This window comes from Rhinopithecus roxellana, chromosome 20 (assembly GCF_007565055.1).
Source record: "Rhinopithecus roxellana isolate Shanxi Qingling chromosome 20, ASM756505v1, whole genome shotgun sequence".
Lineage (NCBI taxonomy): Eukaryota > Metazoa > Chordata > Mammalia > Primates > Cercopithecidae > Rhinopithecus > Rhinopithecus roxellana.
This window is the reverse complement of record NC_044568.1, coordinates 40,095,795-40,167,883: the sequence shown is the minus strand read 5'-3', so window position 1 is coordinate 40,167,883 and position 72,089 is coordinate 40,095,795.

The following is a 72,089-nucleotide window of genomic DNA, read 5'->3' as shown; positions in this document are numbered from 1 at the left end:
AATGCTGCAAGGTCCCAAGCTCTCTAGCCTACACAGTGTCTTACATGTCAAGAAATTGGCAGTGCAGTGCAATAGGGAGGTGACCCCTGGGACAAAAGGAGCCAAAGTCTGTGCTCCCCAGAGCCTGAGAGCTGTCTGCCCAGGCCACTGCCACTGACAGCATTCCTGCTCTTCCAGTAGCAGAGCCAGAGTCTACTTGCGGATACCCTGAGGACAGTCTCTCTTTTCCCACTGCCAGTGCTGCTGGGCACCAAAGCATACTCTCCCAGGGCCTGAGAGCCATCTGCCAGGGGACACTACTGCTGATTGCAAACGCGTCCTCCTCCTGCAGGCAGCAGGGCCACAACACACTTACGCCCTAAAGAAAGGCTCTCCCCATGTGCTATTATTGCTGGGGGCTGAAGTGAGTGCTCCCAGAGCCTGAAAGCCATCTGCCAGGGGCCAGCCATTGTTGCTGACAGCAAACCTGCCCCTCTCCTGCAGCAGCAAGGACATAGCACACTTACATATGTCCTAAGGAAAGGCTCTCTCCATGTGCTGCCACTGCTGAGGGCCAAAGTGTGTGTTCCCCAGAACCTGAGAGCCACTTGTCAGGGGCTTCTGCTGTAGACAGCAACCCTGCTGCTGCCTCCAGCAGCAGGGCCACCATACACCACAAGTACATGGAGGACAGGTTCTTCCTATCCACTTCCACTACTTCACTGCCACCCAAGTACAAGGCCCAGGAGCCTGGGGATGACTCCAGTGGCCCATGTGCCTATGCACAGCACCAGAGAGTCTGAGGAAAGCATTGCTTAGCCTGGCACTGCCCCTTCTGTGCTCAAGCATCTGCCCAGAGGCCTGGGGGATAACCTTGGCCTGCCCATCACTGCTGTCATCTGTGCACTTCCCCTGGAGGTCTGAGGACACACCCACTCAGCTTTCTGCCATGACTGCATTCAGCACCCAACTGCATACACACCCTGAAAGCCTAGGGATTGGTCTACTCAGCCTGTCACAGCCATTGCTAATAACAGCATGTTCCATATGGGATCTAAAATATTTTCCCACCCGACTATACTATTGCCCATGTAACACATGCTGCCCAGGGGCCTGGGACCTGGCCACTAACTCAACCTATTGCTGCCAGTACTGGTACCTAAGAAAGTCACCTAGCTGGGTGCAGTGGCGCATGCCTGTAATGCCAGCACTTTGGGAGGCCAAGGCAGGTGGATCACCTGAGGTCGGGAGTTCAAGATCAGTCTGACCAACATGGAGAAACCCCGTCTCTACTAAAAATACAAAAAATTAGCCAGGCGTAGTGGTGCATGCCTGTAATCCCAGCTGCTTAAGAGGCTGAGGCAGGAGAATCTCTTGAACCTGGGAGGCGGAGGTTGCGGTGAGCCAAGATCGTGCCATTGCACTCCAGCCTGGGCAACAAGAGCAAAATTCTGTCTCAAAACAAAACAAAACAAAACAACACACACACACACAAAGGAAAGCCACCCAGAGGCCAAGAATCAGCCCACCCAGATCTGATAACACTGGTGACTATGTATGCTGCACAGAGTTCCAAGAACAAGCCCTGTTGGCCCACTGCTGCCACCACTGGGACCTGAATATTGGCACATTTTGTGTCCCCATCTCCAGCGAAGCCTCACCACATCCTGAACTAACAACTATAATAAACCACTGGAGAAATTATAAACACTACTGATGCTGTTTATAGCCAAAGAAATGTTTAGAGCACACACCCAGAATCAAAGCTAAATTACCCTGTCCAACCAATGCCATAGATATAGCTTCAAGAAAATGTCCTCCCCTACAAAAACCAATCCAAAAAAAAGTTGGAAGAAGAGCCTCTTACTCTAGATGCACATATATCAATGTAAGAACACAGGAAACATGAGCAGGGAAGTATGACATTTCTCAAAGAACATAATGATTCTCCAGCAACAGATTCCAATCAAAAAGAAATTTATAAAATCCTAGAAGAAGAATTCAAAATAATGATGTTAAAGAAGTTCACTAAGATACAAGACAACACACATAAATGATATAAATAAATCAGAGAAATAATTTAGGATATGAATGAGACATTCGTCAAAGAGAGATAAAAAAACAAACAGAAGTCCTGAAAGTAAAGGAATTAATGAATGAAATAAAAAACACATTTGAGAGCTTCGACAGTGGACTAGATCAAATAGAAGAAAGCATTTTAGAACTTGGTAACAGGTCTTTTGAAATAACACAGTCAGACACAAAAAGAAAAAGAAAAAAAGAATTTTAAAATGAACAAAGCCTATATGACACGTGGGACACCATAAAGTGACCAAATATCCAAACTTTGAGTGTGGATATTTGAAGAGACAGAAAGTGAAGAGAAGGCCAAAGTCACAGAAAGACAAACAGAAAGTGAAGAGAAGGCCAAAGTCACAGAAAACCTATTCAACAAAATAATAGCTGAAAACTCCCCAAGTCTAGGAAGATTTAGACATCCAGACATAGGAAGCTCAGATATCCCCAAATAGATACAACCCAAAAAACTATTCTCTATGGTACATTATTATCAAACTGTCAAAAGTCAAAGAAAAAGAGAGAATTCTAAAAACAGCAAGAGAAAAGCATCTAGTCACACATAAGAGAACCCCCATCTAACTAATAGCTGACTTCTCTTCAGAAACCCAAAGTGCTGAAAGAAAAAACTGTCAGCCAATATTATGCTCAGCAGTTATCCTTTATAAATAGAGGAGAAATAAAGTCTTTCCTAGAAAAGGAATTCATCACCACTCTACTGGCCCCACAAGAAATGCTTAAGGGAGAGCCTCACCCAGAAGTGAAAGCACAATGTCAACATTATAAAAGCACATGAAAGTATAAAATTAACTGGTAGAGCAAACACACAAATGAGGAAGAGAAGGAAGTCAATTGTTACCATTACAAAAAACCACTAAACTGCGATAATAAACAATAAGAGAGAAAGGAACAAAAAGTAGACAAAACAACTAGAAACCAGTTAGCAAAATGACACGGGTAAGTCTTCACATATAAATAATAACTTTGAATGTAAACAGATTACATTTTCCACTTAAAAATACAGACTGGCAGAATGGATCTAAAAAGTGACCCAACTATATGCTGCTCACAAGAAACTCACTTCACCTGTAAAGACACTAATAGATCAAAAGTAAAGCAATGAAAAAAGATATTGCTTGTAAACAGAAACCAAAAGTGAGCAGGAGTAGACATACTTATACTAGTTAACACAGACTTTAATCAAAAACAGTAAAAAGAGACAAAGAAGGTCATTTTATAAAGAGATCATTTCAGCAAGAAGATATCATAATTATAAATATATATACACCCAACATCAGAACACCCAGATGTCTACAGCAAATATCAAATGTAAAGGGAGAGATAGACTCTAATACAGTAATAGTTGGGGACTTCAACACCCCATTCTCAGCACCAGGCAGATGATCTAGTCAGAAAATCTATAAAGAAACATTGGATTTAAACTGGACTTTAGATCAAATGGACCTAATATTTACAGAACATTTACTCCAACAGCTTCAAAATTCACATTCTTCCCGTCAGCACTTGAAACATTCTCTAAGGATAGACCAGATGTTGGACCACAAAACATGTGTCAACAAATTAAAAAATATCAAAATTATATGAAGTATCTTCTCAGACTGCAATAGAATAAAACTAGAAATCAACAACAAAAGGAACTCTGGAAACTACAAATATATGGAAATTTAACCACATGTTCCTGAACAACCACTGGGTCAATGAAGAAGTTAAGATAATTAAGGACAATTTGTTGAAACAAATGAAAATGGAAACATAACATACAAAAAGCTTTGGGATCCAGCAAAAGCAGAGATAAAAGAAAAGTTTGTAGCAATAAATGCCTACATCAAAAAGTAACAATAAACAATAAAATGGCTTCAAATAAACAATCTAACACTTCACCTCAAGAAACTGGTAAAGCAAGAACAGATCAAAATCAAAATTATTACAAGGAAAGGAATAATAAAGATAAAAGCAGAGGTAAATGAAATAGAGACTTAAAAATACAAATGAACAATGAAATGGAAAACTGTTTTTTTAAAGATAAACAAAATCAATAAACTGCCAACTAGATTAACCAAGAAAAAAAGATAAAGACTCAAATACATAAAATCAGAAACAAAAAAGAGGTATGGTAACTGATACCACAGAAATAAAGTAGATACTCAGAGATTATTATGAACAACTGTACACAAACTGGACAATCTAGAGAAAATGGATAAATTTCTGAACACATACAACCTACCAATACTGAAGCGGGAAGAAACAGAAAACTTGAATAGCCCAATAACAAGTAGTGAGGTTGAACCATTAAAAATTTCTTCCAATAAAGAAAAGAAGCCAAGGACTAAATGGCATTACTGTCAAATTCTACCAAACTCATAAAGAAAAAAACAATTCTCCTTAAATGATTCCAAGAAATTGAAGAGGAGGAAATTCTCATTAATTCATTTCATGAGACTAGCATTACCTTGCTACCAAAACCAGACAAGGACACAATAAAACTACAGGCCAATATCCATGATGACTACAGACACAAAAATCCTCAGCAAAATACTAGCAAATGGAATCTAACAGCACATCAAAAAGATAATACACCATGATCAAGTGAAATTTATTCCCAGGGTTCAGGGTGGTTCAACATACACACATCAATAAATGTAATACATCAAATCAACAGAATGAAAGTAAAAAACCATATGATCATCTCAGTAGATAGAGAAAAAGCATTTGATAAACTTCAACATCACTTTATGATTAAAAATTCTTAATAAGCTAGGCACAGAAGGAACATACATCTACATAATAAAAGTCATGTGTGATGAACCTATAGTTAACATCATACTGAGTAGGGAAAAGCCAAAAGCCTTTCTTCTAAGAATGCCAAGAAGACAAGGATACCCGTTTTCACTACTGGAAGTTGTAGCCAAAGCAATCAAGCAAGAAAAATAAATAATAAGCATTCAAATTGGAAAAGTGGAAGTCAAACTGTCCATCTTTACAGATGACGTGCATTTATATTTAGAAAACCCTAAAGACTCCACAAAACAACTCTGAGATCTGATAAACATTCAGTAAAGTTGCAGGATACAAAATCAACATACAAAAATCAGTAGCATTTCTATACACCAGTAATGAACCAGCTGAAAAAGAAATCAAGAAGGCAATCCTATTTACAACAACTGCAAAAAATATCAAGGGATTCATTTAAGGAGGTTAAAGACCTCTGTAAGAAAAAACCCCCCACAAACACTGATGAAAGAAATTGAAGAGGACACAAACACCTGGAAAGACATCCTATGCTCACATATCGGAAGAATTAATATTGTGAAAATGACCATACTAACCAAAGCAACCTACAGATTCAGTGCAATTGCTACAAAACACTGATGACTTTTTTCTTTACAGAAATAAAAAAAATCCTAAAATTCATATAGAACCAAAAAAAGAGCCTGAAGAGCTAAAGAAATTCTGAGCAAAAAGAACAAAGCTGGTGGCATCACATTACCTGACTTCAAAATACAAGACTATACTAATACAAACAGGATGATACTGGTTTAAAACAGATATGTAGACCAACAGACAAGAATAGAAAGTCCAGAAATAAATCCATGTGTTTATAGACAACTGATTTTCAACTAAGGCATCAAGAACATATGTTGGGAAAAGGACACATTCTTCAAAAAATGTGCTGCAAAACTGGATATCTACATGTAGCAGTATGCAACTGGACTCTTATACCACATAAGAGTGGTATATGAAATGAAAGATTTATTACAGACTTAAAAGTAAGACCTGAAACTATAAAAAGACTAGAAGAAAACAATGAGAAAACACTCCAGGACATTGCTCTATGCAACGATTTTATGGCTCGTATCTTAAAAACACAGTCAACAAAAATAGACAAATGGGACTTAATTAAAATAAAAACTTTCTGTGCAGCACAAGAAACAATAGAGTGAGCAAACTGTTGAATAGGAGAAAATATTAGAAAACTATTCATCTGACAAGAGACTAATATCCTAAATACACAAGAAACTGAAACAACTCACTAGCCAAAAACCCAACCAATCCCATTATTGACAAGGAATATGGATAAACATTTCTCAAAAGAAGACATATAAATGGTCAAAAATAGATTAAAAATGCTCAACATCAATAATCATCAGGGAAATGCAAATCAAAACCATAATGAAATATTATCTCACACCACTTAGAGAATGCATGTGGAGAAAGGAGAGATTTCTCAAAAAACTAAAAATGGAACTACCATATGATCCAGCAATTTTACTACTGAGTATCTAAAGGAAAAGAAATAAATATATCCAAGGGATACCTGCATCCCCATGTTTATTGCAGTGCTATTCACAACAGCAAATATATGGACTTGAGCTAAGTGTCCAGCAACAGATAAATTGATGAAGAAATCTAGTGTACAGACACAATGGAATACTATTTGGCCATAAAAGATGATAAAATGCTGTCATGTTCAGCAACATGGGTTGAATTGGAGGCCATTATGTTAACTGAAATAGGCTAGGCACAGACAGATAAATATCACATCGTTTTCACTCATATGTGGGAGCCAAAAGAGTTGATCTCATGGAGGTAGAGGAGAATGATAGTTATCAGAGGCTAGGAAAGGAGCATGTTACGTGGTGGAGGGAGGGCATGAAGACAGATTGGTACAACAGGTACAAACATACAGTTAGGGGAAGGAATAGGTTCTAATGTTCAATAGCTATGTAGGGTGACTATAGCTAATAGCAATGCATTATATATTTGAAAATAGAAGAGTTGACTTGAAAAATTTCTAACCCAAATGTTGAGGTGATGAGATCCTAAATGCCTTGACTTGATCATTACACATTCTATGCATGTAATGAAGTATAATATATACCCCATCAATATGTACAAATATTATGTATCAGTGAATGCATTTTTATTTTTAAATTAAATTAAATTTTTTTAGAGACAAGGTCTTGCCATCTTGTCTAGGCTGCTCTCTAACTCCTGGGCTCAAGTGTTCCTGCCGTCTTGGCCTCGTAGAGTGCTGGGATTACAGGTGTGAGCCACCACACCCAGTCTACAAATATTTTTTTAAAACTCTCACCTTTGTGCCTTTTAAGACTTGCCTTTCACCTCTAGCCCCCCTCCAATTCACTCTTTACAGCCCAATAAGAAAGTTCTTTTGAAAATCAAATGTGATTATACCTTGCTCTATTCTAACCTTGGAATGAACTCATCATTACTTTCCGAATACTGTCCAAGCTATTGATCATGGTTTGCTTGTCCCTTCATAATGTTTTCTTTTCCCTCTGATCTCATCTCTTGCCATTCTTGTCATCATTGTCAGATCTATCCGTAATACCATGCATTGTCAAAGATGCTTTATTTTTGTTTTTCCCAGACTTTTGCCTCTTGTGAAACACTTGCTCTTCTTTTTTTCCTTTCTGGTTAACTCCAACTCATCCTTTAAACATTAGGTTAAATATCCACTCCTCTTTAGAACCCTTCATAAACACCCTGTCTGGATAATGTATTAGCCCATGTGCTCTTATATCATCCTTAAATTTCTCAATACTCTCCATTGAGCATGGTTGGGGCACTTAGGAGACTGCATTATAATTGCATATATTCTTGTTTTATCTCCAAATAGATTGTAAACCTCTACAAAGCCAGAAACTCACTTCCTGTCACAAAGCAGGTTCTCTCTCTCTCTCTCTATCTATTGAATCACTAATACATATTAATATATCCTACTAATGTGCCCAACTAATTTACTTTCCCTATTCAACTATTTTTCTCTGTGATAACTCTCAATCTGCATTAATAAAAAAAGCATGGGATTTTAGGTTTGAGAAGGACCATCAAATTAAACGTTGTTTATCTGAGCTCCAGGCCAGTTCAGTGACTTATTTTTTACATAAACTTAAGACACATCATTTGCTCTCCCTGGGATTTAGGGGCCATCTGTTTAAATCCCTCCAGATTAAGTTCTGTCCCTGTCTCTGATTCTAGGTTACTTTAGAAGTGGCCTCAAATCACTCATATGCGTTTAGCATATGTCAAGCAAAAAACAAACAAAAAAAAATGTACCTGCAGATAAAGTAGTCATTTCACCATCATTTTTGTCTGTCTTGTTTCTGACAATGTTGTTAACATTTTAAAATAAAGCCTGAAAGAAAATCTCTAATTTCAAATACTAAAGTCTATTCTTGTTTTGTCACAAGTTTAAATTTTTTTTTTTTTTTTTTTTTTTTACCACAGACAATGGATAAGACAATAAGACATAACATCTTTAATAAGTAGGGTTAATTTGATACATGTACAATGGGGTTTTCTGTATTTATTGAGCTATGTTATAAGTGTAATTTTTTAAAAAATAAGCCTTTTTAGGAAAAGCATCTGTTCTCTCTTTGAGTCTTTGAGGAATGAGCAACAGTCCCTTCCTTCCTTCCTCCTTCCATTCTTACATTCGTCATTCATAGGAAGGAGGAAGGAGGACGACCGCCAGACCATCGGCGGTATGGCTGTGTCTTTTTTCTTTGCTTTATTTCGTGCTGCTGATTGAGGATGGTAGGGAGCTTATGTGAGGTATGTAGGTGAGGTCGTATTCAGGGCTTGAGTTTTCTTTCGTTTTTTTGTGCTCTTCTTTATTCTGCTTCTTCTTTCTGTTTATTTTCTTCTTTCTTCTTTCTTTTTCTTTTTTCTTTCTTTCTTTCTTTCTTTCTTTCTTTCTTTCTTTCTTTCTTTCTTTCTTTCTTTCTTTCTTTCTTTTCTTTCTTTCTTTTCTTTCTTTCTTTTCTTTCTTTCTTTCTTTTTTCTTTGAGACAGAGTCTCCCTCTGGCACCCAGGCTGGAGTGCAGTGGCGCGATCTCGGCTCATTGCAACCTCAGCCTCCAGGCTTCAAGGGATTCTCCTGTCTCAGCCTCTGGAGTAGCTGGAATTACAGGTATCTGCCACCACACCTGGCTAATTTTTGTAGTTTTAGTAGAGATGGAGTTTCACCAGGTTGGCCAGGCTGGTCTCAAACTCCCAACCTCAGGTGATCTACCTATCTTGGCCTCCCAAAGTGCTGGGATTACAGGCGTGAGCAACTGTGCCCAGCCTACAGCTTTTCTATTCAACATTAACTTTTAATATATCAAGAATAATCACAAAGATGCCTTTTCCAATTTACACTGGTAAGTGATGAATGAGAATTACTATTTGGTCAGTACTTTATACTAAATAGAGTCCAGGGATAATTGACCAGTGAAATTTTCATCTAAATCAAACAAACCAATCTTTCAAATATAAAATTAATCATTTCATTGATATTAGCCTTCAATCCTTACTCCATTAAATCTCTAAATTAATGCTAGGGATGGCATAGGAAGCAAATTAAAATGGGATTCTTATAAAATGAGAAAGATAAAATTGTGCCTTCTGAAGAAGCAATTTAATCTTAATAAATTATTTTTTAATATTCTTTTTTCAATGAGGCATCACATTGACCATAAAATAAAGTGTAAAAGGGCACTGGTTGAGGAAACTGAGTTACAAAGAGACCATTGCACCCTCGAATAGTTACACCTGTGATAATATGTTTCATAAATTTTTATGGTGCATTTTACATTTTTTAAGCAAGCGAGTATTCCCAACAGTGTCATAATTAGAATTGTGACAGTGTGAGAGCAACGGAAGGGAAATTGTATTTGATCTCTGGAGTATTTAGCTAACTAGTTTCAAATAGGAATTTGTTGCTTTGTTGAAGACAGATTAGAGTCAACACAGAAGATGTTCCTTGAATGGAGGGCTCACTGCTCTCAGATGGCCCACACCTGCAAACACAGCTTCAGAGAAGAGCTAAGTGAAAATTAAGGCAACCCAGGAAGTGAAGATCATTTGCTTAGGAGATTTATGGGGTATTTACTGAAATAAATGTCTCAGTCTTTAAATGTCAAATGTTAATATGCACCGTATGCTAGCCCTTTCTTCTCAAAATTGTATTTTGTGGTGCTTTGTCTCTGTAGTTTGAGAAGCCAAATCTCTCACTAGAAAATATCCTTCTGAGACACATTCTACATTTAACAAGCCCATTTCCCCCTTTTCTCTGTAAAATGGCTCTCTATACTGTATACCGTGAGGATATTTTTTTGAAAGATAAGATGGAGTTGACCATCTTGGAGTTGCCAAGATTCAGGCATTTTTCATAAAAGATGTGCTCTCTTCTAATCAAGTCAGCATCTATTAATTAAGCACAAATATACTCTTAGAAACCTTCTACCAACACCTCTGGGTTGCTGGGGTCAGTGCTCAGCACACTACAGCTGCTTATTAAATGGTAGTCCTTGTTTCTCTAGTTGTTCAATGTATCTGTTGTATGAGAACACAGTCTTCCATAGCCAGCAAATCAGTTGGCAGAAATAACAGCAGAATTAAACAAATAGTTTTTATTTATTTATTTTTTTATTATTATTATACTTTAAGTTCTAGGGTACATGTGCATAACATGCAGGTTTGTTACATATGTATACTTGTGCCATGTTGGTGTGCTGCACCCATCAACTCATCAGCACCCATCAACTCATCATTTACATCAGGTATAACTCCCAATGCAATCCCTCCCCCCTCCCCCCTCCCCATGATAGGCCCCGGTGTGTGATGTTCCCCTTCCTATGTCCAAGTGTTCTTATTGTTCAATTCACACATATGAGTGAGAACATGTGGTGTTTGGTTTTCCGTTCTTGCGATAGTTTGCTGAGAATGATGGTTTCCAGCTGCATCCATGTCCCTACAAAGGACATGAACTCATCCTTTTTTATGGCTGCATAGTATTCCATGGTATATATGTGCCACATTTTCTTAATCCAATCTGTCATTAATGGACATTTGGGGTGGTTCCAACTCTTTGCTATTGTGAATAGTACTGCAGTAAATATACGTGTGCATGTGTCTTTATAGCAGCATGATTTATGATCCTTTGGGTATATACCCAGTAATGGGATGGCTGGGTCATATGGTACATCTAGTTCTAGATCCTTGAGGAATCACCATACTGTTTTCCATAATGGTTGAACTAGTTTACAATACCACCAACAGTGTAAAAGTGTTCCTATTTCTCCACATCCTCTCCAGCACCTATTGTTTCGTGACTTTTTAATGATTGCCATTCTAACTGGTGTGAGATGGTATCTCATTGTGGTTTTGATTTGCATTTCTCTGATGGCCAGTGATGATGAGCATTTTTTCATGTGTCTGTTGGCTGTATGAATGTCTTCTTTTGAGAAATGTCTGTTCATATCCTTTGCCCACTTTTTGATGGGGTTGTTTTTTTCTTGTAAATTTGTTTGAGTTCTTTTTAGGTTCTGGATATTAGCCCTTTGTCAGATGAGTAGATTGCAAAAATTTTCTCCCATTCTGTAGGTTGCCTGTTCACTCTGATGGTAGTTTCTTTTGCTGTGCAAAAGCTCTTTAGTTTAATTAGATCCCATTTGTCAATTTTGGCTTTTGCTGCCGTTGCTTTTGGTGTTTTAGACATGAAGTCCTTGCCCATGCCTATGTCCTGAATGGTACTACCTAGATTTTCTTCTAGGGTTTTTATGGTATTAGGTCTAACATTTAAGTCTCTAATCCATCTTGAATTAATCTTTGTATAAGGAGTAAGGAAAGGATCCAGTTTCAGCTTTCTACTTATGGCTAGCCAATTTTCCCAGCACCATTTATTAAATAGGGAATCCTTTCCCCATTTCTTGTTGTTGTCAGGTTTGTCAAAGATCAGATGGCTGTAGATGTGTGGTATTATTTCTGAGGACTCTGTTCTGTTCCATGGGTCTATATCTCTGTTTTGGTACCAGTACCATGCTGTTTTGGTTACTGTAGCCTTGTAGTATAGTTTGAAGTCAGGTAGCGTGATGCCTCCAGCTTTGTTCTTTTGACTTAGGATTGTCTTGGCAATGCGGGCTCTTTTTTGGTTCCATATGAACTTTAAAGCAGTTTTTCCAATTCTGTGAAGAAACTCATTGGTAGCTTGATGGGGATGGCATTGAATTTATAAATTACCTTGGGCAGTATGACCATTTTCATGATATTGATTCTTCCTATCCATGAGCATGGTATGTTCTTCGATTTGTTTGTGTCCTCTTTGATTTCACTGAGCAGTGGTTTGTAGTTCTCCTTGAAGAGGTCCTTTACATCCCTTGTAAGTTTTTTTTTTTTTTTTTTTTTTTTTTTTTTTTTTTAAATAGGACTCTCCTCTGTTCTGCTTATAATTAAAGGAAAAACATCTTGAAACAACATCCGATCTATGTCAGCTGTAGAAGTTCATGCTATTTTTCTGTTAGGCGTTATTCTACTCTCTCTTAATGAAAAACAAGAATTTAGGGACCCTTTGCTATAGAATAAGAGCGGAACTGATCTGAATCTTTTCTGACTTTACCATGGATGTCACTCTCTGTGACCCCAAGTATATAAAGCTGTGAAAGAGTCCTGTGGACTTTTGGGAGATAAGAGATTGTAAATCTTCTCTCTTCTTTCCGGGCTTCACTGTGAGCTATTGTTTCACAGTTAACTAGGATAGCCCTAACCAAGATTATTGATAATGGAAAGAGAGACACTCTTCAGGAGAACATGGAGATACGTTGGCTTGATCACTTGAAACAGCTTAAGAACCCACAGTTCTTGGAGGAGGGCAGTCTTGACCCAACATGAGGCTAATGTGGTCATTTCTTTGGCAATAAGCCAACCTGGTGCAGCTGGGCTTGGAGAAAAGTTAGTCAAAATGCTACAGAACGTTGAAATTCTGATTTGGAAGCTCCAGCATGCAGCAGCCTTTGATAAGCTTAGCTTTTAGGGACAGGAATCATCTTACCTTGCAAGCTTGTTCAGAGATTGGAACCAATGAAAGCCTTTTTCCAGCAGTGGAAAAAATCATCTCTCAGGAGAAGAGGGACCAGAGACACCATGCTGCTGTGAGAAGCAAAGTGTAGTGAACTGACCATACTCTTTGTTTGGCATTTGGAACTTTGACCAACTTCCTTTGGACTAAATCCCCAGGTTCTTTAGAAGATTAGTGGAGGCTCAAGACGTGGACTCCCCACTAATAAGGCTCATGAGACTTGGAACAATTAACTAGAAAAAAAATAAGAGAAATGGGTCTTTGGAAAAAGTCATAGCCATTAGCAATCTTATGTCATACACAAATATCCACAGAACGTCTTTCTATTGCCTCTAGGTACATCAAACTCAACTACAACATGGAATTCAATGTCTATTCCAATAACCAAGAATTTACTGTTTCTCTCCCATCCCTTCTCTATTTTCCCCCTGTGTTATTCTTCTAGGCACCAGAAACAGAAAGCTTAGAGTCATTTTAAATGTTTCTCTCTATTTTATATCTCACATTAATCAATCAGCCATGATTTCTAGTCTTTTTTTAATATTTGTTTATGGTTTTTTTTGCTAGAGATGAGGTCTCACCATCTTGCCCAGGCTTGTCTCAAACTCCTGGCTTCAAGCAATCCTCCCACCTCAGTCTCCCAAATCACACTGGGATTATAGATGTGAGCCACTGCACCCAGCCTTGTCTAGCTGTTGTAAACTCAAATGTACCTCAGATTCATTGTGTCTGCTGCATCTCTGTGACTACTGTCACAGAACAGTCCTCATGAGGCTTTAGTCATATCATTGCAATACTTTCCTAAGGTGATTCCATATATCCAACCCAGCAAACTTCATTTCTTTTTCTATTTTGTTACACACATATACATGTATGTGTGTGTGTATGTATGGCTTAACTAGCATTTCTTCCAGATTGAAGTCCAAAACCCTTGTAAGCCTACACAAGTCCTTGAGCTGAATTTTTCCTTCTTCTACCACTAGACTGAGATTCTTGCAGGAAGGACTAAATGTATGAATTTTTTCTAAAAAAGTCCCAGACCCTAGTATGGTGGTTTGTATATCACAAATCCTGATATAGTTATTAAAATTGAATGGAGTTAATGGAAAGCTGAATCTTTATAGTTTTCAAGTCCATTGTGTAATAATTGTCTTTGGTGCCATTTCTGGCCTGTGATGTAGTTTTAGTTACCCTGGAGAAATTCTCCTCATGCCTCCTCTCTCTCTGTTGGTGAAGATTATACCTGCTGCTACTTTATTCCAGAAACTGGATAACCTTCTGCCTTCTTTTTTGTGGTGAGTGACCCTTTTGACAGACCCTGTGGCTCTGACCCTTTAAACAGTAGAAGTATCCTGGTGTTTTTACTCAGCAGTGGATCATGATATTTAGAAATTCCTTTCTCAAACACCTTTGATTCTCCAGGGATGCCCATAATAAATATTTGCATTATTAAAGGACTTATGAGCACAGTATAAAAAATGAGTACACAAGGATGTCACCACTTGGCTTCTGATTATGTCTGCCCAAATGAAAAATGAATGAACAATTAATAATTAATGTTCTTGTTTTCTTGTTTTAATTTTAACTCATCAGAGGATGTTACAATTAAAGTGGAGTCAACATTTGCTTTGCTGTTTTATTAAAGGCAGAGTGTGGTGGCCCTCATGTAGCCAATTTATGCAACTTCATAGAGCGTAGCATTCTAATATCTGTATTGCCACTTAATAGCTATTGACTTTACACATACTGCTTATTCTCTCTTAACTTCTGTGTCCTTATTAATAAATGTTATAGATTTCTTGATGGTATTGAATGAAATAGTTCACCTGATTTATAGTCATCACCAAATATGTATTAGGGTGACAATTGTATTTAGGTTGGTGCAAAAGTAATTGTGATTTTTGCCACTTTTGCACCAACCTAATATTTGAGCTTCACCCGTTGTGAGTTAGATAGTCTAGTCTAGCATTTTTCCTTTTTCATTTTAGAGGTGGAGTAATATTTTCCTTTCACAGAATTGAAGTGTTCTGTCAAAGAACACTTAGCTCTTCTAAATCCCACTGTATCTATTTTTGTTTCAGTTGAGAAAAGTGTGTCAAGAAAAATCTCTTACTATCCTCTCTAGCCTCCAGAGAGGTGAGAAGTTCATATTATATTTGCAGCTAATGATTGAGATAGGAGTGGAATTTCACAATTCCTGCCTCTTTGGCTTTTATTTTGCCCCTTGACTGCCATGACTGCAACTTTATTTTTCATCAGGAATGGTTTTCTAGATCTGTCTGGACTTCCCTATATCAGCAGGTGGGTGATTGGTTCTAGCTGAAGCAATGCTAGAGTTTTCTGTTCCACAATTCAAGGCTATCCTTATAAATGTGATATTTCTCTTTTTTTTTTTTTAATTTTACTTTAAGTTGTGGGATACATGTGCAGAATGTGCAGGTTTGTTATATAGATATACATGTGCCATGGTGGTTTGCTGCACCTATCAACCTGTCATCTAGGTTTTAAGCTCTGCATGCATTAGGTATCTGTCCTAATGCTCTCTCTCCCCTTGCCCCTCACCCCACGATGGTCCCCAGTGTGTGATGTTGCCCTCCCTGTGTCCATGTGTTCTCACCGTTCAACTCCCACTTATGAGTGAGAACATGCGGTGTTTGGTTTTCTCTTCCTGTGATAGTTTGCTGGGAATGATGGTTTCCAGCTTCATGTCCCTGCAAAGGACATGAACTCATTCTTTTTTTATGACTGCATAGTATTCCATAGTGTATATGTGCTACATTTGGTTTATCCAGTCTATCATTGATGGACATTTGGGTTGGTTCAAAGTCTTTGCTATTGCAAATTTTCTAAGAGATCATGTCATCTCATCAAGATTCAGAATCTTCTGTCAAGACCTTATAGGGGTGTAAGCATTTTCCCATGGGATGAAACCAGGTGGGAGAGAAATTGTCACTCATTTGGATAAGTATTTAAAATTCTTAACCCTGTCTAATGCATTTCCCTAGAGATAAGCTATGACAGACAGGGGAGCAGGCCCTTTCTGCTTAAAATTTATGGTTGCCCACAAAAGAGCTTACCTTCAAAATCAAAAGGGGCTACTCTAACAGAGACCATTAAGAAAACCTAACTGCACTTGATGACCTTCTTTTTTCATTTTCTGTCCTCAGTTTCCAGGGTATAGTTCATGGGGCTGTGAAAATTGAGGGCAAGAGTGACATTTTCCTCATTACTGTAACTTTAGCATCTCTATACTTTTAAAAGCATTTGTGGTTTTGCTTGGACAATTGGTGAATGGATGGACACTTAACTCTGCTGCTGCTTTGAAGTTATTCGTTCTACATTCTCTACCCTGTCATGCAATATTTCACAAGGGAACCTGGACAAAGGGAATTGGTGGCAGAAGGATGCTACCTTTGCCTCTTATGAGCTCCCATTCACTTCAAGAGCTACACATGCTCATAGAGACTTTCATTCTGCCTCCACATTCTGAGTACATCTAAATGTGTAGAAGAACAGTACCCTCACCTTACCCCGTATTGGAGGGCTGGGCAAGCATGATGGTGTCATTGTTCTAGTAGTTCATGTTCATTGGAGGTCAGTGTGGCCCAGGCTGTTGAAGTGATGCTTGATTGTTACATGAAACTTCAATGCTGGGATTTGGATTGTATTTTATACCAGAAGTCGGGGGGTTGAAATACTCTCGATTGAATGGATAGATTCTGTTTCATAGGGAAAGACAAAAATTAATAATGTGGCAATTAATACTTCCCAGGGCAATGATCTCCCATGATGGGAGATATTTCTTACTTCATTTAAGTGGGAACTAATACAAGCCTGTATCTGTGGAAGGATGGTATGTATCTTGTTGAAAAACTTCTGGATTTTTTTCTCCACATCTCCCACACCCTTTAAATGTTAGGAGACACGAGGATAGTGAGTTTTATATAGTATATTCATCATGTTATTTAAAAAATATGCATAGTCTCTAAGCCAGTTTTTTTTTTTTTTTTTTTTTTTTTTTTGAGACGGAGTCTCGCTCTGTCACCCAGGCTGGAGTGCAGTGGCCGGATCTCAGCTCACTGCAAGCTCTGCCTCCCAGATTCACGCCATTCTCCTGCCTCTGCCTCCCAAGTAGCTGGGACTACAGGTGCCCGCCACCGCGCCCGGCTAGTTTTTTGTATTTTTTTAGTAGAGACGGGGTTTCACCATGTTAGCCAGGATGGTCTCGATCTCCTGACCTCATGATCCGCCCGTCTCGGCCTCCCAAAGTGCTGCGATTACAGGCTTGAGCCACCGCGCCCGGCCTAAGCCAGTTTTTAAACAGCTCTCTGCTGGAGAGTAGTGCTTATGTCAAGCTAAACAGGGGGCAGTAGATGAGGTAAGTCAAGTCCTTCACACGAGTCATGCCTTCTTCTAACCAAATACAAACGAGGCTCATCACCCAGGAGAGGGAAGCTACTTTTTAGTTGCTTTTGCAACAACATGATTTCAGGATGAATACAGAATATATTCATGTCCTTCTCTGCATATAAAATTTCTTGTCTTCTCATTAGAAGTTAATTGGCCATTTCTCAGATGAAAATTGAAATGTTACAGATGTTCTTTCCAAAGGGTCACAAGGCTGCAGGCCTCAAGCAAGTAAATGTCAACATTAAGGTGGCCAGAATCTGAAAGAGAATAATTAGCTCCATGCTTTTGATTTTGGCACTGAAGAAGAACTGGTACTTCTGAAAATACGAAGGACTGAGAGTAGGAAGGAAGAGGGAAGAAAGTGGAGAGAAAAGGCAGAGCTGGTGGTGGGGAGAAGGACAAGAAAGAAAGAAAGGAAAGAAGGAAGGAGGGAAAAAAGGAGGGAGAGAGGAGAGGCAGAAAGAAAGAGAAGGAAAGAAAGAGAGGAAGGAAGAAGGAGAAAAGAGGGAGGAAGAATGAAAGGAAGGAAAGAAGGAAGGAAGGTAAGAAAGAAGGAAGGAAAAGGAAGGAAGGAAAAAGAAAGGAAGAAAAAGAAAGGAGAAAGAGAAAGAAAAGAAAGTAAGAAAGAAAGAAAGAAAGAAAGAAAGAAAAGAAAAGAAAGAAAAAAAGAAAAGGAAGGAAGGAAGGAAAGAAAGAGGCTAAAAACTATGGAAGATTTTGTGGAGAAAAGCACCAGAAAAAATAATGCTAGCTTGCCTCCAATTGGTGTGAAGAAAAACACTGACAAAGTGAACATTCTTTCCTTTTTTAAGAAAAGAAGGCACTACCGTTTGAAATTGGAACTGTTTACAAGACAAACTAAGTTACATGTGAACAACCTTATCAGTGTCCAATGCCCAGTCTTGCACCTTATTGTGTATCTACTTAAGAAAAACTGGCTCCAATTAGGGATCTCCTGTCGAGCATCTTATTTATCAGCTTCCAGAACAGCTGTGAGCCATTCAGGATGCCACCAGTTTTTCCTCATTACACTCTCCTTAGAATTACAGATGTGCCTGGCTCATCCCTAGGGAGCCACATTCTAGTAAACACATTCTTCTCTGTTTCAGCGGCTTCTCTGAAATAAGCTGGTGAACACAGGCTGACATGGTCAGTTGAAGTTGGCTTAAGAGTCTTAGGGCTGTAAATACCCCCTGTAATTTTTGGGGAAAGAAAAGCTGGATAATGAAAGGGATTTAGGATGTGTGGAGAAAGGGAGAGCTGGTTAAAATAACACGCTTTTATTTTTAATCAGCTTTACCAAACAAATTGTATTGAGAATTTGTGACTGAGAAGCCACTTCTGGAAGTGTACACTTTGTCACAAGTTTATTTAATCAGAGGTTAAGGGAAGAGGCTGAGCCAAGTAAAAGGGAATGAGTAAATCAACATATTTCAATGAATGTGCATATTTTTGCTTTGATAGTACAAACAAGTGTCTTAAAATCTTGGATGATGAATTCTTTACACTTCTGGAGAATGACTTAGTAGCAAATACATGATGTATTTAGCAAGCAGCCTCCAAATCTATTTCCTCTCCTCTTCCCACCACTACTTGCCCTTAAGAGCACATCATTCTATTAATGAACACAGTCATAGTTGAAGTTATAATATTATTAACAGATAAAAAGAAGGTTCTTATGCCAGCAGACATGGAGGCACCTGTAGAAAAGAAACCATCCATCTAAGATGCAAGAATGAGATACAGGTTTTATTGAGAAAGAAAACTGTGGTGAGGCTTCATGTTGATCCCTAATTTGTTCACATCTCACTATAGCCTCACTCCTGGGCTGTCCTTCTCACACTGGTTTGTCTGGGTTGTGTGACTTGCTGTGGCCAACGGGATGTCTCCATACAAACAGAAACCTGATGAGTACTTGTACACTAGGGTCTTTCTGCTTATGCTGCTCTTGGGAACCCTGCAAGTACCTTGTGAAAGGTCCCAGGCTAGCCTGCAGATAACTGCTGACCCATCAGGGATTCCAGCAGAAATTAAAGGAGATTAAAGGACCAGCATGATCACTTAGCAGGCCCTCAGGGACCTAAACTAAGTGAATCTTTATTGTCTTAAACCATTAGATCTTGGGATGTTACTGAAAATAGCGAAAGTTAACTATTAATAATACAGAAAGCCAGATCATAAAGTGAATTTTAATGTGTATTGGAGTCATGCATCTATATTCAGAATTTTTCATTTGCCAGACACTGTGCAAAATACTATAAAACAAGACAAACAACCGTCTTTCCTTCCATTTGTTCTGGAAAACAATGTTACTAGCTATTACACGAAAGGATTGTAAATATTATGAAAAGAAGAGACTAGAATACAGAGATAGGGCACCTGACCCCAGCCTAGGAATGTGCAACAAAGCTTCAAAGCCAGAGCGCGAGGATGCGTTGATGTTATTTAGGTGAAAGGGGGCAGAGGTAAGGGGTGCAGAGCGGGGCCAGGTGGAGCTCCAGACATAATGAATAACACACATAAAAGCCTGGAGGTGAGAATGAGGATCATCTGCTGGAAGAAATAAAAAGAGTTCAGAGCCAGGTCTTGAACTAGCTTTCTGTTGTCACATCTTTTATGACCTTCCACTGAGCCTCACTCCAGGAAGTTTCTGCTCCATTTATCAAGGTCTGGAAAACTTGCTTAAGTTTTTCTTGGGGTCTATGTGGGCAATGGAAAAGAGATTGTTAGAGATATGTAGCCAAGTGAATGCAGCTTATTTGTTGGGAGATTTGTAACACACTTTAGATTAGTGGCAAGCCCTAGGGTATCATATATCCAGGTTTGAGGGTCCAAGCCCGTCCAATGGCAATTGTAGAGGGAAATGTGATGCAGAAGTACACAAATGTCAGATGTGCTCCCTGGTGCGTGTCTATCGTGAATAAGCACTGAAGTGTAGACAGCTGAATTGCTGTGAGTATTTCACAGTGTTATTTTAAGGATAAAGGAAGATCGTTAGGGCAGAAAGCCTTGATTGAGTCTTCAAATGCAAGGAGATATTATAGCTTTAATTTAATTGTGTCTGATGGGGCCTCATTATAATAATATTAACATGATAGGCAAAACATATTCTATTAATTTCTGGAACAGAAGTAAAGTAATAATGGAAGTGTCTCATAATACTGTCTGGATTTAGAAACGTCTGCTTCCCACCACTATTGTATCACCATTTTGGGCATTTGTTAACTAGTATAATTTGTGTGTCTTTCAAGTTCCAGGTCCCCATTGTACACTTTTCAACATTCTCGTTTATTTATAGAAGGTACCACTAAGAAAAGTTTATTTTTAATATTTGACACTCACGTTCATTTAAATGAAGCATGTGGGTTTATCTGGAACAATGGCACTCATGAAAAACTGGTTTCTTATCCAATTTCCTAATTCTGTATAGGCAATCAAACGGCAGTTCTACATACTTCTCTCACTTTGGAGGTAGAAATGCCTCTGACAGAGAGTATAAATAATAATGGTATTCATAATACCTCCTGATATTTCTTCTGTGTTTTAAAGTTTGTGAGGAAGAGTCCTATACACACTCTTTTGTGCAACTCACAGCACCCCTGTGTGTGGGCAGCACACCACTTAATATACATGCTTTTCATATATGAGGAGATGATAATTGAGAAGACAGCATAATATGGTTAAGTAGTCTAGACAACTCAGAGTCAGAAATAAAATCTAGTTGCGTATAATCTTGGGCAAGTAACCTTAAGAAACTGTGACACAGGAGTTGCATGTTAGAGGTAATTAAACTAATATTCAGGGAGGAGAGCCCAGCTTGAGTTCTTCGATCCCCCTTCCTCATGCCCCACTGCTCTATGGAAGTGTCTTTGTTGTACAGAAGACCTCACAGTATCGTATCATGCAGTCTCTCTGGAATACAGCAGTGAATTGATATGGGAATGAAAATTGGACCACAAAGACTGTGTTCTCACTGTTGAGTGTTGTCTCCTTCTTGAAATCATCAAAGAGACAGAATCTAACAAACTGGAATAACCTTTGCCTCTTGCACTTAACACTCAATGAGAAAGATCAGAAATGTGTAATCATTAGTCAGAATTTTTCATTTCAGATTCAATCATTAAGGATTTTCAAATGTCATTTACATATGGATAACTTAAGGTAGTGATTCTCAACCGGGGATGATTTGCACCACTCCTCTTCTCAACTTTGGTGATGTTTGGCAGTGTTAATGTTTGATGCCATTTCTGGATGTCACAACTGTGTGTGCAGGGGGACAGTGTTCTGGGATTAGATGCCAGAGATGCTGCTAAACAACCTACAATGCACAAAGAATGTAGGGATCCCTCTACATTCTTTGTTCTAGAGACCAAAGGGATGCTACCTTTGAAATATAGAATAGCCTCTGTCAGTGCAGGAAGAGCTTCTAAGCATATTCTTTGGTTATGCATTGCTATTTAATAGGAAAGAATTAAATTTCAAGAATAATGATTTTCACAGTATCATGCAATCTCTCTGGAATACAGCAGTGGATTGGTATGGGAATGAAAATTGGACCACAAAGGCTGGTTTTCACTGTTGAGTATTGTCTCTAATACTTTCTTCTTTGTTGCCCCCGCAACAAAGAATTTTCCAGCCCTCAACGTTAATAGTGCTGAAGTCTAGAAAGGTTTCTTTAGGGATTTTTAAAAGTAACATTTATTATACTATCTAAAAACAAAGATACACATACTAATTGTAGAACATATGAGGGAAAATAAAATAAGATTACAAAACAGAAAATGAAAATCATTCATAATTCCATGCCCAGAGGTAACCTCTGTTAATAGTTTTTCTATCTTACCACCCCCTCTCATGTTTAATTACATGTTTTAAAAAGGGGATTGTTGTATGCATATTTGGTTACCTATTTTGCAACTTGCTGCTTTACTATACCTTAAACACCATGAAGTATCACTAAATAGTTTCTGCAAAAATCACTTGGAGTATGGTGTTACAATTTGCAAATTTACACAGATAATTCAGCCACTCTACCATGGTTGGATGTTTGGTTATTTCCAAATAAATGATACTATTATGAAGATTTCTGAAGTTACATCCATCATAATACTAAATATGATTTTCTTAGGATAAAATTCAATGCCCAAAGTGTATTCAGTTTTTTTTCTTCATTTATGATTTGAATTTTCACAGTGTATACTAAGAAAGTGTTCATCAAGGTTTCTTTCCGCCAGCAGCATATAAAAGCTCCTATTTCTCACCTCCTTGCCAACTTGAATAAGACAGTGTCTTAAGGTGAAAATCATTATTCTTGAAATTTAATTCTTGCCTATTAAATAGCAATGCATAACCAAAGAATATGCTTAGAAGCTCTTCCTGCACTGGCAGAGGCTATTCGATATTTCAAAGGTAGCATCCCTTTTGTCCCTAGAGGACCTCCCTTAAAGAAATTATTGATTTGTATCATCAAAAACCAAGTATTCAAGAAGAAGACTCAGACTCTGGCTAAAAGCAAAGCATGTGGCTTTCCCAGGAGTCCCATCTGTAAAAGGATCATTGATTTTTGACCTTTTGGGATGTTTCGTCTCTCTCTCTCTCCTTTTTAAAAATTCTCCCAGTGTTTAACAACCCCATCAAAAAGTGGGGAAAGGATATGAACAGACATTTCTCAAAAGAAGATATTCATACAGCCAACAGACACATGAAAAAATGCTCATCATCACTCGCCATCAGAGAAATGCAAATCAAAACCACAATGAGATACCATCTCACACCAGTTAGAATGGCAATCATTAAGAAGTCAGGAAACAACAGGTGTTGGAGAGGATGTGGAGAAATAGGAACACTTTTACACTGTTGGTGGGATTGTAAACTAGTTCAACCATTATGGAAAACAGTATGGCAATTCCTCAAGGATCTAGAACTAGATGTACCATATGACCCAGCCATCCCACTACTGGGTATATACCCAAAGGATTATAAATTATTCTACTACAAAGACACATGCACACGTATGTTTATTGCGGCACTATTCACAATAGCAAAGACTTGGAATCAACCCAAATGTCCATCTGTGACAGACTGGATTAAGAAAATGTGGCACATATACACCATGGAATACTATGCAGCCATAAAAAAGGATGAGTTTGCGTCGTTTGTAGGGACATGGATGCAGCTGGAAACCATCATTCTTAGCAAACTATCACAAGAAGAGAAAACCAAACACCGCATGTTCTCACTCATAGGTGGGAACTGAACAATGAGATCACTTGGACTCGGGAAGGGGAACATCACGCACTGGGGCCTATTATGGGGAGGGGGGAGGAGGGAGGGAGTGCATTGGGGAGTTATACGTGATATAAATGATGAATTGATGGGTGCTGACGAGTTGATGGGTGCAGCACACCAACATGGCAGAAGTTTACATATGTAACAAACCTGCACGTTATGCACATGTACCCTAGAACTTAAAATATAATAATAAAAAAAAATAAAATAAAAAAATAAAATAAAATAAAATAAAAAAGAAAAAAAAATTCTCCCAGTGTTTTATTATGTGCATGGATAACATGAGGAGGATGAGAGTAAAACTGAGGGATAAATGACACAGTTTCCCTGGTTTGTGATTGGTGCACACCAAGCACCTCCAGGGATATTAAACTTTAAACATTTCAAACAATCAAATAAAAATCAATGTATCTAGACAGATGTCCTTCTCTACTAATCAGTACAGGTACTTTGTTTCTGTTTGATTTTATTAAAACTTTCCAAATAAGTAAGGACAAGCTTTCTGGAGGCAATTAATTAATACAGCCTCTGTATTCATATAAAGATCTTTATCTCAAAAGTGTTAGATATAGCCCACAAATTGCAATCTAATTTGTGTATAAGATTTTAATGATCCAGGTCTAGATCTTCAAAAGTTGCTTTAAGCTTTTCTTTTCTAAATTTACTTTGACAATTTTGGGGGCGATAGAAAACGATATACTTTGCATGATAAATTTCGTATTCTAGGCACCTTACATAATAGATAAAAATCTCACATTGATTTTAACTAAAGACTGTAAAAATGTCACTTTCTAGACCTGTAAGTGTCAGAAAGCTAAATGCTTTTCCCTCTATACTGATACAAGATGTATTCATCAGTTTTTGATGTATAACAGCTGACCTCAAGATCTCAGTAGCTTATAGCACAAACATGTATTTTATTGTGCAAGAATCTACATGTCTCATGATGCTCTGCTGGCCGTGCTCCAGGTTGCTTGCTGGGTCACGATCTAGTCTACCTATTTGTTCATTCACCTTGGATCTGCAGCCACTTGAGACATATTCTCCTCAGGACAGATGGCAAAAGTGTGAGAGGCCAAGCCAAACACACAGCTCATTTAAAGCCTCTGCACCTGTCATGTCTCCTAACAGTCCTTGTCCCAAAACAGGTCAAGTGACCAAGACTAACCTCAATGGGAAATATGCTTTGACTCCTCCATGGAGGGTTCTGCAGAGGCACAGTGTGTAAATTACTTGCTTAGTAATTTAATCCACACCTAGTGCTGTACTGTGCTGTCTTCATTTAGTTTAAATTGGTTTCTATTTTAAACAATCATAATCTGTTCATATGGCTGTTCTTGTGTCCCAATTGAACAGTGATATTCTCAAAGAAGAAAATGTAGTTTCTTCTTAGTGCCAACCACAAGCATAGCATTTGTAGAGGAAATCTGTGAACTCAACAATAGTTTAAGAAATAAATTTAGGGGGGTGGTTCCAAGATGGCCGAATAGGAACAGCTGCAGGCTACAGCTCCCAGCGTGAGCGACACAGAAGACAGGTGATTTCTGCATTTCCAACTCAGGTATCAGGTTCATCTTACTGGGGCATGTCAGAGAGTGGGTGCAGGACAGTGGGTGCAGCCCACGGAGCGAGAGCTGAAGCAGGGCAAGGCATCGCCTCACCCAGGAAGTGCAAGGGGAAAGGGAATTCCCTTTCCTAGCCAAGGCAAACTGTGACACACAGCACCTGGAAAATCGGGTCACTCCCACCCTAATACTGTGCTTTTCCAAGGGTCTTAGCAAAAGGCACACCAGGAGATTATATCCTGCGCCTGCCTTGGAGGGTCCCACGCCCATGGAGCCTCCCTCATTGCTAGCACAGCAGTCTGAGATCTAACTGCAAGGTGGCAGTGAGACTGGGGGAGGGGCACCCACCATTACTGAGGCTTGAGTAGGTAAACAAAGCAGGCAGGAAGCTCAAACTGTGTGTAGCCCACCACAGCTGAAGGAGGCCTGCCTGCCTCTCTAGACTCCACCTCTGGGGACAGGGCACAGCCAAACAAAAGGCAGCAGAAACCTCTGCAGATTTAAATGTCCCTGTCTGACAGCTTTGAAGAGAGTAGTGGTTCTCCTAGCACGGAGTTTGAGATCGGAGAACAGTCAGACTGCCTCCTCAAGTGGGGCCCTGACCCCTGAGTAGCCTAACTGGGAGGCACCCCCCAGTAGGGGCAGACTGACACCTCACATGGCCAGGTACCCGTCTGAGACGAAGCTTCCAGAGGAATGCTCAGGCAGCAACATTTGCTGCTCAGCAATATTCACTCTTCTGCAGCCTCCGCTGCTGATACCTAGGCGAACAGGGTCTGGAGTGGACCTCAAGCAAACTCCAACAGACCTGCAGCTGAGGGTCCTGACTGTTAGAAGGAAAACTAACTATCAGAAAGGACATCCACACCAAAACCCCATCTGTACATCACCATCATCAAAGATCAAAGGTAGATAAAACCACAAAGATGGGGGAAAAACAGAGCAGAAAAGCTGAAAATTCTAAAATTCTGAAAATCAGAGTGCCTCTCCTGCTTCAAAGGAATGCAGCTCTTCGCCAGTAATGGAACAAAACTGGAAGGAGAATGACTTTGACGAGTTGAGAGAAGAAGACTTCAGACGATCAAACTTCTCTGAGCTAAAGGAGGAAGTTCAAACCCATCGCAAAGAAGCTAAAAATCTTGAAAAAAGATTAGATGAATGGCCAACTAGAACAACCAATGTAGAGAAGTCCTTAAATTACCTGATAGAGCAGAAAACCATAGCACGAGAACTACGTGACAAATGCACAAGCTTCAGTAACCAACTTGATCAACTGGAAGAAAGGTTATCAGTGATTGAAGATCAAATGAATGAAATGAAGTGAGAAGAGAAGTTTAGAGAAAAAAGAGCAAAAAGAAATAAACAAAGCCTCCAAGAAATACAGGATTATGTGAAAAGACCAAATCTACGTTTCATTAGTGTACCTGAAAGTGACAAGGAGAATGGAACCAAGCTGGAAAACACTCTACAGGATATTATCCAGGAGAATTTCCCCAACCTAAAAAGGCAGGCCAACTTTCAAATTCAGGAAATACAGAGAATGCCACAAAGATACTCCTTGAGAAGAGCAACTCCAAGACACATAATTGTTAGATTCACCAAAGTTGAAATGAAGGAAAAAATGTTAAGGGTAGCCAGAGAGAAAGGTCGGGTCACCCACAAAGGGAAGCCCATCAGACTAACAGCGGATCTCTCGGTAGAAACTCTACAAGCCAGAAGAGAGTGGAGGCCAACATTCAACATTCTTAAAGAAAAGAATTTTAAACCCAGAATTTCATATCCAGCCAAACTAAGTTTCATAAGTGAAGGAGAAATAAAATCCTTTACAGACAAACAAATGCTGAGAGATTTTGTGACAACCAGGCCAGCCCTACGAGATCTCCTGAAGGAAGCACTAAACATGGAAAGGAACAACTGGTATCAGCCACTGCAAAAACATGCCAAAATGTAAAGACCATCAATGCTGGGAAGAAACTGCATCAACTAACTAGCAAAATAACCAGCTAATATCATAATGACAGGATCAGATTCAAACATAACAATATTAACCTTAAATGTAAATGGACTAAATGCTCCAATTAAAAGACACAGACTGGCAAATTGGATAAAGAGTCAAGAACCATCAGTGTGCTCTATTCAGGAGATGCAGCTCACATGCAGAGACACACATAGACTCAAAATAAAGGGATGAAGGAAGATCTACCAAGCAAGTGGAAAACAAAAAAGGCAGGGGTTGCAATCCTAGTCTCTGTTAAAACAGACTTTAAACCAACAAAGATCAAAAGAGACAAAGAAGGCCATTGCAAATGATAAAGGGATCAATTCAACAAGAAGAGCTAACTATCCTAAATATATATGCACCCAATATAGGAGCACCCAGATTCATAAAGCAAGTCCTTAGAGACTTACAAAGAGACTTAGACTCCCACGGAATAATAATGGGGGACTTTAACACCTCACTGTCAACATTAGACAGATCAATGAGACAGAAAGTTAACAAGGATATCCAGGAATTGAACTCATCTCTGCACCAAGCGGACCTAACAGACATCTACAGAACTCTCCACCCCGAATCAACAGAATATACATTCTTCTCAGCACCACATCGCACTTATTCCAAAATTGACCACATAATTGGAAGTAAAGCAGCCCTCAGCAAATGTAAAAGAACAGAAATTATAACAAACTGTCTCTCAGACCACAGTGCAATCAAACTAGACCTCAGGATTAAAAAACTCACTCAAAACCACTCAACTACATGGAAACTGAACAACCTGCTCCTGAATGACTACTGGGTACATACGAAATGAAGGCAGAAATAAAGATGTTCTTTGAAACCAATGAGAACAAAGATACAACATACCAGAATCCTTGAGACACATTTAAAGCAGTGTGTAGGGGGAAATTTATAGCACTAAATGCCCACAAGCAAAAGCAGGAAAGATCTAAAATTGACACCCTAACATCACAATTAAAAGAACTAGACAAGCAAGAGCAAACACATTCAAAAGTTTGCAGAAGGCAAGAAATAACTAAGATCAGAGCAGAACTGAAGGAAATAGAGACACACAAAAAAACCCTGTAAAAAATCAATGAATCCAGGAGCTGGTTTTTTTGAAAAGATCAACAAAATTGATAGACCACTAGCAAGACTAATAAAGAAGAAAAGAGAGAATAATCAAATAGACACAATAAAAAATGATAAAGGGGATATCACCACCGAGGCCACAGAAATACAAACTACCATCAAAGAATACTATAAACACTTCTATGCGAGTAAACTAGAAAGCCTAGAAGAAATGAATAAATTCCTGGACACATACACTCTCCCAAGACTAAACCAGGAAGAAGTTGAATCCCTGAATAGACCAATAACAGGCTCTGAACATGAGGCGATGATTGATAGCCTACCAACCAGAAAAAGTCCAGGACCAGACGGATTCACAGCTGAATTCTACCAGAAGTACAAGGAGGAGCTGGTACCCTTCTAAAACTACTCCAGTCAATACAGAAAGAGGGAATCCTCCCTAACTCATTTTATGAGGTTAACATAACCCTGATACTAAAGCCTGGCAGAGACACAACAAAAAAAGAGAATTTTAGACCAATATCCCTGATGAACATCGATGCAAAAATCCTCAATAAAATACTGGCAAACCAAATCCAGCAGCACATCAAAAAGCTTATCCACCATAATTAAGTGGACTTCATCCCTGGGATGCAAGGCTTGTTCAACATATGCAAATCAATAAACGTAATCCAGCATATAAACAGAACCAAAGACAAAAATCACATGATTGTCTCAGTAGATGCAGAAAAGGCCTTTGACAAAATTCAACAGCCTTTCATGCTAAAAACTCAATAAATTTGGTATTGATGGAACGTATCTCAAAATAATAAGAGCTATTTATGACAGACCCACAGCCAATATCATAATGAATGGTCAAAAACTGGAAACATTCCCTTTGAAAACTGCCACAAGACAGGGATGCCCTCTCTCACCACTCCTGTTCGACATAGTGTTGGAAGTTCTGGCCAGGGCAATCAGGCAGGAGAAAGAAATAAAGGGTATTCAGTTAAGAAAAGAGGAAGTCAAACTGTCTCTGTCTGCAAATGACATGATTGTATATTTAGAAAACCCCATCGTCTCAGCCCAAAATCTCCTTAAGCTGATAAGCAACTTCAGCAAAGTCTCAGGATACAAAATCAATGTGCAAAAATCACAAGCATTCTTATACACCAATAATAGACAAACAGAGAGCCAAATCATGAGTGAAGTCCCATTCACAATTGCTTCAAAGAGAATAAAATACCTAGGAATCCAACTTACAAGGGATGTGAAGGACCTCTTCAAGGAGAACTACAAACCACTGCTCAGTGAAATAAAAGAGGACACAAACAAATGGAAGAACATTCCATGCTCATGGATAGGAAGAATCAATATTGTGAAAATGGCCATACTACCCAAGGTTATATATAGATTCAATGCCATCCCCATCAAGCTACCAATGAGTTTCTTCACAGAATTGGAAAAAACTACTTTAAAGTTCATATGGAACCAAAAAAGAGCCCTCATTGCCAAGTCATTCCTAAGCCAAAAGAACAAAGCTGGAGGCATCACGCTACCTGACTTCAAACTATACCACAAAGCTACAGTAACCAAAACAGCATGGTACCAAAACAGAGATACAGACCCCTGGAACAGAACAGAGTCCTCAGAAATAATACCACACATCTACAACCATCTGATCTTTGACAAACCTGACAAAAACAAGAAATAGGGAAAGGATTCCCTATTTAATAAATGGTGCTGGGAAAACTAGCCAGCCATATATAGAAAGCTGAAACTGGATCCCTTCCTTACACCTTATACAAAAATTAATTCAAGATGGATTAGAGACTTAAATGTTAGACCTAAAACCATAAAAACCCTAGAAGAAAACCTAGGCAATACTATTCAGGACATAGGCATGGCCAAGGACTTCATGTATAAAACACCAAAAGCAATGGCAACAAAAGCCAAAATTGACAGATGGGATCTAATTAAACTAAAGAGCTTCTACACAGCAAAAGAAACTACCATCAGAGTGAACAGCCAACCTACAGAATGGGAGAAATTTTTTGCAATCTACTCATCTGACAAAGGGCCACTATCCAGAACCTACAAAGAACTCAAACAAATTTACAAGAAAAAAACAACCCCATCAAAAAGTGAGCAAAGTATATGAACAGACACTTCTCAAAAGAAGACATTCATGCAGCCAACAGACATATGAAAAAATGCTCATCATCACTGGCCATCAGAGAAATGCAAATCAAAACCACAATGAGATACCATCTCACAGCAGTTAGAATGGTGATCATTAAAAAGTCAGGAAACAACAGGTGCTGGAGAGTGTGTGGAGAAATAGGAACACTTTTACACTGTTGGTGGGACTGTAAACTAGTTCAACCATTGTGGAAGACAGTGTGGTGATTTCTCAAGGATCTAGAACTAGAAATGCCATTTGATCCAGCCATCCCATTACTGGGTATATACCCAAAGGATTATAAGTCATGCTGCTATAAAGACACATGCGAAAAAACCCTGGGGGCGGAGCAAGATGGCTGAATAGGAACAGCTCCAGTCTCCAACTCCCGGCGCGAGCGACACAGAAGACCGGTGATTTCTGCATTTTCAACTGAGGTACTGGGGTCATCCCACTGGGGAGTGCCGGACAATCGGTGCTGGTCAGCTGCTGCAGCCCGACCAGCGAGAGCTGAAGCAGGGTGAGGCATTGCCTCACCTGGGAAGCACAAGGGGGAAGGGAATCCCTTTTCCTAGCCAGGTGAACTGAGTCACACAACACCTGGAAAATTGGGTAATGCCCACCCCAATACTGCGCTTGAAGCAAATGGACACACCAGGAGATTATACCCACACCTGGCCGGGAGGGTCGCACGGCCACAGAGCCTCCCTCATTGCTAGCACAGCAGTCTGCGATCTAACCGCAAGGCAGCAACGAGGCTGGGGAGGGGGCGCCCGCCATTGCTGAGGCTTAAGTAGGTAAACAAAGCCACTGGGAAGTTCGAACTGGATGGAGCTCACAGCAGCTCAAGGAAACCTGCCTGTCTCTGTAGACTCCACCTCTGGGGACAGGGCACAGCTAAAAAACAACAGGGGAAGCAGCAGAGGCCTGTGCAGACCCGAACGACTCTGTCTGACAGCTTTGAAGAGAGCAGTGGATCTCCCAACATGGAGGTTGAGATCTGAGAAGGGATAGACTGCCTGCTCAAGTGGGTCCCTGACCCCTGAGTAGCCTAACTGGGAGACATCCCCCACTAGGGGCAGTCTGACACCCCACACCTCACAGGGTGGAGTACACCCCTGAGAGGAAGTTTCCAAAGTAAGAATCAGACAGGTACACTCGCTGTTCAGCAATATTCTATCTTCTGCAACCTCTGCTGCTGATACCCAGGCAAACAGGGTCTGGAGTGGACCTCAAGGAATCTCCAACAGACCTCCAGCTGAGGGTCCTGACTGTCAGAAGGAAAACTACCAAATAGGAAGAACACCTATACCAAAACCCCATCAGTACGTCACCATCATCAAAGACCAGAGGCAGATAAAACCACAAAGGTGGGGAAGAAGCAGGGTAGAAAAGCTGGAAATTCAAAAAATAAGAGCGCATCTCCCCCTGCAAAGGAGCGCAGCTCATCGCCAGCAACGGATCAAAGCTGGTCAGAGAATGACTTTGACGAGATGAGAGAAGAAGGCTTCAGTCCATCAAACTTCTCAGAGCTAAAGGAGGAATTACGTACCCAGCGCAAAGAAACTAAAAATCTTGAAAAAAGAGTGGAAGAATTGACAGCTAGACTAATTAATGCAGAGAAGGTCATAAATGAAATGACAGAGATGAAAACCATGACATGAGAAATACGTGCCAAATGCACAAGCTTCAGTAACCGACTCGATCAACTGGAAGAAAGAGTATCAGCGATTGAGGATCAAATGAATGAAATGAAGCGAGAAGAGAAACCAAAAGAAAAAAGAAGAAAAAGAAATGAACAAAGCCTGCAGGAAGTATGGGATTATGTAAAAAGACCAAATCTACGTCTGATTGGGGTGCCTGAAAGTGAGGGGGAAAATGGAACCAAGTTGGAAAACACTCTTCAGGATATCATCCAGGAGAACTTCCCCAGCCTAGTAGGGCAGGCCAACATTCAAATTCAGGAAATACAGAGAACGCCACAGATACTCCTCGAGAAGAGCAACTCCAAGACACATAATTGCCAGATTCACCAAAGTTGAAATGAAGGAAAAAATCTTAAGGGCAGCCAGAGAGAAAGCTCGAGTTACCCACAAAGGGAAGCCCATCAGACTAACAGCAGACCTCTCGGCAGAAACTCTACAAGCCAGAAGAGAGTGGGGGCCAATATTCAACATTCTTAAAGAAAAGAATTTTCAACCCAGAATTTCATATCCAGCCAAACTAAGTTTCATCAGTGAAGGAGAAATAAAATCCTTTACAGATAAGCAAACGCTTAGAGATTTTGTCACCACCAGGCCTGCCTTACAAGAGATCCTGAAGGAAGCCCTAAACATGGAATGGAAAAACCGGTACCAGCCATTGCAAAAACATGCCAAAATGTAAAGATCATCGAGGCTAGGAAGAAACTGCATCAACTAACGAGCAAAATAACCAGTTAATATCATAATGGCAGGATCAAGTTCACACATAACAATATTAACCTTAAATGTAAATGGACTAAATGCTCCAATTAAAAGACACAGACTGGCAAACTGGATAAAGAGTCAAGACCCATCAGTCTGCTGTATTCAGGAGACCCATCTCACATGCAGAGACATACATAGGCTCAAAATAAAGGGATGGAGGAAGATCTACCAAGCAAATGGAGAACAAAAAAAAGCAGGGGTTGCAATCCTAGTCTCTGATAAAACAGACTTGAAACCATCAAAGATCAAAAGAGACAAAGAAGGCCATTACATAATGGTAAAGGGATCAATTCAACAGGAAGAGCTAACTCTCCTAAATATATATGCACCCAATACAGGAGCACCCAGATTCATAAAGCAAGTCCTTAGAGACTTACAAAGAGACTTAGACTCCCACGGAATAATAATGGGAGACTTCAACACTCCACTGTCAACATTAGACAGATCAATGAGACAGAAAGTTAACAAGGATATCCAGGAATTGAACTCATCTCTGCACCAAGTGGACCTAATAGACATCTATAGAACTCTCCACCCCAAATCAACAGAATATACATTCTTCTCAGCACCACGTCGCACTTATTCCAAAATTGACCACATAATTGGAAGTAAAGCACTCCTCAGCAAATGTAAAAGAACAGAAATTATAACAAACTGTCTCTCAGACCACAGTGCAATCAAACTAGAACTCAGGACTAAGAAACTCACTCAAAACCACTCAACTACATGGAAACTGAACAACCTGCTCCTGAATGACTACTGGGTACATAACGAAATGAAGGCAGAAATAAAGATGTTCTTTGAAACCAATGAGAACAAAGATACAACATACCAGAATCTCTGGGACACATTTAAAGCAGTGTGTAGAGGGAAATTTATAGCACTAAATGCCCACAAGAGAAAGCAGGAAAGATCTAAAATTGACACTCTAACATCACAATTAAAAGAACTAGAGAGGCAAGAGCAAACACATTCAAAAGCTAGCAGAAGGCAAGAAATAACTAAGATCAGAGCAGAACTGAAGGAGATTGAGACACAAAAAACCCTCCAAAAAATCAATGAATCCAGGAGTTGGTTTTTTGAAAAGATCAACAAAATTGACAGACCGCTAGCAAGACTAATAAAGAACAAAAGAGAGAAGAATCAAATAGATGCAATAAAAAATGATAAAGGGGATATCACCACAGACCCCACAGAAATACAAACTACCATCAGAGAATACTATAAACACCTCTACGCAAATCAACTAGAAAATCTAGAAGAAATGGACAATTTCCTGGACACTTACACTTTTCCAAGACTAAACCAGGAAGAAGTTGAATCCCTGAATAGACCAATAGCAGGCTCTGAAATTGAGGCAATAATTAATAGCCTACCCACCAAAAAAAGTCCAGGACCAGATGGATTCACAGCTGAATTCTACCAGAGGTATAAAGAGGAGCTGGCACCATTCCTTCTGAAACTATTCCAATCAATAGAAAAAGAGGGAATCCTCCCTAACTCATTTTATGAGGCCAACATCATCCTGATACCAAAGCCTGGGAGAGACACAACAAAAAAAGAGAATTTTAGACCAATATCCCTGATGAACATCGATGCAAAAATCCTCAATACAATACTGGCAAACCGGATTCAGCAGCACATCAAAAAGCTTATCCACCATGATCAAGTGGGCTTCATCCCTGGGATGCAAGGCTGGTTCAACATTCGCAAATCAATAAACGTAATCCAGCATATAAACAGAACCAAAGAACCACATGATTATCTCAATAGATGCAGAAAAGGCTTTTGACAAAATTCAACAGCCCTTCATGCTAAAAACGCTCAATAAATTCGGTATTGATGGAACGTACCTCAAAATAATAAGAGCTATTTATGACAAACCCACAGCCAATATCATACTCAATGGGCAAAAACTAGAAAAATTCCCTTTGAAAACTGGCACAAGACAGGGATGCCCTCTCTCACCACTCCTATTCAACATAGTGTTGGAAGTTCTGGCTAGGGCAATCAGGCAAGAGAAAGAAATCAAGGGTATCCAGTTAGGAAAAGAAGAAGTCAAATTGTCCCTGTTTGCAGATGACATGATTGTATATTTAGAAAACCCCATTGTCTCAGCCCAAAATCTCCTTCAGCTGATAAGCAACTTCAGCAAAGTCTCAGGATACAAAATCAATGTGCAAAAATCACAAGCATTCTTATACACCAGTAACAGACAAACAGACAGCCAAATCATGAATGAACTTCCATTCACAATTGCTTCAAAGAGAATAAAATACCTAGGAATCCAACTTACAAGGGATGTAAAGGACCTCTTCAAGGAGAACTACAAACCACTGCTCAGTGAAATAAAAGAGGACACAAACAAATGGAAGAACATTCCATGCTCATGGATAGGAAGAATCAATATTGTGAAAATGGCCATACTACCCAAGGTTATTTATAGACTCAATGCCATCCCCATCAAGCTTCCAATGAGTTTCTTCACAGAATTGGAAAAAACTGCTTTAAAGTTCATATGGAACCAAGAAAGAGCCCGCATTGCCAAGACAATCCTAAGTCAAAAGAACAAATCTGGAGGCATCACGCTACCTGACTTCAAACTATACTACAAGGCTACAGTAACCAAAACAGCATGGTACTGGTACCAAAACAGAGATATAGACCCATGGAACAGAACAGAGTCCTCAGAAATAATACCACACATCTACAACCATCTGATCTTTGACAAACCTGAGAGAAACAAGAAATGGGGAAAGGACTCCCTATTTAATAAATGGTGCTGGGAAAATTGGCTAGCCATAAGTAGAAAGCTGAAACTGGATCGTTTCCTTACTCCTTATACGAAAATTAATTCAAGATGGATTAGAGACTTAAATATTAGACCTAATACCATAAAAACCCTAGAAGAAAACCTAGGTAGTACCATTCAGGACATAGGCATGGGCAAGGACTTCATGTCTAAAACACCAAAAGCAACGTCAGCAAAAGCCAAAATTGACAAATGGGATATGATTAAAGTGAAGAGCTTCTGCACAGCAAAAGAAACTACCATGAGAGTGAACAGGCAACCTACAGAATGGGAGAAAATTTTTGCAATCTACTCATCTGACAAAGGGCTAATATCCAGAATCTACAAAGAACTCAAACAAATTTACAGGAAAAAAACAAACAACACCATCAAAAAGTGGGGAAAGGATATGAACAGACATTTCTCAAAAGAAGACATTCATACAGTCAACAGACACATGAAAAAATGCTCATCATCACTGGCCATCAGAGAAATGCAAATCAAAACCACAATGAGATACCATCTCACACCAGTTAGAATGGCAATCAATAAAAAGTCAGGAAACAACAGGTGCTGGAGAGGATGTGGAGAAATAGGAACACTTTTACACTGTTGGTGGGATTGTAAACTAATTCAACCATTATGGAAAACAGTATGGCGATTCCTCAAGGATCTAGATCTAGATGTACCATTTGACCCAACCATCCCACTACTGGGTATATACCCAAAGGATCATAAATCATGCTGCTATAAAGACACATGCACACGTATGTTTATTGCGGCACTATTCACAATAGCAGAGACTTGGAATCAACCCAAATGTCCATCTGTGACAGACTGGATTAAGAAAATGTGGCACATATACACCATGGAATATTATGCAGCCATAAAAAAGGATGAGTTTGTGTCCTTTGTAGGGACATGGATGCAGCTGGAAATCATCATTCTTAGCAAACTATCACAAGAACAGAAAACCAAACACCACATGTTCTCACTCATAGGTGGGAACTGAACAATGAGATCACTTGGACTCGGGAAGGGGAACATCACACATTGGGGCCTATCATGGGGAGGGGGGAGGGGGGAGGGATTGCACTGGGAGTTATACCTGATATAAATGACGAATTGATGGGTGCTGGCGAGTTGATGGGTGCAGCACACCAACATGGCACAAGTATATATATGTAACAAACCTGCACGTTATACACATGTACCCTAGAACTTAAAGTATAAAAAAAAAAAAAAAAGACACATGCACATGTATGTTTACTGCAGTACTATTCACAATAGCAAAGACTTGGAACCACCCCAAATGTCCATTAATGACAGATTGGATTAAGAAAATGTGGCACATATATACCATGGAATACTATGCAGCCATAAAAAAGGATGAGTTCATGGCCTTTGTAGGGACATGGATGCAGCTGGAAACCATCATTCTCAGCAAACTATCGCAAGAACAGAAAACGAAACACCACATGTTCTCACTCATATGTGTGAATTGAACAATAAGAACAGTTGGACATAGGAAGGTGAACATCACATACCAGGGGCTGTCATGTGGTGGGGGGAGGGAGAAGGGGGGAGAGATAGCATTAGGAGATATACATAATATAAGTGACGAGTTAATGCATGCAGCACACCAACATGGCACATGTATACATATGTAACAAACTTGCGCGTTGTGCACATGTACCCTAGAACTTAAAGTTTAATAAATAAATAAATAAATAAATAAATTTAATAAATTAATTCCAGTAACACATTGACAACCCAGTCAAATGGCTGAGCGGAGAGATATTACACAACTCACTCTAAAAATGTAATACAAATATTCTCTAAAAATGAACCATTTAAAATGCCTATGTTTATGATACTATATTTATAGTCATTTCAGTGAGTCCATTTGAATCTGTTATCAATATGGCTAATGATAATGATGACAAAAACACCCAAAAGCAATTTTATAGCCACAGTCTCCTAAATTATTTTAACCCACTTTTTCCTGCGTCTTAACCTCTGTTGTGTTTGTATACAATCACTTTCAAAGAGAAATTGCAAAAATAAAGGAGGAAGTTATTAAGTAAAATGAATATTTAACAACTCCCCAAACCCTCACTGTGGCCTTTTCCTTGAGACCTAGGTGGCAGTCTTGTGATACATGAGTCCTCATGATTTTCAGGTTCTGGGTCACAAGAGTGACTCATTCGTTACTAAGACACCTGTCTGATGCACAATTCCAAATGTGAGAGGAAAATGGGAAAAGCTTATGTTGTCTTCTATTTCTTTAAATGTGTCATTAACAATATTTGGAAGAGAAAGACAGGTATCTTTTTATTACTTTGAGACTTAAAAAGGTGCATGAATGTCATACAAGTATGTACACACATAAACAACTACTTATGGTTATTTATTGGTACCAACACAAACAAAAGTTTTCTGAGAAGAAATGCCAAAAAAGGTAATAGACAGTAAATCTTTCATTGCCTCTTAAGATGTATTTATGTTCATACCTGTGAAAATTTGGGGGACAAGAGGACGTGGGTAATAGTCTCTGCTGTGCCAAACTTAAATCATCAAATATTATCAAAATCATTCAGCTCAATGAGGAAAATCATTTATAAATGGGGATCAGAGACAGTTGTAGGGATCCACAGTCTCTTTTTATAGATCATAAAAATTATGGCTTCCAGAAAGGCAGATGTAGGTTTGAATCCTAACTCCATTACACTTCGTACATTTTTAAATATCACAAAGTTACATTTTCTGAGCCTTAGTTTCTTCATCTTTAAAATGATCCCAGAGGGCTGTTGTCAGGACTTACAGATGTATAAAGCAGATAGTTTAATGTGTGGCAGCAAGCCAGGTTCCAGACAAATTGTATTCCCCAAAATGGCCACATAGAATTAAAAGAAAATTTAAAGTTAAATCAAATTGCATTTATAGTTGTAGCATTAAAACTAAGGTGGAAGTAGGACACAAACCCATGTCCGAGCACGTTTACTTCTAATAAATAAATGCAGTGATTGAGGACTCATCCTTTAACACACACACAAGTATATTATGAAAACCCAAATGAATATTTTAGGCTATGTTGTACAGCAGAAAAATTCTGAGCTTTGAAGTCAGAAATTTATCATTTACTAGGTGTGTACCTCAGACAAATTATTTAACATTCTCAAGCCTTCATTTTCTGATCGGTAATTGTAGTACATTTATGGGAAAATACTGTGTTTCAGGCACGTATTAAACCTGTCAACATGTTTATGCACTAATTTATTAATTTATCCAGCATCTTCAAGATGTTAGCCACTGTGAGAAGCCCTGAGTATAGACGCGTGAATGGTATTATCACCATTCCAACTTTCAGCCAGGTGGAGGAAACATGATTTTACCCTTTGTGGTACTTTCTCATTTTAAAATGGCATATTAATAGTAAGTGGTAAAAAGGATTCTGGGAGAGATAAAAATACAGTGAGATAGGCATTTAAATAGAGTTAAAAGTGATGTCTTCTCTAGTGAGGCTTTATTTAAATTGAGACTTGATGGATGAAATGCAACTAAGCAAACAATGTTTTGGACATGGAAGACAGTTTATTTGAAGGATAAACGAAAGCTCTAATATTCCTTAAAATGAACCTATTTAAATGTGGAAAAAATATTCTAATGTTGTGATTCTATGTAAAGCTGTTAGATTTCTAAAGACATAGGTTGAGTCTAAGCTCTGTTTCTTAACAGCCTTGAATATTTCATTAACCTTTCTGAGACTTTGTTTCCTCATTTTGATTTTCAGTAAATATTAACTTTCTTATAACCTGTGTTCCCCATTGTTCAGTCTTGGCATGTTGACATAGATAGAAGGTGATAACTTGTAAGTAAGAGAGGTGATGACGGAGAAGTCACTGAAAATCATGTATTCACTTAGTGCACATAATCACCCAGAAATTTTAGATATTTATATAACTTTACATTTTGTTCATGTTTACAATAACAAAAAAAACAGTACTGTAGTCTACTTGTAGATGAGATTAACTGATGCACATCAGTCTTATTTATTTTCCTAGACATGCAGGATGGCTACATTTCCAAGCCTCCCTTGCAGTTAGATTGGGATCATGTGGTTAGGTTCTGACAACTGCAATAGGGACATACGCATATTCCACTTGTAGGTTTGGCCATAAACTAATTTATACAATTCTCCATGCTATGTCTTTCCATTTCATGAAAATCGAGGAGGTCATATGTAATGGTGAGCAGAAAGAGTCTGAATCCCTAAGTCATAATTTGGAGAAGAGCCACCAGGAGACCTAGATTCTGCCATGTGAGCAACAAATAAACTTGAACCACTGAGATTGGGGATTGTTTATTGTAACAGCTAACATCCCATATCCTGACTAATGCACTAATCATGTCAGAGGCCATTATGGCAAAAAGACTTTGAATAAAAATTTGATACTTATGGAAGTTATTATCTCTTTTTTTCTAATCCTTTCTTTTGAAAATGGTACATTACAATCTATCTTCTTTTCTTAATTAAAAATCCGCTTTTGGGACCATCTTAAAATGAATCAGATAGGATGGGGTTTGAAAGACAAAAGCACTCATACTCCATTAGGTTGAGTTTTAGCCACAAAACGATGACTAAAATCCCAATGTATTTCTGTCTTTATTCTTTGTAAATAAATGGAAATGGCTAATGTCCCCATAAAATATGAACAAAAGGAGTCCATAATAAAGGCAAAAAATGTTCCACTACATTAGATGTATTTTGCTCAAAAGAATTAAAATGTACATACACACACAGGAGAGAGAGAGACAGAGAGACATACAAATTTCTACAACACTGACATTTCCATTGTACTGAGAAATGGCCCTTTTCTAGGAACATATGATTATTAAAAGCCTTAGGCCTAATTGGAAACCACTGGTGCAGGTTAACATGGTGGATGACCACCAAGGGGAGAGTGTAATATAGTGGAAAAGCAAAGGACATGGGGTCAGGCCTGAATTTTGCCTGTTTCTGTCTGTATCACTTAGGTAAGGCATGAGTTTCCCCATATGAAAAGACAAAATAATTATTTTTTCAGTATAGTCTTTTTTTGTTTTGTTTTGTTTTGTTTTGTTTTGTTTTAGACAGGAGTGAAGTGGCATGATCTCAGCTCACTGCAACCTCTGCCTCCCAGGCTCAAGCAATTCTCCTGCCTCAGCCTCCCTAGTAGCTGGGATTACAGATGCACATTACCATGCCTGGCTAATTTTTGTATTTTTAGCAGAGACAGGGTTTTGCCATGTTGGCCAGGCTGGTCTCAAACTCCTGGCCTCAAGTGATCTGCCTGTCTTGGCCTCCTAAAGTGCTGGGATTACAGGCATGAGACACCACACCCAGCCAGATTTTTTTTAAGTATAGTCTTGAGCATTAAATTACTAGTCTGACATTTCTCTGCTTTTTTAATTCTTACACTCTGGGTGCTGTGCTTGAAAGAGAATTACACAGTTTTGCAGATTTATGTTCTTTATCCTAAAGGCTATTCTGTACCCTAAGGATTATTCAACAGTTCTTCATAGATCTCTGGTCAGCTACCTCCCACATATCTCAAAACATCCATTACAAAACTTTAATCACTTCCTTCTGACTTTCTATTCTACTACTCTCACTTGCTGTCCTGGCCTCTTTCTACTCAGAAATGGAGACTGCATGGCCAGAACCTGCCTCCTGCCGTATCATGGACATTTCTATTTCTTCAGCTTCACCATCTACACTCAAGGAAAAAGTCCCCTCTCTCTGGACAGAGACTAATCTGCCTTCCTGTGCTCCTGAATGCATTCCTTGTGTCTCATATGTGAGCTTGCTCGGTTGTTGGTGATTCATCCTGTCCTTCTCCTTCAATCTTCCCTCTCATCTACCGCTCCTCCACAGCATATCAATGCACTGAAGTCCTCTTGTGAGGGAAAAAATAAAGGCAGAGAGGATATTTCCCCTCATTTTTGTTTTCTGTTTTGCTTTTCCAAACTCACTCCTTTCTGTCATTAGCAAGCTCCTCCTATCAACGATGGTATCAACTTCATTGCTTATTGTTCTTTTAAATCTATTGAAGGAGGACTTCTCCCTTGTCTGCAGCATTAGAGCTGCTCTGGAAAATGATCTTCTAATTGCCAACTTTAAGTTAGTCCATTCAATTCTTTTTTAAATTTAACTTCTCTGTAGCATTTGATGCTGTTGAGATTCTGTCTTGACACTGTCACTTCCTTTCCATTTCTGATATTTGGTTTATTTGTTTTCCCTCCTACCCCTTTGATCTTTTTCCTTATTTAAATAGTCTATGATATACTATCTTTTTGCTAGCATTTTAAATGCTGGCATCGGCCAATACTCTATTTGTCATCTTCTTTTATTCTCCACATTTTTCTTTTTAAAATTTTAACCATTTCCTTTAATTTCACTACAACAGATATGAAAATATTTCCTAAGTTTATGTCTCCAACTTAATATCCCTAATTCTAGACCCAATAGTCTACTCAACCTCCACACTTAGATGTCGAGCAGCCATGTCCAGCTTGAGATGTGAAAACTTCAATCTTCGCTGCTCTTCCTCTAAAAGCTGTTTCTCTTTCAACCTTGGTTGACAGCGTAACTTTGATGTTTTTTAGTTTTGTCCTTTATCTAAAGTTGCCTAAGATTCTCAAATTTCAATTTCTTCATCTATAAAATGAGAATAATGCTAGTTAATAGAATAGAATGATACAATAATGACAAGAAAACTATAATTTACTGCCTATTAGTTTTGTTCTATGTGCCAGTCACAGTCTTGATATTTTACAATGATTATTATTTATAGAAGGAGAGTAGGGAGTCTTGATATTTTACAATGATCATTATTTATAGAAGGAGAGTAGGGTGTATAAGTGGTTATTGCTTTTGCAACTAGGAGCCTGGGATTTGAAACTCATTTCTGTTTTAATTCCATTCTCACTGAAGCATGGAACTTCAGCGTCTATATCAGATGGTGCTTTTCCGGAAGAGAGGAAAGCTATTCTTCCAAGTCTGTATTCTTGGAATCTTGGACAGTTTTATTCTTCCTCTACCCTAAGCAAATCTTTACACCTATGAGATAATCCTGCATACCAAATTTGCAACCCATAGCTGGATTCTTGATTTCAATGATTAACACTTAAATAATCATCAAAATTTTAAAGACATACATAAAAACCGATATTCAGTTTTCCAAACCATAACCAGTTAGCTAATAGAATAAAAAAAGTAGAAAGCTAGGGCTCTGCTTTGGTATTGTGAGACTGAACATACCCAACTCAGGTGCAGATAGAACAGAGACCTTTTATGAACATAGGAAAGACTTATTATTTATAAACAAAAAAATACCGTTAGTATTTGCCTTTCAATATTAATTCTCCTACCAGTGATTTTCAAGTTAATCCCATTGATTTGTGAAATAACTTGGATTTCTTAATATTTTTCAGCACTTCATCACTTCCACTTGGTGAGCTAGCTCAGTAGCAGTGGGCTATATGGGCTCAGAAATCAGTGCTTCTTAAGCTCTTTGTTAGCTTTTATTTTGTTCATTTATTTAATTTTAAATTATGTGCCAAATTTAATCACTGACAAAATCTTCCCAGAAAAATTCACGAAGGCAACTTCACAAATACTTGTCAAATATCAAATATTACTTGAAGAAATAACAGGCCACCTGAAGCCCATCTGTTAACCCCTTATGAATGTACAGACCCTAGGTCAGAATTCTTTTGTGTTAAAAGATCTTGGAGGGTCTAGGAATCCAAGCTTCTCCAAATACAGGAAGCAGCCAAATTCATTAACTGCATATCCATTTATATAATTTTATAAAGTCATTTACTCATTTTTTTTCTCACTGTAACTGGTTTCCTGGGTTCCTCAAGCATTCTTAAAGTCTAACAATTATTTAGAAGGGTTTCTGTTTGGAATTAAAGAATTTTGCTGGCCAGGAGCAGTGGTGCATGCCTGTAATCCCAGCACTTTGGAAGGCTGAGGTGAGTGCATCACTTGAGGTCAGGAGTTCGAGACCAGCCTGACTAACATGGTGAAACCCTGTCTCTACTAAACACACAAAAAATGAGCCAGGCATGGTGGTGCATGCCTGTAATCTGAGCTACCTACCTGGGAGGCTGAGACAGGAGAATTGCTTGTACCTGAGAGGTGGAGGTTGCAGGGAGCCAAGATCGTGCCATTGCACTCCAGCCGGGGCAACAAGAGTGAAACTTCATCTTTAAAAAAAAAAAAAAAAAAAATTGCCAGAAGTCAATAAATTAAGCACTTCTTTTTTCTATGTCTGTCGGGAGAGATTGTATCTTTATAGTTTTCAGAGAAAATCTTTGGATCTGAAGAATTAACATTAACCATTAATAAGCAAAATAGAAAAAGAGACACATATGGTACTGTAATAGTCTATATGTTGTAGAAAAATCAAGAATATTTGTTTTTATTTATTTTATAACATGGTCATTTTCAAAGCACATTTTTGACTTGTCTAAGTGGATTATATGAAATGTTTTACATTTAGCTTCAAAGTCTTTTGCAGACGCAGTCACTAAACTGTCATTTATGGAGAAACAATTTAAGTTTTCACAAACTGCTATTGGTTGTATAAAACAAATCTTATGAGGTATTTTTCTTAATTTCAAAATGATACATATAATACATATTCTTCTTTAATGAATGTTGTTCTCATTATTTTTCTGCCTTGCATTTTCTTAATAATTTCTAATTTGATGCTTAATGATATTGAGCCAGCATTCAGAGATGCGGTGATTTTTGGGACTTGTTCTCAAATAGAAGTTTATAAAGTGAAAAGAAGACATCTCAGACACAAGTGGGAAGAGCAGGCAAAATCATAAAGATGTGAAATACCACCACATTTTATAACCCATTCCCTTACTCCGAGCACGATCAATTCATTTAAAAAATTGAGGGTTGCAACATTGGTATGTCTTATGTGTCTTTTTGTTTTGGTCATGGGTTTATCATATCTAAAGGATAAGGAAGTCCACATATAGCATCAACCATCTTTTCATCTTCGTTTTCAATCTACAATCACTAAAAACCCACCCTACATTATGTAATGATGCTGCTATCCAGCGTTTAATAAGTTCTTACTATGTCCACACATGATGTGTGATTTGCACTGTGTCAGTAAACTTGCTCAGTGACTCTATGCAGCTAGTAGATACTACGTTTTATTCAAGAGGGGAAATTAAAGCTCAGAAAGGTGACATGAAAAATCCAAGACCAAACAGCTAAGGGCAGACCTAGGATATGAATCCAGACATTATGGCTTCAGAGCAGATATCCTTATATACTGTAGCATTGTTTGTGATATAGTGGCAACTTTGAACAGGAAACATAGCAAACCTATAGCATTTTCCTCCTGTTTGAACTTGAATCATCTTCTTTTTCCTTTATCTTATTATACCTTTATTCTCCCACCCCTCTAGCCTCACCACTCCCCTCCATACAATTAGAGACCCATCTTTTGGGATTAGAGACAGATGTTCTAAATCACAGTGGGATAATTTTTTTTTTTCTTATGGGATCACTGACCTATATTTTCCTTTGCCGTAGGACTCTATTTCTGGAATTCTGATGCTTATACAAAGGGGGAAGTTCTCCCGTTGTGTTTATGAATACTTGTTCCTCTCTTTTTCTCTGTTTAGCTTTTTTCCATTGGTCTAATAGATAGAAACCCTCTTCCCCATTGCATTTTGGTACCAGTTAAATTGAAATACAAAATAACAAGCTAGATAGGGAAAATATTATATTTCCATTACTAATACAAGCTGATATTAGAAAATATAACTAATATTTCTACGAAGAATCTCTTTCAAATAGTTAAAATTTAAAACTAAGCAAACATTGCTCAGTTCCATATAACACTGGTCTGGGACAAACTGCAACCCCACGAGGGCAGAGTATAATCTACAGCTTCTGCAAGCAACTTGTACCTAGAAGGAAAAGGAAAAAGAGCAAAGGGCTTATACATACACAGTTTATCCTTCCAAACTACCAAATCAAATGTGTCCTCCTTACCCGCAAGAGAGGAACTCATTTGGTGGCAGGAAGAAAGAAGCCAGAGGAGTCCCTGACAAATGGAACAAAATGGAACAAAATGGAACAAAAGCCAGCATTCAGAGATGCGGTGATTTTTGGGACTTGTTCTCAAATAGAAGTTTATAAAGTGAAAAGAAGACATCTCAGACACAAGTGGGAAGAGCAGGCAAAATCATAAAGATGTGAAATACCACCACATTTTATAACCCATTCCCTTACTCCGAGCACGATCAATTCATTTAAAAAATTGAGGGTTGCAACATTGGTATGTCTTATGTGTCTTTTTGTTTTGGTCATGGGTTTATCATATCTAAAGGATAAGGAAGTCCACATATAGCATCAACCATCTTTTCATCTTCGTTTTCAATCTACAATCACTAAAAACCCACCCTACATTATGTAATGATGCTGCTATCCAGCGTTTAATAAGTTCTTACTATGTCCACACATGATGTGTGATTTGCACTGTTCCATTACTAATTGTATTTGTTCCATTTGACAAATGGAACAAAACTTCTGAAGTGGAGAACTGCCTTCCCATTCAACATTCGCATATTGTTAAAATAGTATAAAGATTCAATTGTGAGATGAGCCAAATAAAAGACGTGGCCAGCACCAATAGGAAGACAGTATAAAATTAGAATGAAGGCAAATGCCACCCAAAATGATCTTTTAAAGTGGAAAATGGAGGATATTTCTTTAATCTAGAGAGATTTTTCCCTTGAGATAGATAAAAGTGGCCAGTAAATTTATTATATTTCTACCATATAATCACAGTTTTTATAAGTGTTTTCTGAAATTGTATAACCTGACCAAAACATCTCAGGTCAGAAGAGTATTGAAAATGATTCTTCGGATGCTTTGGTTTAATGTTTGAAAGATGATAGGATTATGATTTGTCCTAAACTGCTCAGCAGAGCACACATTTTAAGAGCAAAGCACATCATAAAAAAAAGTGTCTGTTTCTTTTGTCAATTGCTATGATCCCAAAAAGAGCTGTTGAAAATTGAAGAATAAGAGAACAGACCTCTTCTTTTGTTGTAGGAGAAAGTTTTAAAAAAAAGTTAGGAGGGGAATAATAGCTGAAAGTTGAGATTTGGCAGACAGTATGATGTGATCTGATTTTCAATCAATCCTGAAACTGAGAATTTAAACACCTCCGTCTGATATCAAATAGAAACGACCCATCGGTCATGCGGTCAGTATTTCTGAGCTCAGGATGTCTTGCAATAGAAGATTTTCTGCTTTATTTTATTCTTTCCCCAGCTCTAGCACATTCCCCAACTCCCTCACCTGCTTTTAGTCCAAGCCGATAGCTTGATGAGACAGAGCTGCATAGTAGAAATAGTGTTAGGATAAAATAGAATGCTCTTGAATATCAACATGTTAGGTTCCACAATTATAGGAGAACTATCTCTGAGCTTCCAATCCATGTGTAATTGAATGATAATACTATGTTGCTGCTTTCCAATGAAGTATTTTTAATCTATACTCTGGATAATCCATTAGAGCAGGCGTGTGCTTCTTGTCACCCGGTGTGTCTTAGAAAAACGGCACCGTGGCATGGCACATAATAAAAGGTCAATTAAGTTTTTAGGACAGGTGCGGTGGCTCACACCTGTAATCCCAGCACTTTGGGAGTTTGAGGGGGGCGGATCACTTGAGGTCAGAAGTTCGAGATCACCGTGGCCAACATGGTTGAAACCTCGTCTCTACCAAAAAGTACGAAAATCAGCCAGGCTTGATAGTGTGCACTTAGAGGTGCAGCTACTCGGGAGGCTGAGGCACAAGAATTGCTTGAACCTGGGAAGCAGAGGCTGCAGTCAGCCGAGACTGGGCCATTGCACTCCAGCCTGGGTGACAGAGTGAAACCCTGTCTCAAAAAAAGAAAAAAAAAAATCAATTAATTTTTAAATTGAATTATATTAAATTGAGCAGTGAGAATGAAATATGAACATATAAATAGAACCTGAGTCACACACAACATAACACTTGTTTCCCGAGTGTTGAATTCTGTCGTTTTTGTTTCAGGAACCTACATGGAGGATACTTGTGTAGAAAATGGCATGAGATGTTTAAAGGAATAGAGACGTGTGTCATACTTTTTTTAAATTTTTGCGTTCATAAATCTGAGAAGACAGGAAACCAGCAAAATTTATCCTTTTTCTGAGTTTAAGGACTTTGGGTAGATTGAAAACTGTTTAAAAAAAAAAGTAGGAATTTATCTCACTCATCACACACACTTATTTTTGTTCCAACAGGTGTATGATAACTTCTTCCATTTATAAAGATTTTTAAATTAAAAAATATATATATTTGCACAAAACCTTGTTGCATAAAGCGCTAATTAAAAAAATTAAATAGTAGGCCAAATAAATATATTATGGTGGATAAAAGCTCAGATTTTGGAGTTCTTACAGCTGAGGTTTAGTTTAATCACCTGTGGGACCTTGGAAAAATTACTTAAGTTCTCTGAGCCTCATTGTCCTCATTTTATAGATTGGGAATCAAATCGTATCTGCCTCATATTGCTGTTGTGAAGCTAAGACACCACATGTAAAGTACTCTTTGCAGTGGTAGATAGAAAATGTTAGTTAATTTTGGCTTTTGTTTTTATAAGAGAACACCTGTTTTGTCCCAGGCATTATAATAGGCAGATAATATCACTTATAAACATAATTAGAAACTGAAGGTGAGAAAAATATGACTTGTTTGAGGTCACAAGACTAGTTAGTGTAAAGCAAAGACTAACATCCCTGATCTTTTGGGCATTAGCACACTTTTCTTTCTTTCTTTCTTTCTTTCTTTCTTTTTTTTTTACTTTAAGTTCTGGGATACATGTGCTGAACATGCAGGTTTGTTACATAGGTATACATGTGCCAGGTGGTTCACTGCACCTATCAACCCGTCATCTAGGTTTTAAGCCCTGCATGCATTAGGTATTTCTCCTGCTATGCCTTTCTTTTCCCCCCACCCCCTGACAGGCCCCAGTGCGTGATGTTCCCCTCCCTGTGCCCATGTGTTCTCAGTGTTCAACTCCCACTTATGAGTGAGAACATGCGGTGTTTGGTTTTCTGTTTCTGTGTCAGTTTGCTGAGGATGATGGTGTCCAGCTTTATCCATGTTCCTGCAGAGGACATGAACTCATTCTTTTTTATGGATGCATAGTGTTCCATGGTGTATATGTCCACTAGCACACTTTTCAAGATGAAAGAAATCCAAGAGGGTATGTTGTTCAATAGTACAGCAGTTTGGTACCGCAATTATGGACTACGTTAAAAGTGATCAATGGAAGATAAGACTCTTCCTCCCCACCTTCCCCTACACCCATCCCATACACACATTTTAACTTTGAAAAGTTTAAAATTGTGTGCCTTGTTGTAGGTGTTAATGATGACATTGGCCACAGGGGGGCTGATCAGGTGGGAGAACCTCACAAGGCCTCCCTTCCTTCCGGGGTCCACATAAACACATGGAACCAGAGTCCCAGGTATTATCATAGCAAGTCTGATCGTCCAGAGTATAGCTTCACTCATGGCATCAAGTCTGTAAGGTAGAAATTAACATCCCCATCTTATAGATGAGCAAACTATGGCACAGTATGACTAGACAACTTGCTTAAGACCACAAAACTAGTAAGTAGTAGAGATGTTATCAATGCCAAAGTCAATCCGATGTAATTGTCCTCAAGCAGTGTGTATTATATTTCTAAGGTACTTTTGTGCAAATATGCTACTATATAGATATATTAAATTATAAGATTCATTAATCTGGGATGTGCACATGTCAGAACAATGCTAGCTGGTAAATGTTTAAATTATCCCAAGGCTACAGAAAAAAATCTTCAAACATTTTGCAGCCTCTAAACTGTGAAATGGCATAGTAGAATAGAAATTTTAGGACTGGATAAGTTCTGGATGGTATTGAAGTTAAAAGATTTTGTTATAATCAGTCAAGTATTAGAATGCCTTGACTTGAATGAGTGATTAACTATCAACAAATAGTCTGTGACTATTATACCAGTAGAGACTGTATATAGTTTTCAAGTTTTAAACACATTTCTGGTGCCTGATAACCATTATACTGCTTCTTTGGAATAGGGTTTTTTTTTGTTTTTTTTTTTTTGTACTAATAATCATGGTGTTTTTGCCTCATTCATTTTAGAATGATATTTTATTTTAATATTTAGGATCAGAATTATTTATAAAATCATATGTGTTGTGTGGTCTGATCCTGTTTCCAACAACCTCACAATATACTTGAACACTAATAACCAGAAAAAAAGACCCTACATACCTGTAACTAACTAAAAAGCCTGAGAGTTATCTCACTGGTGGGCAGGCTGGAAACCAAGCTTGATACAACCTTTGTACTTTTATGTACTTTGTTTTCTCGATCATATAAAAGAAGGGAATGTCAGATCTGTGTCATAGCGTTCCCCTCTTAAACACCTTGGAATACCTGTTACAGAGGTTCCTTATGTTTCAGTTCAATCCTTTCTCTAGATCATACAGAAATAAAAATGTAAAGAAGTCAAACACAAAATGAGAATAGTAAATCGACAGGAAAGTGCTCAGAAACCACGAGGCCAAATCTACCATAGGAACTCTTTGGTCTTTTAGGCAGGACACAGTTTTGAAGTTCAAGGGCAAAGTCCTTGTGTTAAAAGGTGAATATTTTCAGAGTTAAAAGCGATGATCTTTTATATGTTTTTTTAAAAAATGTCTCTGCAAAGCCCCAAAGACCCAGAAAAGAAATAAAGGGGTACTTTATTCCCCCCTCATTTCTCATTTTGTTTTTCTTTGTTAATAAGGAAGTGGAGCTATAGTTGAGGTTATGACTGTGACCTCTTTGTAGTGTCCCATTAGAGAACAGGCCCCATTTTCAGGGAGCAGTTGTGCTGACATAAGAACAAATGCTCATTCTAAGATGTAGCCTGAACTGGCCAGCTCAGAACTGAGAATGTCTGTGTCACATCTTTGGAACAACGAAAGTGGAACTATGGCCAGGGTGAAGGTGGAAGTCACAGAGGAACAAACATTTATCCTTTGATAAATCCTACTGCACTGAAAGTCATCATGAGGTACTTATGAGTGATGACATTACAATTTCTTGCCCCAAGAGTACAATTGAAGCAAAAAACCTAGAAACAGAAGCTGAACTTCAGACACAGTTTTTAAAAAGAAAAATCTAAAGACATAGCAAAGATGACTGTCTGATATTCTCTTTCTCTGGCAAAATTACCCCTCAGGTAATGATTACTTGATTCTTTGGTCAAAGGGGAAATAGAAGGCTAATACAGAGGAAAAACTATTATAGGCAAAAGTGTCAGACTGGGTGGAAGAAAGGTTTGGGGAATGGAGATGAGAAATAAAATCTAGTCCAAAATGTTACTGTGCAATTAAATTAAATAAAATATATACTAATACAAAAGGAAATTTGTAACATATTCCTGAGTGTAAAACATACGTAGATCTTTTTTTGCACATGTCCGTATACATATGTACACATATTTATGGACACATACACATATAAAATTCCTTCAATGATTATAGCTGGGGAATGAGGATAGAAGATGACTCAAGGGGAAAACGTTCCTTTTAAAAAAATAGACATTGTTTTGTGTTTGAATTGTTTCAAGATTTAAAGCAACAATTTAAAAATATAACATGTGAGAAGACACTGGGGCATATTTAAAAAGGAATAAATTTTGTTCTTTCTAGGTCAACATGGGAGATAATAATTTCATCCTCTTCTCTAGTGTGTGAACTCAAATGGGGCAGGATCTGTCTTTAACAATTTGGAATTTCCAGCATTGACCACTTACTCTGGCAAGTATGGAGTCTCAATAAGTTTTTGTTGAATGAATGGCACAGTGAGTGGACAAATGAAAGGAGAGAGCTGAATAGCTAAACGGCGAAGTACGGGCTTTCCATCCACATCCTTCAGTTCACCTGTCTTTCAGAGTTACGCTGTATTCTCTGAGGACCCTCCTTGAGCAGGGAGTAAAGACCACGGCTGTTCTGGAGCAGAGGCTGTCCTGGAAGAGGAACAGGGTCATCTTTCTGCCCGTTGACAGCCCTTTGGTTGACATGTCCAGCAGCTGAAGATAGAGAGAAAAGCTGTGAAGTTGTATTTTTTTTTTTTTTTTTTTTTTTTTTTTTTTTTTTTTTTTTTTTTTTGAGATGGAGTCTCGCTCTGTTTTCCAGGCTGTAGTGCAGTGGCGCGATCTCGGCTCACTGCAAGCTCCGCCTCCTGGGTTCATGCCATTCTCCTGCCTCAGCCTCCCGAGTAGCTGGGACTACAGGCACCCACCACCACACCGGGCTAATTTTTTTGTATGTTTAGTAGCGATGGGGTTTCACTGTGTTAGCCAGGATGGTCTGGATGTCCTGACCTCTTGATCCGCCCTCCTTGGCCTCCCAAAGTGCTGGGATTACAGGCTTGAGCCACCGCGCCTGGCCTAAGTTTCTGTGATTAGCCAGAATTGGGTTCTGGTGAGCAAAACAGATAACATTTGTTTACATTAATCTCATTTATAAATTAGATAAGTCACAGATATTCTCAAACAGGTCTCAATATGTAGATCAGAAGAAGGTATAGCATATGATGCCTTTAATACAATGAAAATTATTATTAACTAATAGGAATATTTCAACATTAAGTGATAAAATGAGAGCAATTCCTCCAGAAAAAAGTAGAGTTAATTAGTATTAAATGCATGCATGGCAGCTTAGTTTGTGGTACTTTACATGAACTGGACTTAGTGTTTATTTGTTTGTTTGTCTCTTTAAATACAATGAGGAATTAGAATTGGGGGCAGAGTCATTAAAACGCATTACAGGACTGTAATTCAAACTTAACTAATTTTTAAAATCTGCGTCTTTAGCTGTGATGAGGACAAGAAAAGTAACCTCTTGTATGGAGAGGAGGCGAGCAGAGAACAAAGAATAGAATTTCCATTATTTCTTGGAGGTAGGGTTTTTACAAAGACAGATACTCTTGACCCAGCAATCCCACTACTGCGCATCTACCCAGAGGAAAAGAAGTCTTTACACGAAAAAGATACTTTCACATGCATGTTTACAGCAGCACAATTCACAATTGCAAAAATCTGGAACCAGCCCAAATGCCCATCAATCAATCAAGGAGTGGATAAATAAACTGATATATATATATGTGTGTGTGTGTGTATATGTGTATATATGTGTGTATATATGTGTGTGTATATATATGTGTGTATATATATGTATATATATGATGGAATACTACTCAGCCATAAAAAGGAATGAATTACTGGCATTCACAGCAACCAGGATGAGACTGGAGACTGTTGTTCTTAGTGAAGTAACTCAGTAATGGAAAATCAAACATCATATGTTCTCACTTATAAGTGGGAGCTAAGCTACGAGCATGCAAAGGCATAAGAATGACACAGTGGACTTTGGTAACTCAGGGGGAAAGGGTGGGAAGCAGGTAAGGGATAAAAGACTACAAATTGGGTGCACTGTGTACTGCTCAGGTGATGGGTGCACCAAAATCTCACAAATCATCACTATTACATATTCGGCCGGGCACGGTGGCTCACGCCTGTAATCCCAGAACTTTGGGAGGCCGAGGCAGGTGGATCACTTGAGGTCAGGAGTTTGAGACCAGCCTAGCCAACATGGTGAAACCCTGTCTCTACTAAAAATACAAAAATTAGCCAGGTGTGTTGGCAGGCGCCTGTAATCCCAGCTACTTGGGAGGCTGAGGCAGGAGAATTGCTGGAACCTGGGAGGTGGAGGTTGCAGTGAGCCAAGATCGCACCATTGCACTCCAGCCCCAGTGACAACAGCAAAAATCTGTCTAAAAAAAAAAAAAACTTACTCATGTAACCAACCACCACCTGTTTCCCAATAACCTATGGAAATAGAAAAAATTTTAAAAAAGGCAGATACTCTCAAACTATTCCTCATCTCCTGATAGTATTTGTGATGTGAAAACCTGTGTTTTCATCTTGCCCTTCTTTTCTATTGGTGTGTGTGTGTGTGTGTGTGTGTGTGTGTGTAATATCTACAGGTTGGCTTCTCTGGGAAGACAAGACAGAGCAAGGAGTGCAAAAAGTATATCGGGAGTAACACCTGGGGAACTTCAGAACGGATATGAGAACTGACTAAGCCCAAGGCTATTTACCACTGCCTTGCTCAGGTCTTGGCCAGGGAACGCTTGAGAAAAAAATGACCTAGGCTGTAAAGCTCACATAACCCCAGGGAAGCTAAGATCTAGAGGACATTAGCCAATCGCACTGCTTGTACCAGACAATGAGTTCTTTCTTGAAGGAAGATCTGAGCAGTGTATCTCCAGCTCTCATTTCAGTCTAATAGATTTGGACCTCCTGGTAATATTTGTTCATCAAGTTTTGAAAATATATGAAAATATATAAATGTTCTTCTCATCTTTACACAAACTTATATGATAAATGGATATGTCCAGATTCTTGAAGTGATTGTAAAATAAGTCCAGTATTTCATCTCAAAGAGTGATTTTTTTTTTTTTTTTTTTTGAGACAGAGTCTCACTCTGTCGCCCAGGCTGGAGTGCAGTAGCGTGATCTCTGCTCACTGCAAGCTTTGTCGCCTCCCGGGTTCACGTCATTCTCCTGCCTCAGCCTCCCTAGAAGCTGGGACTATAGGTGCCCGGCTGATTTTCCACCACGCCCGGCTGATTTTTTTTGTATTTTCAGTAGAGATGGGGTTTCACCGTGTTCACCAGGATGGTCTCGATCTCCTGACCTCGTGATCCGCCCGCCTCAGCCTCCCAAAATGTTGGGATTACAGACGTGAGCCACCACGCCCGGCCACAAAGAGTGATTTTTATCATTTCACCAATCTTTGGCTATTTCATGGAATTTTACATTTTTGAATTTCAGACTACAACTACTAACTCTTAAAAACGTCTTCTATAAATTTATGGGTACAAGTGTGGTATTGTTGCATTTATAGGTTGCATAGTGGTCATGTCAGGGCCTTTAGTGTATCCGTCACCCAAATAACATACATTGTACCTTTTAAGTAATTTCTCATCCATCCCCCCTTTCACCCCTCACCCTTCTGAATCTCCATTGTCTGTCATTCCATACTCTACATCCACATGTATACATTATTTAGCTCCCACTTATGAGTGAGAACATATGATATTTGTCTTTCTATGTCTGACTCACTTCACTTAAGGTAATGGCCTCCAGTGCTAACCATGTTGTGAAAGAAATACTTTTATCCTTTTTGATGACTAAATATTATTCCATTGTGTGTGTCTGTGTGTGTATGTATTCCATTTGTGTGTTTGTTTCTATTTTGTGTGTCCACATTTTCTTTAATCAATCATCCATTGATGAACACTTAGGTTGATTCCATATCTTTGCTATTATGAATAGTCCTGTGATAAACATATGAGTGCAGCTATCTTTTTATATAACAATTGTTTTTGTTGTTGAGTAGATATACAGTAGTGTGATTTCTGGATCAAATGGTTGTGCTACTTTTAGTTCTTTGAGAAATCTCCATGCTGTTTTCCATAGAAGTTGTAGTAATTTGCATTCCCACCAACAGTGTATAAGAGTTCTATTGTCTCTACATCCTCAGAAACATCTGTTATTTCGCAACTACTAACTCTTAAAATATACTTTTTTGGCTGTGAACTCTTTATAGCATTTTAATTTAAGTAATATGGCCAGAATATCTATTAGTATTTTTATTATGTTAATGAATGTAAAAATTTTGAATCCACTGTATATTTATTCAGATATGCTAGACATGATGCCAGCCATGATTTAACTCATGCTTTGGGAAGTGGAGAAGAAAATCATTTGGTTAAGTAGTTAATTTAGTTAGCTACTTTTTGTAAAGAATTTCAGATTTCAAGATAAATAATATCCGAACTGAGTGTTTAAGGAGGAGAGGATCACCAAATGAAGAAGGGGCGAGGGAGCTCCAGAAAGGTAACTTATCACATCAAAGTAGTGAGGAATAGAGCGTGTGACCCCCGTAAGGACAGGAGTGAAGTTTGCATGAAGAGATGGTGAAAAACTCACTGGATCTAGATGGTGAAGGGTCCATATGACAAGGCTGTATTAAGAAGCATTTAAGAGTATGGCTTCTAGTGTCGTAAAGAGCTGGACTCTAATCAGTGTTCTGTCATTTTCCAAATAACAATGATGACTTTGTACTGTTCCTCGATCTTCGGTTTCCTTATCTGTACAATGGGAATGGTAAAGCCTATTTTAAATATTAAACGATATAAATATAAAGTGCTTATTCTAGTGCTTGGCACATAGTCAACATTCAATGATTAGGTAATATTTAAACATCAGGCTATACATATCATTAATGTTATAATTATTTTATATTTCGGTACCATATTTCATCAATTAATAGTAATCAGTAAACATGTATATCTTCTCTTTAGATAAGACCCTCTTCCATATGGCAGGATCCTCATAACAGCCTGCAATCTGAGCAGTGGGAAGGAGGTTCAGAAATTGCTTTTACTACTGGAAGCAGATTGTATGCTACTAATTAGATATGCAGAGGGAAGCCCAGCACATGTCTCCACGGCACTCATTGCTTTAGCTTGCTTTCACAACACCTCCTAGAGGAACAGTCTTCACCTGTCTGTTTATTGTATTTCCTTTCCTATAAGTTAGTGAAAACCCTGGGGTTATAATCTTGAAATAGTTAAAAGAAATAAACAACTCAAATAAAGTCCTCAGTTTAGGCTTGTTTTCCTCTCTCTCTAATAATTAGGAATAAGTCATGCCCTCGATTTATTCTCCAACGGGAAATGTTTGTAAAACTAGCAAGACACAAGCAGCCAAACAGTAGGACAGTAGATGGCAGATTTTTGCCAATCACACGTTACTTTTCTCCCGCCCTCACCTGCTACACACCTGCCTTCAAGCTGAACCAGAATATGTGGTTATGTGTTCATTTCATGAGTGTGAGATGACTCAAAACTTCAACATGTTGATGAATAAGGACACATATAAAATAGTAGTACCTCCTAGTTTGTGGTTCCCCACTTTTAGTCAACTGACCCCTATACCCATCCCTAATACTACTTCCAGTGTGACTTTAAGAATGCCAATCTGATAATGCAGACCCCCTGCTTCAAAACCTTAAGGAGTTCACTCTTGCTTTCTAGATGAAGTTCAAATTTCTTAGCTTAGGGCTCAGGCTATTTTAGATGTAGCCTCCAACTACTACCAATCCCATCTGACATTCTTTCATGTTGCATTGTTCGCTGTGAGCTACTAGAGGCAGCACCTTTGCCTGACACTGGAGCCCCTCCTTTGTTTCCTCTAATGCTCACTGGTATTTCAAACGTAACTCTAGGGTTGTCACTTTTTCTTAAATGCTTTCCTTGACACCCTACCTGACCTGGCTACATTTGGGTTCTCTTTTCTCTGTTCCTATAGATACCTGAATAAACAGCCTTAAGAGTTATTACAGGGCCAGGCGTGGTGGCTCATGCCTGCAATCCCAGCACTTTGGGAGGCCGAGGCGGGTGGATAATGAGGTCAGGAGTCCGAGACCAGTCTGGCCAATATGGTGAAACCCTGTCTCTATTAAAAATACAAAAATAAGCTGGGCATGGTGGCAAGTGCCTGTAGTCCCAGCTACTCAAGAGGCTGAGGCTGAAGAATCGCTTGAACCCGGGAGGCGGAGGTTACAGTGAGCTGAGATCGCACCAACCTGGGTGACAAGAGTGAAACTGCATCTCAAAACAAACAAACAAAAAAGAGTAATTATAACTACCTGTTGAAATACAATGACATTCATAATTTTAGACAAGGAAAGGGAAGGGAAGGTTAAAATAAGATTAATAACAAAAATAGATATATCAGCCCTGCTAAAAAGGAAATTAAAGAAAAAGATAACATCATAATTATTTATGAATGTTTTGCAGATCCAGTGAGAATTACTGTAGGACATTCTCTTGAACATACTTGCCCAGGCTTGCTTTGTACAAATATTATGGACAAGGTAAAAACTAAGCAGAAGGTCTAGGCTATGCATGCATATATAACATAACACTAAAAGTAATAAATGATCACATTTCTTGAGTGCTCACTATGCTGGCCACTTTTCAGACATTGCTTTTGAAGCTTGTAATGAGCAGTAAAATATGCTTCCTTTATGCAGATGAGAAAACTGACACAGTGCAAACTGTGTCAGATCTTGAAGTCAGTGAGAGGAAGAACTGAGAGTAAAACTCGTGTCTACTTGATCTTAATTTCTGTAGTAGTTACAGGGGTAACATTGAAGATACCTTAGTGAATTGACAAAGGTGAGGTCGGCTGTGATGAAAACCTCCAATATGGTTTGACCAACCTGTGTTATTCAGTATAACCAAACCTAAGGGGAGAATAGGCTAACCTGATGTCCCTTTAAATGTCCTGCTTATTATATGATTCCAACAACCACTGAGAGACAATAATTCGCTGCAGGGAGTGGGGAAGGAGTCTTTGTACTAACATAATATGTTTCATTGATCTCTTCAAATTCGGGTTTTTCTATCCAACTGTGGGGAGAGATCCTTTCTCTTTAATTCTTGTATCCCTAATGTCAAATTTGGTAGATACTACATGGAAGGAAGTCGATGTTTCTTAAACGGTTTTTAATAAGTGTAGTTTATCACTCTTTTTGATAGAACCCATTGCTAAATGAAAAGTTTAGAGCTCTCTTGATAGTAGATTTCTAGATTTGAAAGAAATGTAAGAGTTAGATAATTCAATACTTCATCTTATAGGTGAGACTGAGATTGATGGGGGTAGCTGACAAAACTAAGGTCACACGGTAAATTAGTGACCAATTCACACTTACAAACACACTTCCACCTTAGCCACCATCATAGCTTCTTGCTCCTTTGCAGTTTAGTTTCCTCAGAACTGAAGAGCTCTTAGATTGATAGCATTGATATTGATGCGGGATCTTGGTGTTCAAATAGCCCACCCTGTCATGCTCAGATAACACCTTTGCATACTTCTCTGCTCATTTTAGGGTCTGGACACCAAGAAGTATAACTGGGGAAGTGTTTTTTTTTGCTTATGCCCAGGATGATGGCAGAAAGGCAGTGCATGGAGCCTGTTGTTCAGGATTCCCACTGAGAGTTGAAACAATGGGCATTGCCTGAAAAGGTTTCCTAAGATTTTTGGCTACCGCGTTTCAAACCAAAATATTGAGATGTGGCATATGGCCAATATTCATAGCCCGCTTAGCCAATGAATCTTTATAGAGCTATTACCAGAAGGATTTTCATGATTAATACCATCACAATACGAAGGAAATTTATTTGCAAAATAAACCCTTGGGCTCAGTAAACAAAAACACAAGTACATCCAGAAGCCTGAGTTACCTTTGCCAAATTCTCTATCATCAGGCAAATGCCCAAAGAAACCCTGACTCCCAGCCAACATGGGTTTCATAGAGAAATATGCAAGCTTCTGTTTTAACTTTCTTCTTCCTTTCATGACTGCCTTTTGAGAAATATTTACAGAAAAAGTTTATAGACCTGTATTCCTAAATCTATAGTATTATAGATAGAGTTCTTAGATTTTGGAAGATAGGGACACATGATCAAATTTTTAATGTAATACTCTGATTCAGTCAAGATGCCAATGTCTCTTCACATTGCTGAGACCTAGAGACACTCAGAGACAGAGGGCAATTTTCCTGGGTATAATCATGACTCTTTGAACTGAACAGCTAAAAACACTTCAGTCTATTTAGTTCTCTTCCCCAAACCACTTTTCCTTCATTGCAACAATATGTTCTTCATCTGGAGAGAGCTGGATCTTTTCAATCCATGTATAACATGGAAATTCATAAGAGAGGCTGCCCAAGATAAAGTTTAACAAACAACGGTGTACCAGAGATGGCTTATGAGAACTAATTGTTAAGTTTTCAGGAATCTTGAGAGCCAATTGCTAGCCGTGGTAGGAATATTGACAACATGGAAACTGTCAAACACAACAAATCAGGGCTTTTTATTTTGTTGAGTATCCCACTGGAAAGTGTTCACATATTAATTCATTCCTTCAAGGCTGTGTTAAAATGCTACCTCCTTTTTAAAGCTTTCTGTGACCCACCTAGGTAGTCTTAACCCCTCTCCTCTAAACTCCCAATAGTATTGTATTTTGAACTTCTTTTAGGAGAGGCATCATTTTCAACCACAAAGCATGGAAGTTCATTCCCATCCACATACTTTATATTCTTTCTGGTATATCAGTTTATTGGATATTGGATTGCTATATGATTTTTATAAAACATCCTGTAGTTAGCATGATGCCCAGCAGGTTTGGCAAGCAGAAAATACTTTGCAAATTAAGTCAATAAAACATTAGCTCACCAGTGATCCAAGACTTTACTTAGGCTCAATTATACCATTGCTGTCATTAAAATCTCGGTTGTCATTCTACCAGTGGAAGCCATGACAGCATCAGGATGTTGATATGACGTGTCATCCAAGAAAGGTGGGAGTATGTGTGAAGGGGAGGGTCTCAACCCCTGTACTTTAGCTTCTGCGGAGATAAACTCCTTATCTTTTAAAGGCTGGTCATTTGCTCTAGTTTTTTGTTTGTTTGTTTTTGTTTGTTTTCTTTTTTGAGACAGAATCTTGCTCTGTCGCACAAGCTGGAGTGCAGTGGCAAGATCTTGGCTCACTGCAACCTCTGCCTCCTGGGTTCAAGCGATTCTCCTGCCTCAGCCTCCCAAGTAGCTGGGATTACAGGTGCACGCCACCACACCTGATTAATTTTTGTATTTTTGTAGAGAAGGGGTTTCACAATGTTGGCCAGGCTGGCCTCGATCTCCTGACCTCAAGTAATCCACCCCTACTTGGCCTCCCAAAGTGCTGGGATTACAGGCGTGAGCCACCGCACCTGGACCCTATTCTTTAATTATAAAATTGCTCTCACTAGGGAAGAGGGCAGAAGAGGATATGCTGTCTTGTGCTTTCAAAACATCAATTATTTCAGGAAGTACAGAATATAATGATAGTAAACATTTTGGCAAGATAGGACAGCTGCCTGCATGTTTAAAGAAAGCAGAAGGATTCAGAGAAGAGTGAATGATTAAAATTTTGGTGAGTCATTCCTTCACTCATTCACTGAACTAACATGTTATTGGGCAAATAATACATTCTAGACTTTCTTTCAGGCACTGGGGATACAAATATAAATAAGAAATTATGCATCCCTTTGGAAATCAAAGTCTATTAGAAGAAGTTGAAGGTGGAGGAAATATATTTAGGAAGAGATTTCATCAAGATTATGGGAATATTAAAAATGGCAAATTAAGAGACCAAAAGAAAAACAGTTTTAAAGTGAAATCTGTTACTTCTAATGCAGAAATAGACAAAAAATTTTTTTTGTATAATTAGAGTTGAGACAGAGAGAGAGAAGGGGGTGGGGAGAGAGAGAGAGGGAGAGAGAGAGAACGAGAGAGAGAATGAATGTCGGTTTGAATAGATCCCTCATTCCTCTTGCCCAGATTTAGATTTCCAAAGGTATATATAGATGCTATTTATACCCAGTGGAGCCATTAGTGCTGAAGAGCTCAGCTACATGGCTAGTCATTAGGAGGAGGCAATGAGGAAACCTATTTCCCTGAGGTCTTCACCCTACTTCACTCCCACAACTTCAGTCGGCCCAGTTGTGCCATGGAGACAGCTACAGCAATTCCATTCCGATAGTGGCACAAGATAAATCACTGGAAACCGTTTTGCACTTGCCCAGAGACTTTCAAGAGAGAATCTCAAAGTGGATCTGGGCTGCTGTGTGCCACAAAGAGGACCAACATTTCTCTTTGGCTTTAAAGGATGTCCCATTGTGAGAATGAACTTTGGGTTTTATCTCTCCCTTTGAAATAGAATACATCAAAGTGAGACATCTAAAGGCAAAGACACAATGATCCGCAATCCAAAGCCAGGTTCAAAAACACAGAGATGAGTTGTGTTATTATGAAATTGTATTCGCTGGCTGAGATGGGGGACAAAGAAAGATGAAGTTACAAACATAAAATAGGTCTTGAAATTCCTATTAGTCTTGGGCCCCTGGGCACAAACTTTTTCAGCTAGACGGTTACTTTTTAGAAGTATGGGATCAATGGCATGGGTAGCACATGAGGCTTCCCTTTCCTCTCATTCTGAAATGTTCAGAATTATTAATGTGAGATTTATTAATGATTGGATGATGGATGAGGAAAATTAGTTTTGGAAAGTTGTTAGCATTGAGAATTTTTTCCTTTAGGAGGCCCAAGTTCATCCTATGAGGGGTGCATCAAGTGTCAGGTTTTATAAGTACAGCAGTAACTTTCCGTATGCCAACTTCTTAAAGCATATGTCTAAGTAAGGTATACCTACCTAATTGTAACTGGGCTTTAAACCTGACATTTCAGTTAAATTATATATACATCAATCATTTATTAAAGGATAATCACTTATTAAAGGATAAATGCTTTCTAGCCCAGCTGGATTTCAGTACAGAGAAAAGCATTTCAAATTCATTCATTATTTTTTTCTGCTTGTCATCTATTACCCTGTCTACTTTTTGTTATAGTAATACTGAAACAGTTTTTTTAAAATTCATTCTACATTCAACACGTATTTACTGAGTATCTACCATGGGACAGGTAAATTTTTAAAAAATGTGTGGGTACATAGTAGGCATGTAGATCGATGGGATACATGAGATGCTTCAATATAGGCGTACCATGTAAAATAAGCACATCATAGAGAATGGGGTACCCATTCCCTCAAGCATCTATCCCTTTGAGTTACGAACGATCCAACTACACTCTTCATTTTATTTATTTATTTTGAGACGGAGTCTTGCTCTGCCGCCCAGGCTAGAGTGCAGTGGCGCAATGTCGGCTCACTGCAAGCTCCCCCTCCCGGGTTCACGCCATTCTCCTGCCTCAGCCTCCCGAGTAGCTGGGACTACAGGCGCCCCGCCACCTCGCCCGGCTAATTTTTTTGTATTTTTAGTAGAGACGGGGTTTCACCGTGTTAGCCAGGATGGTCTTGATGTGACCTCGTGATCCACCCGCCTAGGCCTCCCAAAGTGCTGGGATTACAGGCGTGAGCCACTGGGCCTGGCAACTTATTTCCTTTCTTTTGGGTGGATACTCAGCAATGGGATTCCTGGATCATACGGTAGCTCAATTTTTAGGTTTTTGAGGAATCTCCAAACTGGTCTCCATAGTGGTTGTACTAATTTACAGTCCCACCAACAATGTACAAGGGTTGTCTTTTCTCCACATTCTTGACAGAATTTGTTATTGTCTGTCTTTTGGATACACTGAATAGTATATTGATCATCATCTGATGATCGATGATGTTGAACACTTTTTCATATGCCTGTTTGCCACTTGTATGTCTTCTTTTGAGAAATGTCTACTCACATTTGTTGCCCATTTTTTTATTGGATTATTAGATTTTTTCCCTACAGAGTTGTTTGAGCTCCTTATATATTTTGGTTATTAATCTCTTGTCAGATGGGTGGCTTGCAAACATTTTCTCCCATTCTGTGGGTTGTCTCTTCACTTTGTTGATTTTATCCCTTGCTGTGCAGAAGCTTTTTAACTTGATGTGATCCCACTTGTCCATTTTTGCTTTGGTTGTCTATGCTTGTGGGGTGTTGCTCAGGAAATTTTTGCCCAGAGCAACGCCCTGGAGATTTTCCACAATATTTTCTTGTAGTAGTTTCATGGTTTGAGGTCTTAGAATTAACTCTTTAATCCATTTTGACTTGATGTTTGTATATGGTGAGGGCTGGGAGTCTAGTTTCATTCTTCTGCATATGAATATCCAGTTTTCCCAGCACCATTTATTGAAGAGACTGTCTTTTTCCCAGTGTATGTTTTTGGCACTTCTGTCAAAAATGTGTTCAGTGTAGGTGTGTGAATTTATTTCTGGGTTTTCTATTCTGTTTTATTGGTCTGTGTGTCTGTTTTTATGCCAGGACCATGCTATTTTGGTTACTATAGCTCTGTAGTATAATTTGAAGTCAGGTAATGTGATTCCTTCAGCTTTGTTCTTTTTGCTTAGGATAGCTTTGGCTCCTCTGGGTCTTTTGTGATTCTATATAAATTTGGGGTAGTTTTTTTCTATATCTGTGAAGAATGTCATTGGTATTTTGATAGGGATTGCATTGAATCTGTACATTGTTTTGGATAGTATGAGCATTTTAATAATATTAACTCTTCCAATCCATTAACATGGAATATCTTTTAATTTTTTGGTGTCCTCTTTAATTTTTTTCATCAATATTTTATAGTTTTCATTATAGAAACTTCTTTGGTTAAGTTAATTCCTAGATATTTAATTTTATGTGTGGTAAATTTTTGATTTCCGGATCTGAAGAAGCACAGGAAACTTTACCACAAAACATGGCTCCTTTGTATAATGAGATTTTGAATTAAGGCCCTTAGAGATCAAAATATGCTGGAAGAGATTTTTCTTCTGGAGTTACCATTATTCTTTGTACTGGACACTGGGTAACTATTATGTCACATCACCCTGGGTAACTGGAGTAATTATTACTGTTTGTACTGGACCCTGACTCTCTAAGGCTCATCTTCCTTGTTGGTAATCAAATTCACATCTTGTAGGATTGTCTTAAAGATTAAAATATGCAAGGTCAATTATTAGGTACCTGACACATAATTATTAAATGCCTACCACAATTGTTATTATTACATGGACATGATTACTGAATAAATAACATTTTCATGGAGTTTCTGAAGAGAAACATTGTCTCTTTTTTTTTTTTCCAGCTTTCATTTCAGAATCTGGGGGAACATGTACAAGTTTGTTACCTGAGTATATTGTGTGATGCTGAGGTTTTGAATATGAAGGATCCCATCACTCAGGTACTGAGCCTAGTACCTGAAAGTTAGTTTTTCAGCTCTTGCCCTCTCCCTTCCTCCCTCCTCTCTTTAGCAGTTCCCAATTGCTATTGTTACCTTCTTCATGTCCATGAGTACCCAGTGTTTAGCTCCCATTTATAAGTGAAAACATGTGGTATTTGGTGTTCTGTTCCCATGTTAATTTGCTTAGGATAGTGACCTCCAGTTGGATCCATGTTGCTGCCAAGGACATGATTTTGTTCCTTTTTATGGCTGCACAGTATCTCATGATGCATATGTACCACATTTTCTTTATCCAATCCACCAATGATGGGCACCTAGGTTGACTTCATGTCCTTGCTATTGGGAGTAGTGCTGTGATAAACATGTGAGTACATGTGTCTTTTTGGTAGACGGTTTGTTTGAGAGTCATTGTCTTAAAGGTAAAATTATTGTGTCGTATCAGGGAAGTGAAAAAAATCTATATTTTTTATCTTTTCTCTGAGTCCGTACACTCAAGATGTGAGGATCTTCAATTTTGTTCTTACTGATTGCTTTCATTTGAAGCTGCTGGAGAGTTTACAACTCTTTCTCATCTCACATTGAGAGTGAAAAGGCATGCTTTCAGAGATGAATGAAGTCCAAGTTAAGTATGAATGAGAGAAGCTAAGGAAGTTCCCTTCTGGCACCGTTTCAGAGATTTGTAATTTTTGAAACCGTGATGATGCAAGGAACAGCATCAAAAGTCATTTCGTCCCCCTTTGTCCAGTCTAAATGCAAATTTGAACTTTTAAGGCAGTTTGTTTGCATGTTAATGCCTGTACTCTGTCACCCTGGAGATTGATCTAGATTTCCTAAATTAGGTTGGTGGCTGGCTTAAAGAAGAGGTCATTTCATGACATAGGCTCTATTTCAGAAGCACAACACTTGGAAGTGGAAATCCACAGAAGCTTCATTTTATCCCAGGGATGACAGCCTAGCCAGGGCAGGAGAGGAGGGTCAAGGGCCAGCAGCTGGTCAGAAGTAGCCTCCTGCATGTTTCCCTGAAGATGGAAAAACACAATGAAAGAAGAAAGGGTAAGAGTACACCGTGGTCTAATTAGCATTTGCTTCTTGTAGCCCTCGAAATGTCAGTCACCAGTTGGTAGCAAAATAAAGATGTAATGTTAGTGATAATGAATTAAATTGTGGCCATTTGCACTGGAATGCCATGATAATGATCTGAAATTACCATTGTATATATTCCCCTTGACAGTTCAAAATTGGACTCCAAGCTAATAGTATTTTGGATGAACTTTAAACCAATGAAAATGCTGTGAATGTATACACTCCTTTTGGCAAGCCAAGCCATGTGGATTTCAGAAAGTTAATTTACCTCTGCTATGTTCAAGCTGTTTGGTAATTGATGAACATAGCATAAAAGTTTTAATGAATAACCACAGGGACCATTTAACTTATTTACTAGGTAAAAGTGAAATGCATTTGATTACCCTCCCTAATCTGGCTTTCCAAATGAAGCCGCCCCAGAATAAATACTATCTTTTTTGTTTTATTTCTTAGTGCAATCTCTGTTGCACAAAACATCGCAGGCAAATATTTTCAGAAATTCTGAATGAAGGAGTTGCATTTTCTCCCATTAGCTGCAATTTATAGTTCTACTGCGAGCATTAGATATTGCTTAGGGAGAAGTTATGCCTATGTGCATAAGGACTGGAGGCTCTGTTGCAGTGGGGTTATGTAGCAACCTACAGAATCAGCACATATCTTCACAGCATCTGTTGTGTGAATAACTCTCCAGCAACACTCCATTATTGTGAAGCAGTTAAAATAAGAGCCACTTTTTTTTTCCTTTCTGGCCTCCCGGCGTCTAATTACACTATAGCATCCTTTCATAAGTAGAATTTTATTATGAGATAAATGCCCACATGTATCTAAGTTTCCCATTAAATTGTATTCCTTGGCATGTCTTTGTAGAGTGTTTTTAATAGCTTGGCCTACACGCAAACAAAGAAGGTTGCCTTGCAATTAGTGGCAGAGTCAAAAGACATGCTCAATCCCATTCATACCACCTCAGCAGGAGCCCTTACAGACAGGGGTGAGATTTCCAGACTTATCACCTACTAGCTGTGCCTTTTGGGGAACATTAATTCAGCTCCCTATGCCCCAGTTTCCTCATCTGGAATTATGAACTGACATTAAAAGTCTGTTATGGGGTGAAATTACATAATTTACTGTATTAGCCTGTTCTCACGCTGCTAATAAAGACGTACCTGAGACTGGGTAATTTACAAAGAAAAGAAGCTTAATTGACTCACAGTTCCACATGGCTGGGGAGTCCTCATAATCATGGCGGAAGGAGAATGAGGAGAAAAATCATGTCTTACATGGTGACAGGCAAGAGAGCTTGTGCAGGGAAACTCCCATTTATAAAACCATCAGATCTCATGAGACTTACTCACTACCATGAGAACAGCACAGGGGAAACCGCCCCCATGATTCAATTATCTCCACCTGGCCCTACCCTTGACATATGGGGATTATTACATGTTAAGTGAGATTTGGGTGGGGACACAGCTAAACCATATCAGCTTGTGAACCTGTGATCAAGCATTCAGAGCAGTGGTTGGTTCTTATCTGGAGGGCCTCCCTAAACAGATTCTGGACCCCAACCCCAGAGGTTCTGATTAGTAGGTCTGGGGTAGGATTCAAGAATTTGCATTTCTAAAAAGATCTCAAGTGATGCTCTTCCAGGAACTGCACTTTGAGAACTGCTAGCTTAGAAGATAAAAGATACTTGAGAACCAATCAAATTGAGCTGTGAGTTTTAGAAACTCTAGAAATACATATGCACATTGTTGTATAGCTGGTCAAACAGCAGAAACTAAAGCCAGACAGCCTTGATGTGATCCCGTCTCTGCCACTCATTATTTATGTGTTCTTGGGTGAGTTTTAAACTCCTTAAACATCTGTTTTCTCATCTATGAAATGGACATAGTAATAGCGTATTCCACAGTGTTTAGGCACAAAGAAGGCATCCAGATATTTCCAGCTATCATTATTAGTCTCTACTTCTACCCCATCCTATACCCTTTCTCCCCCTATCACATCCTCACTATGGTCCTGGTTTTGAAAACTGTCATGTCACATTAGAGGCACTTCTGTGTTTTGATACATACCTCAAAATGCAGCTATTCCTGAGAGTGATGACAAGGTAGGCATTACATAAATTTACATTAAGAAATAGTTATTCCAAAATACTTGGCCTCTTTACATATGGAAGCAGAAGTCCTGAAGAAATAGGTTTTGAGGATGTAACTGGATGTACTGGGCCAAAGTTATCAATTTATGGTGGTTAAACTGGCCTAATACTCCCATAAACGGTTCTTTTAGATAAACATAGACATTTACCCTTATTTGTATTTGTTGTATATGAGTCCCTTCCTCAAGAAAGGACCTTCCGGCCTCTCAGAAAAAGTACCAAAGAATTGAAACTGACCAGATCACTGAAACTCACCAGATTACTGAAACTCCCCAGATCACCAAAACTCACCAGACCACTGAAACTCACCAGACCACTAAAACTCACCAGATCACAGGGGCAGATGCCTCCTTTCTCCTCCCTAGTTCCTGTTTCCTTACAAATCACTATATAAACTCCTGGTTTTAGTCAATTAGGGAGATGGATTTGAGACTTAGCTCCCATCTCATCAGCTGTAGCACCCGGTTAAAGCCCTCTTCCTTGGCAACAGTTGTTGTCTCAGTCATTGGTTTTCTATGAGGCAAGGAGCAGGATCGATAGTGGGAATTTAGGTGGTGGAGTGATCAATGTAAATAACTGCGACTGACTCGTGTGTGCAAAAGGGCATCAAAATTCAACTTCTCCACTTTTGTGCCTTGGTCTAACCCTATTCACAAATAAGGATTCTGAAATAAAGATGGACTTGGAATAATGATGAGATATAGCTGCTCCCAACCTTTTACATGTAAATAAATTGCAATTATTAAAATAACATGTAATTGAGGAAAATAAAGAAAAGAGAGAAGAAGAAAATGAAAGCTGTTCTTGTTTTTATACTCCATGGGAAACCATGTTATGGGGCAGAATGCAGTGGCTCACGCCTGTAATTCCAGCACTTTGGGAGGCCAAGGCAGGTGGATCACTTGAAGTCAGGAGTTCGAGACCAGCTTGGCCAACATGGTGAAACCTCAACCCTACCAAAAATACAAAAATTAGCCAGATGTGGTGGTTCATGCCTATAGTCCCAGCTACTTGGGAGGCTGAGGCAGGACAATCACTTGAACCGGGGAGGCAGAGGTCACAGTGAGCTGAGATCACGTCATTGCACTCTAGCCTGGATGACAGAGCAAGACCCTGAAAATAAATAAAAATAAAAATAAAAAGAAATAAAGAAAGAAAGAAAGAAAGAAAATCATGTTAATGTTTATATTTCTTGAATTTTTCTAGGAAGACATGCAAACATAAACATATTCATTTATCAACTAATCAAAATGATAATTTTATTCATACTGCTTTTAATATGCTTTTTTCCTTATCAATAATATGGGCAGCTTTCTATATTTAAAATAACATTATTTTAATGTCTACAAAGAATTCCATTATGTGGCTATATCATAATTGACTTACCAAATCTGTGAACTGCACTGTGATTAATACCTTGTATATATATGTCAGCGGCAGCGAATCCCTATGGGTCTGCAGCAATCTCAATTCTTGCCTCCTCAGAAGAAAGAATGAGAGGGAGGGGCATAAGGCAGAGTGACAAACTGAGGCAAGTTGTAGAACAGGGTGAAAGTTTATTAAAACGCTTTAGAGCAGGAATGAAAGGAAGTAAAGTACATTTAGAAGAGTGCCAAGTGGGCGACTTGAGAGATCAAGTGAGTGGTTTGACCCTTGACTTACGGTTTTATATGTTGGCATACTTCTGAGGTCTTGCATCCCATCTACCCTGATTCTCCCCTTGAGGTGGGCTGTCTGCCTGTGCAGTGATCTGCCGGCATTTGGGAGGGGCCCCGTTGCACAGTGTGTTTACTGGAGTTGTATGCATGCTCACTTGAGGCATTCTTCCCTTACCAGTTGAATGTTCCCAGAGGAAGGTCATAGACCAGTTAAATTTGGCCATTTTGCCTCTCAATTCCCATGCTTCAGCCCACTTGCCCAACTCCTGAGAACTTACGGGGAAGCTGCTGATCACCAGTTTCAGGTTTTGTCTATCTACTGGGAGACTGCCTTTCCCTGGCTCTGGCTACCACCAATTATTATTTTAGAGAAACAGTGTAACAACTGCCTGACCATCACCTGATGGTCGCCTGACATTCTTGGTGGGGTGAGGGGAGCCCTCTCCTGCCCTGCCCATGCCTGACCTTCTGTAAAACATATATATCTTTGTAACTTTTTAAAACAAATTATGTATGATGACTTATAAAAAGTTGAATGACTCTTATACACCAGTAACAGACAAACAGAGAGCCAAATCATGAATGAACTCCCATTCACAATAGCTTCAAAGAGAATAAAATACCTAGGAATCCAACTTACAAGGGATGTAAAGGACCTCTTCAAGGAGAACTACAAACCACTGCTCAGTGAAATAAAAGATGACACAAACAAATGGAAGAACATACCATGCTCATGGATAGGAAGAATCAATATTGTGAAAATGGCCATACTGCCCGAGGTAATTTATAGATTCAATGCCATCCCTATCAAGCTACCAATGACTTTCTTCACAGAACTGGAAAAAACTGCTTTAAAGTTCATATGGAACCAAAAAAGAGCCCGCATTGCCAAGACAATCCTAAGTCAAAAGAACAAAGCTGGAGGCATCACGCTACTTGACTTCAAACTATACTACAAGGCTACAGTAACCAAAACAGCATGGTACTGGTACCAAAACAGAGATATAGACCAATGGAACAGAACAGAGTCCTCAGAAATAATACCACACATCTACAACCATCTGATCTTTGACAAACCTGACAACAACAAGAAATGGGGAAAGGATTCCCTATTTAATAAATGGTGCTGGGAAAATTGGCTAGCCATAAGTAGAAAGCTGAAACTGGAACCTTTCCTTACTCCTTATACAAAAATTAATTCAAGATGGATTAGAGACTTAAATGTTAGACCAAAAGCCATAAGAACCCTAGAAGAAAACCTAGGTAATACCATTCAGGACATAGGCATGGGCAAGGGCTTCATGTCTAAAACACCAACAGCAGCGGCAACAAAAGCCAAAATTGACAGATGGGATCTAATTAAACTAAAGAGCTTCTGCACAGCAAAAGAAACTGCCATCAGAGTGGACAGGCAACCTACAGAATGGGAGAAAATTTTTGCGATGTACTCATCTGACAAAGGGCAAATCAAATTTACAAGAAATAAACGACCCCATCAAAAAGTGGGCAAAGGATATGAACAGACATTTCTCAAAAGAAGACATTCATACAGCCAACAGACACATGAAAAAATGCTCATCATCACTGGCCATCAGAGAAATGCAAATCAAAACCACAATGAGATACTGTCTCACACCAGTTAGAATGGCAATCATTAAAAAGTCAGGAAACAACAGGTGCTGGAGAGGATGTGGAGAAATAGGAACACTTTTACACTGTTGGTGGGACTGTAAACTAGTTCAACCATTGTGGAAAACAGTGTGGCAATTCCTCAAGGATCTAGAACTAGAAATACCATTTGACCCAACCATCCCATTACTGGGTATATACCCAAAGGATTATAAATCATGCTGCTATAAAAACACATGCACACGTATGTTTATTGCAGCACTATTTACAATAGCAAAGACTTGGAATCAACCCAAATGTCCATCAGTGACAGACTGGATTAAGAAAATGTGGCACATATACACCATGGAATACTATACAGCCATAAAAAGGGATGAGTTCATGTCCTTTGTAGGGACATGGATGCAGCTGGGAACCATCATTCTCAGCAAACTATCGCAAGAACAGAAAACCAAACACCGCATGTTCTCACTCATAGGTGGGAATTGAACAGTGAGATCACTTGGACACGGGAAGGGGAACATCATACACCAGGGCCTATTGTGGGGAGGGGGGAGGAGGGGGATGGCATTGGGAGTTATACCTGATGTAAATGATGAGTTGATGGGTGCTGACAAGTTAATGGGTGCAGCACACCAACATGGCACATGTATACATATGTAACAAACCTGCATGTTTGTGCATATGTACCCTAGAACTTAAAGTATAATTAAAAAAAAGAAAAAAAAAGTTGAATGACTTATCAAATACTATGCCAATATTAGGGTTTTTGAGTAGTCAGTTGCACAGAGTAGGAGAAAAACATCGTAATATTTTTGCTAACTGCTGAAACTTAGGATTTTATATGTTGGCA